Here is a 72089-nt window from a genome sequence, read left to right on the forward strand (position 1 = left end):
AGTGTCTTCATGGCTGCTGCGGAGGCCTTTGTTGGGCTGCCTCCGAAAGCCTTATGTTTGCCAAAAGTTGGATTAGATTAGCAACTATATTCTGCTGATGTTCAGTTTCTGCATTCTGTCTGCTCCATATAACTTCAGTCTCTTGAAACTGATCAGATTGACCAGTGATCCTAAGTCTAAGAATGAACTCAGTATTCTCAGACTCAATGTTATGCAGTGAAGTAATTATTGGATCAGCTTCTTCAGTGAAGTTATGATTTCTGTTGGATAAGTTCCCCTGCTCTTGATTCAATCTTCTCCTATTAACTTTGCTTGTTTCTCCATCATCTTCATCACGCTGTCTCTTAGGTGATGCAGGTCTGGATTCAACCAGTGCCGGCTCAAGGCCTAGGCAACTTAGGCCTAGGCCTAAGGCCCCACAACAAATAAAAAATTTCCCTACTAAAAAAAGGCCCCATCTCCTTTAGTAAAAGGCCCAAAATTTTATAAAAATATAACATTTTTTAAATAATTGGTACTTTTTTTTAAGAGTGATGCTAAAGATATCACAAATTTTACTATAGATTTAACTGACATATTACCAATCACATAAAAAAGTAATTCAAACACAAATAAATTAAGTCGTTGAAATTCATCAATTACAGTCATAATCACATTTATTGTGAACATTTTGTAGTATTTTTCTTTTTCATTTCTAACAAGGCTTTTAAAATAGGAGACTAATAAAAATTTAACCCAATTGAAACCCTAAGATGTTTCAAATAAAATGCAGCAAATGTGATAAATCATTAATGACGACTAATCTCCTACTAAGCCACACACCAAATAATATCTATCTATCTCTTTCTTTTAAAAAGAATATATAAAATTAAAATTTAGATTACAACTGTACTTAACTATGCATAATCATATATCCAAGTTAAAGTAAGTTCCTTTTGATTCAACTATAATATTCAATCTTCTATATGAAATTAATCTTAGTTTAACTAGTATTATTCATCAATTTCTGTATTTACATCAAATTAGTCTTAATTTAATTAGTATTATATAATTTTATTTAATTAATGTTTACATATAAAAAGGCCCCATATAAAATTTTTGCCTTAGGCCCCAAATTTTGTTGGGCCGGCCCTGGATTCAACAGCAGCTGGTGTAGCTAAAGGAACTAATCCGTCCATTAATATGGTCCTACTAGGAGTAATGTCTTCAATGGCAAAGCTTGCTGGATTTTCATGCAGTGGGTTTGTGATAGGATTTGATCTTTGGTTCTGTCAGATAGCATGGATGTCGTACAGCCATTGAAGGACCAGTTGTTGAAAGAAAAGGCCCATAGATTGTATAGTGTTCTGAGAAAATAGTTGAACCAAATTTAGAATATAGCCAGGGGATTGTGACTTAGATAGATATACCATCAGCTCTATTCCCATTAAAACTGGATTGTCAGTGCTCTTGCTAACTTCTGATTCAAAATGCTGTATTCTGGTTTGTGTAATCTGCCAGTGGGGAATCTCTTGATTCCAATTATTCTCCTGTGGACCAGCTTGTTCCAGCGTAGTAAGAGTGCCAGTTGTGATTTGGATTTCATTCGGATCATTTGCTGTTCCGCTGCTCTCTCCCACATGAAAATGGGAATGTCCATGCCACCTTGGCTCACTTGAATCCTCATATGCCATGGAATAGTAATTTTAATTAAGAGTTTTACCACTATGTTTTATGTATTGGATAGTTTATTAGAGTAGGAGAATTTCACAACTAGACGATAAAAGTAATATCCTAAGTATATTACAAAGACCATTACTCATTAAGTTATTTAAATGCCATGTGGGCTTAGTGAGAGAATGTAAGGAGGCTTATTGTTGCCCACACACAATTTCTAATTGATTAATTACAATATACTTAGATTTATTTTAGAGTGATAGATAAAGAACACTTTCTAGGAGTATGTTAACATCACTTGAAATGTCATTTAGTGAATAAACACTATAAAGTAACTCTTAATTAAACTTTTTGATGGCAGGAGTATTCTAACCTTTAAAAATATACATTCTCGGTTTAAGGTGTAGAGTAGTTTCTTTCACAACCCATTCTTTTGCGGTGAGATTTTATTTACAAATCATTTGAACAACATATTTGTAGGTATTATTACTATTATTATTATTTTCTTCCACTGCTTTTGATTTTTTTACATCCAATTGATGCTTACCGTCACTGCATTGGGAGGTTTTGGTCATTGGATTTGAAGGAGTTACTCTTTTTATGCATTTTCTTATTTACTTTAATTGTGGGTTATTTTGGCCTTGCCCACTTTGATTTTGATTTTGATTTTGATTTTTATTTCTGGTGAAATGTGAGATGGGTTTTGATTTTGTAAATTAATTTGAGTGGAATTTATTTTGTACCATCTTCCAAGAGAGAGTTAGTTTTATCTTCTTATTTCTTCATTTTCGATCCTAATCTTATGTAAAATATATCAATGGGAGGGTTTATGATCTTCATTTTACGTTCAATATCATATACTATATAATAAAAGTTGGACTTAGACGCCATGATTGCGCCAAGATGTTTCATCAAATTGCAGAAATTTTATTAAATTTCTGCTTTAAAAAATTAAGTTTAGTTATTTGGTGGCATATAACTATTGTACCTAAGAGACCTAATCAGTTTGAATAGCAAAAACTAAACTACAATCAAGAATCCTATCTTGATTATAAACCAAATTTTGCAATAATTTTTTAGATAAAAACAAATATTTATTTGTTCTTACTACAATTTCTAATTTAATAAAAAATTGCAATTGAAGTGAAGTTAATTATATGAATAAGTCCTTATTGGTTTCTTTACCAACAAATAAATTCATAAAGGGTGCTCAGTTATTGGTTTAATGTATATATTAGAAACCAACTAAACAATTTAAGGTTCTTATCAATTTTTATATTCAGCAATTAGTTTGGCCTTTTGCTTTTTCGTGTATAAATTATCATCAAATTTTTATTTTCATATTTATCTTCAAGTATATCTAATAATTTTATGAGATTTTATATCAGAGTTTAACTTGAAACTCTACTATCTCTTAATGGTAAAACCAATCGAGAAAAAAAATTAAATTATATATTTCTATTCGCCCAAGAGCAAGGAGTAGTAGAGTATGATAAGAGAAAACAATTAAGTAGCACATGAACTTGCATAACTTCAATTATCTATTTATATTTTTGTTACATTTGTTTTCCTTAGAATAAAACTATAATGAAGAGGATGTTTGTATTAAGTTTATGCTTGCAGTAGTAGGTGGACATATCAATGATATCATACCAACTAATCAAAAAGTCATGTATTTAAGATAGCATCGTTTATCCTTGGGAAATTTTTATTCAAGGTTTCACAACCCCGACTCCCACATCAATATGTGATCCCTCCTTATAATTTTCTAGAATTTTTTTAATTTTCAGGTTTTTTGATAGAATTTTAATCTATGGAGACCGTTTCTGATGATTGTGCTCTTTATCATCGGATCAAGATACCGATGGGTTTTTGGTGTAGGCAGAGATTGAATCCTAGATGTGGTACGTTTTTATTATTATGTTACATTTTTTGTGCTAATGGATTATGGATGTGGTACGTTTTTCTCTATTGTTAGTGCAGTCTTTATCAATTTCAATCTCAGGCTCTCAACTAAGATATCCTTCCAGTAATACCCTTTCTCTTAGCTTATATCATTTTTTTTTTGTGTGTTTTTTTCCTAGAATAAATTTCTTACTAAAAAAATACATTGTTTGCAGCTTTGTTTTTTTATTTTCCCCCATTATTATTAATTCTCAAATATGATAAGGAGAATGTACTTTTTGTAGCTAAACAATACTTTACGGAAGTCTGCAATGAATGCTACAAGTTCTCTTTTTGTACTATTTTAAAATGTTGTATTTCAATATAGTTTTGAAGAATCCAAATTCAACCTTGATGAGAAAGAGAAAAAGATTGAGTCATCGCATTTTGTTAATTTTGATATTTACAAAGATTGAAAAAGAATAGTTTAGAAAAAAAAAATTTATTTTTTGTTAATATTAAGATTTATGTTAGAATGATAACATTTACCATTGGTTAACTTTGAATATATATTTATTATTGGTTAACTTTGAATGTATATAAATACTAATTGATATAAATGGAAAAATTAATATTTCAGATACATGCTGGACATGCAAGTTGAAGACACAACAGAACTTGCAAATATGCAAGTCTAAATAAGCATACAAATATGCCAAAGAATCAAATGCAAGGCATAAAAATAGAGGGAGACATAGAGAGAGAAAAGTACTTGTTATGCAACTTTCCAATATGAAGAAGAGATAAGAATGATAGAAATATGTTGTTTATTTAATTAAAATAATTCTATCAAACTTTGATAGGTTTCTCACTATTGTTTTGAATATATAATTTTTATGTATATATTCATAGAAAACCTTGAAGTTTTCTTTATTGTTTTCCATTCTTTGAATATTTTATAGCTTTAAATTCTTGATTTTTACTATAAATCCAAAATTTAAGTACTTAGAAGAATAAAAAAGAATGTTGCATTAAAATTTTTTTTTTTTTTTTAAAAGAAATGAAGGTAGTGAGATTATGTGTATACAACTTTATAGGTATAGTGGGTTCCAGTTAGTTCAATTGGTAAAGTCTCTGATGGTTGTATAAGAAATCTGGAGTTTAATCCCTGCCTACACCAAAAACTGATTGGTGTCTTGGTTTGATGATTATGAGCTATCATTAGGAGCGGACGCCATAGGTTGAAACTTTCTCTCTAAAAAAAAAAAAAAAAAACTCTATTGGTATATTATTATACTTTTAACATTGTTTAATTTTCTTAATTTATTTTAAAGAATCATATTAGATGTTTAAACTTTGTTCATTTAAATTAAGATCTTATTTTTAAATTATTTTTTCTTTTATACTGTCTTATAATCTTAATATTTTACTCCTCTAAATAAAAATTCTGGTTCCACCACTTCCTGATCCAAACATATTAATTGTGAATTAGATGCAATGAATAATTTCAAGAAAAAATTGATAGGAAACAACTGTCAAAGCAGCATCATTTTCCCATGCTTTTTTTCCAACCAGTTGGCCCCATCTTAGTATCATACTACAAACGGTGGGAGGGTAAGAGAGAGGGCTACAGAGTAGCATTTCATTAATAAAAACAGACCATTTTAATGGCACTAACAGTTACGGAAATGGACAGGCAACAAGTGGCAAAACACCATCACTTTCATTGGAATTTCTTTTCCAATATGTTGGCAGTTGGCACCCATCATTAGAGAAAGATGGTTTATTTTCTAGTGAATTGGCAGTGAAACTAATTTTCAAAGTGGTCCATTAGCAAAAACTGATATTAAAAAAAAAAAAAATCAATAAAAGTCATTCATGAGAATTTTTTGATTTCAGTCTGCCCACATAGATAAACTCACGCCCAATTTTATAACATATTTACATGTCAATTTGTGATGATTACAGTAGCTGCTGAAAAAAAAAGTACACCAATTACAAAATAACACTTAAATATGTTGTGAATTTAAATATATAATAAGGTGTTCCTAATTATTATTATCATTATTTTAAGAAAACTAGCATTATTGTTTTAAAATGTTGATATTTTATTTGATGGTTGAATATGAGATCTGGGGTTCAATTCTTGCTTACACTAAAAATTGATTGGTGTCTTGATTTAATGATAAAGAGCTATCATTAGGAATAGACGCCATTGGTTGAAACTTTCTTAAAAAAAAAAAAAAACAAAGGAAAAAAACTAACCCATTAGTCCTCGGTCTCACCAATCAGGCAATTAGCCAAAACAATACGTGAAGGCAAAACAAAACAAAACAAAAAAAATCTCTCGTACAAGATTCTGTAAAACATATGATCAGAAAGAAAAAAATTTATGTGCAAACTAAATAACAAAAATATATTTTCAAGCTTATTTTAAGATTTGCCAACCAAATGCAAGAAAACAAGGGATTTTTTTTTTTTTTTTTGGTTTTTGAGATAGGTTTTTTTAATACATATATTTTCTATTGAAACATACAGTAATAACCAACAGTAGAGTTTAAAATTTAAATTCAATAAAGATCTGGTGTAATCACATACATTTACCCTCAAATAATGTATTGCCAAATTAAATTATTTCACAAAAATGAATAGAGAGTATTAAACATTATCATAATTTCCTTAAATATATCAAAGTAAAAAAAAAAAAAAAATCAGAGCAAAGAATCATTAGGAATTAGTGGGGGTCATCATTAACAACCAATGTTAATATATATATCGTCGGAGACGAATTAGCAAGACCAGTTGTTGTCATGTACATGTTGTCATCGATGAGGAAATCAGAGATGAAAAACTCCTAAGCCCAAGGCTGAATGACGATGAAATGACTTCATTGAAGGTGGTGGCTCTTAACTCTAGCATTGTCTCGGGTCGTTATGGTGGTTCTCCTTTTGTCCTTTTTTATTTATTTATTTTTATTTTAATATTTGAATATATTTATTAAAAAGGAGTGTGATAATATTTGTTATTTTTTTATTTTTATTTTTTTGTAAAAAAATTTGATGTAGCATGACATTATTGATGGGAGTAAACTTTTAGGTTCACACCACATTCTTATTAAATTTAAGCTTATATTTAAGACATATTCTTTGCCAAGCTTCTTATAATAAAATTGATAGAAACTAATAATTTTCCATTTCTCTTTGAGTTTACAATTTTCTATTTTATACTGTTTGTAAAATCCAAAAGACATCCAAAAATTTTTATTTAATATATATTACTTATAATATATCTTAAATGTCTCTAAATTTACTCATGTATCAATCAAACCAATTAGTCAATACGCGGGATTGCAAATTTATCTTGGTTTTTCTTTTTATTATTCCAATGAATGTTCCATTTCTTTTTTTTGTCACAATATTCTAATTTGATTGGCTAACAAAAATCGATTGCATTATCTTGAAGATTCCAATATATATTTAAAGAAACATGGAATAAATTTATATAATATTTGATTGCATGATAGATTAGGCCCCAAAATCTAATAGTGTTTTTTTTTTTTCACATGTTAAAATCAATATTTAGGGAAATATTTTTATATTTATAGATGTGAAAGGATTTTAATCTTTAGCACTTGATCCATTATGATTGTTTTTTATCATCATGCCACACTAATTGGTTTTCAATATAATTGGAAGTCAAATCTTTATCATCCTCTCTGTTATAATTCTTCTTTATTATCAAGTTAAGATCTTAATTGCTTTTTGGCAAGTAGCCAAGATTCGAATCTTAGATCTCTTTATTCAATACATAAAGCTTTACATGTTAAGCTAAATGAAGAATTTTTTTTTTTTTTTTAGACATTAAACATACAATCATTATCAAAATTGTTAATTTCTTACCATCATGATGCATGGATACGATAATTTTCATATAAGTCATCAGACTGATACGATTAATTCCCCTACAACACGTCAGATAAAATTCGAGCCATTCGACTAATTCTGCCAGTCAATTCCGCGTGTTTGGAGTAGCAGGACAAAAATCTTAAGTCTTCTATTTCTGTTCTTTTCCACTTTTTCTTTTTCTTCTTAATTTGTCCCACTATCCACGCACATGACCTTCATTTTTCTCCTCGGTGTTCTATCGTCTATGTCAAAAGGTTGGTTGGTATGTAAATGTATCATTGTATGATCTTTCAATTTCATTCTCTCCTTTCACGTCCACATGAATTTTCTTTTAAGTGTTAGATACGTTGATTGATTAGGGCCACATTAGTTGGCCAATATATATATATATATATATATATATATTATTGGCCAATGTATTTGGCTGTGATATGGATTTGAATTTATATTCTTAATAAATCATCAGATGAGATCTAATTAATTATATATATATATATATATATATTAGAGACAGAGAGTAACTGTTATCGAAATATTTCATTTTTCATTCCGTTAATCATATTAAAATGATGTTTGGTATGAAATTCACAATATGGTTAATAAAACACTGTAAATTTTCATAATATTAACACTTAACAATTAATATCACTTATATCTTCCTCTCAAAAAAAAAAAAAAAATCACTCATATCAATAAAAAAATATATATGGATCAAGTCGTGACAGAGCCCAAAAGAAATGCCATCACCCTGTTCAATATTGGTCAAATTACTTTCGTAATTATCAAGAATAATACCTGCATCATCACTCTTTTCCAAATTTCAATAATAGGTAGTTAAACAAAAGGTGTAACAGGAATTTGACTGAACCTATTAAAACAGAAAAGGATAAGGCTGTGTTTGTTTCGGAAAAAAATATTTTCCAACCACCATAAAATGTTTTCAGGTGATAATATTTTTTGGAAAAAAAAAATTATTTTCAAGTATTTAGTTGTGTTCGTGAAAATGTTAGGAAAAATAACTTTCTTTACACATACCTTCAATATTTATCTCTCTATGTTTATTTTTACAAATCTAAATAAAATAAAGGAACAAATATACGTAATTCTTTATAGTTTTCCCATAAAACATAAAAACTCTATGAAGTTTTGATTATAATTTATAATGTAACACTTAAAGCTATAACTATAATATATATATATATATATATATAAGTGGCAAAGTTTGGATTTCAACTCAGGGGACAAGATTAAATGACATCTCGATACTCATTATTATGATCATGTTTCTTCATAAGTTCAATTAACTACATGTATGTATATATTTCATATCATTCAAATAAAGGAAAAAAAAAATCAAATTATAGTAAATAATAATAAAAAATAATCAAATTATAGTAAATAAAAATAAAAAAATAATCTAAATATATAATGTTGAAATTAAAATAAATTGAGAAAATAAATTAATGTAGGAGTGTTAGGAATATAATAATATACCTATAAAGTTGTATTAATGTTTCAGTGCCTTGAATTCTTTAAAAAAAATTTGTAGAATTAAGCAGATGTTTCTTTATTTGTTTAAGTAGTTAAAATTAAGATTTACAGAAAGAGTATGAAACTGTGAAAAATTGGAAGAAAATATAAGTCATGTCAAGGACACGATAAAAATTCACAACAATTTCACAATACTCCTCAAATTAGCACATCATCTCATACATGTGGGTCATTAAAAAAATTTAAATCATATATTGTGGTTGACATCCTGAATGGAAAGAACACAAAGTAGATTTTTTAATGCTCTATACACAAAAAGAAGGCGATTTCAATTTTTTCATCATTGACCTTTTTTATGTCTAAAAGATACAAGTTTGTAGTTTGTACTATATATATACTATGACCCTGTAAGAAGCAAAGAAATTCTATAATAGTGAATATAACTATATAAGTAGCCTGCTACGAAAAGACGAAAACTAGTATGATGATTGGTTTTTTTTTTCTCTTAAAGTAACATGCTTTTGGGTATGTGAGGGGGTTAATTTAGGCTTCTAAACTCTAGTATTATACTATTATATACAAATTCTGGGCAAATAAAGAGTGAGATCAGGGGTACATTGGACAAAACCTATATTTGGGATGGGAAAAGTTCACACGGTAAGATGGCTTAAGCATAAAGGAGAATTTTGACCATCATAACTCATTTTTCACCCAAACCAAATATACCATCAGTTTACTAGAAGCTGCGAATTTTCAAACGGAGGAAGGGTGAGAGCTACTTTTTCACTTGAACTAATGGTTTTTCAAAAATTGATAGGAAAAAAAACGTCAAATCACTAATTTATCTGGTGCAACGAATTTTCAGAAATTGATAGGAAACAAATGTCATTTTTCGCTTTCCATTGAGTTGGCAAGGAAACTAATTTTCAAAGTAGTCATTAGCATTATTCTTTTGATTTAAAAAAAGAGAAGCAGACCTATTAGTCCTTGGTCTCCCACCGGTCCTTAGTCTCCCATGGTGGGAGACCAAGGCCTAATAGGTCTGCTTACAAAGTAGTCATTTGCGTATGTATTACGCTGATTGGTGGCATTTGCGTATGTATTACGCTGATTGGTGGGAGCGAAGTAATGAAAAAGAATCTTTTGTTTTGTTCTGCCTTTGCGTATGTATTAGCTGATTGGTGTCACCAATCACCAATCACACCAATCAGCGTAATACATACGCAAAGGCAGAACAAAACAAAAGATTCTTTTTCATTACTTCGGTTTAGCCCATATAACAAGAGACTTTTATCCCACCAATCACACCAATCAGCGTAATACATACGCAAAGGCAGAACAAAACAAAAGATTCTTTTTCATTACTTCGGTTTAGCCCATATAACAAGAGACTTTTATCCCACCAATCAGCATAATACATACGCAAAGGCAGAACAAAGCAAAAGATTCTTTTTCATTACTTCGGTTTAGCCCATATAATAAGAGACTTTTATCCCACCAATCGCGTAATACATACGCAAAGGCAGAACAAAACAAAAGATTCTTTTTCATTACTTCGGTTTAGCCCATATAATAAGAGACTTTTATCTCTAGTACAAGTTTCCGTAAAAAGAAAAAAACATTCCAACTTATCTCAAATAAAAGTTTCCTAAAACCACGCTACGATTTTTGTTTTTATTTTATTTTATTTTATTTTTATAACATATACTTTGTTTTTTTTTTTTTTTTAGAGAAGTACATATACTAATTTTTAAAACACACATAGCGGATTCCATTAGCAACTGGAAACAACTCAATTTTAAAAAAGAAAGATAAATATTGCGAGCTCCTACAACCCAATCTTTCAAACTAAACTAAAGCAAGACACATGATATTAACGATTTTTTCCTCTAATAATAAATTCTTTTCACCAACCCTTTGGAAAAATTAGATCTTTTTGTAGGAAGAAATAGACAGAAGCCAATTACAAGTCATCATGTCAACTATCATACAATTCGGTCTTGAAAATGATATTATTCACTAAATTGAGCGATTAATCCTAAATTCGCATATACTAATACCACTAAATTGATCTAGTGGGAGACTGACTAATAAGCAATCACATGGAAGTAGGAGAATGTGAAGTAGAGGAGAATAAACTTGAGATTGAAAGAGACTTGAACCATTTTTATTAATGCATATTTTGAATTTTTTTTAAAAAATTTTTGTTGACACCATTTAGGTGACAAATAATTTTGATCAAGACTACTATAAATTTTAGAAATAAGAGGATCAAAGTGTAAGTTTACCAATCCTCAAGGAAGTTTTCGTTATTTTCTCTAAACTTTTTCTATATAATACCCTTGACCTGTGAGATGTAATAATTTCTCCCTAATCTCAATCATTTCATAAGTCGTAAACTCACGGTACTTTCTGTTTGGCTTATCACTTTTTTTCTTTAATAACATCCCACGGCACTCAACTTCAAGGCCTCTATTTAAAATAAAATCAAGGTTTAAAGAATAATAGAAAAAAACTTAAAAGTCTTAAATTAATGGGGCCCATATTTTACCACGAAATAAATTTTTAAAATTTAGTTAAGTTATACGATAGAAAACCTTCAAGTTTTCTCTATTTTTTCCATTTTTTGAATATTTTATAGCTTAAATTCTTGATTTTTACTATAAATCCAAAATTTAAGTACTTAGAAGAATAAAGAAAGAATGTTGCATTTCATATATTTTTTTAAAAGAAATGAAGGTAATGAGATTAGGTATAATTCTATACTTTTAACTATGTTTTATTTTCTTAATTTATTTTAAAGGAATCATATTAGATGTTTAAACTTTATATATTTAGATTAAGCTTTTATTTTTAAGTTATTTATTCATATTTAGATTAAGCTTTTATTTTTAAGTTATTTATTCTTTTATACTTTGTCTTATAATCTTAATTTTTACTGCCCTAAATAAAAATTCTGGCTCCACCAGTTCCTGATCCAAACATATTAATTGTGAATCAGATGCAACAAATAATTTCAAGAAAAAATTGATAGGAAACAAATGTCAAAGCAGCATCATTTTTCTACTGTTTTTTTCCAACCAGTTGGCCCCATCATACTACAAACGGAGGGAGGGTGAGAGAGAGGGCTTGATAGCAGCATTTCATTAATAAAAACAGACCATTTTAATGGCACTAACGGTTACGGAGATGGTTTCTTTTCCAGTGAATTGGCAATGAAACTAATTTTCAAAGTGGTTCATTAGCAAAAATTGATATTAAAAAAAATCAATAAAAGTTGTTCATGAGAAAATTTTGATTTCAATCCGCCCAAATAGACAGACTCATGCCCAATTTTATAACATATTTACATGTCAATTTGTGATGATTACAGTAGCTGCTGGAATAAAAAGTACACCAATTAAAAAATAACACTTAAGTATATTGTGAATTTAAATATATAATTAGGTGTTCCTAACATTATTATTATCATCATTTTAAAAAAACTAGCATTATTCTTTTAAAATGGTGATATTTTATTTTATTTGTGATTAGGTTCATGGTCTGATGATAAAAAACTATCATTAAGAGTAGACGCCAGAGGTTGAAACTTTTTCCAAAAAAAAAACTAACCCATTAGTCCTTGATCTCACCAATCAAGTAATTAGCAAAAAAATATGTGCAGGCAAAAGCAAAAAAAAAAAAAAAAAAAAAAAAAATCCCTAGTACAAGATTCTGTAAAACATATGATCAGAAAGAAAAAAAAAATTCATACTTATCTCAAATTAATAAAAGTTTCCTAAAACCATGCCGCTATCTTTGTTTTTATTTTTATTTTTATAATGTATACTACGTTGTTAAACACTCATAACGGATTCCATTAACAACTCAAAACTAGTCAATTTTAAGGAAGAAAGATTAGATAGACATTGCGAGTTGTGACTGATCTACAAGCCAGTCTTTCAAACTAGACTAAATCAAGATGTGTGACATTAACGAAGTATTCCACTAATAATATATTTTTTTAACCAACCCTTTGGAAAAATTGGATATTTTTGTAGAATAAAAAGGATATAAGCCAATTACATGTCATGAGATTCTCATGCCCAAAGACTTAACCAAAAGTTTATCTTATAAATTATGGATTTAAATATGAAAACCTTCTAACTTTCTCTATATAAAGGCCCATGGACTTATAACTTTTTTGTCTTGGGTACTTACACACAAGCTAGTTTAGCTAGAAATGAAAGGAGTTTCACAAAATTTCTCAATGGGGTGGCCTTTAGTGAAGTTTTTGCTGTGGGCTTTATTACTCTTTGTTCAAATTCATGAGCACAGAGCTTGTGTTGAGGAAGAGAGGACGGGTCTCCTAGAATTGAAAACTTTTCTAAAATCCCACACTAATTATACCAAGCCCCTCCTTCCAACTTGGGCTGATGAGACAAAGGGTGAGTGTTGTAGTTGGGAGCGGGTCAATTGTAGCGCCACCACTGGTCATGTGATCAATCTCACGCTCTCTTATATAAACGAATTTCAATCTCCGACTGTTGAGACTTATGTGAGGGGGACTTGGTTCCTAAACGTGTCCTTGTTGCAACCTTTCAAGGAGCTAAGAATTCTTGATTTATCTGACAACGGAATTTCTGGTTGGTTAGGAAATGAAGGTATGTGAGCCTTTGCTTCTACTATCATATACCCCACTCCCAAATCACACACCCCACTCCCAAATCACACACACACAAATACAAAAGAACTTTACGCTTAATAGGAAAGGCTCGGGATCAAGGTAATTCAATTCGATTAAATATCCCAAATCAAATTTAAAATATTCTAGTTGGTCATTTGCTCTCAATTTGATTAATTAAATTTATTTTAGAGGATGAGTCATTTTAATCATTAGATTAGATATAATTTCTCTCTATTCTAAACTCTTTTTTTTTTTTTTTGGAATCTCATTTACTCTAAACTTTAAATGCAAATATTTAGACAATAAACCTTACATATGTCAAATATATATAACGGTAATTTATTTAGAAGTATTTAAGGAGCCTCATTATGATGTGTCAAATATTTATGAACAAATCATTGTTTTCCATAAAACATCATATATTTACATCACTCCAAAATATAACACGTTATTTCCAATTTGTCGTATGCATTGATTAAGAGACACATAAAATGGTTCCATCTTGCTTCTTAATTACCCTCTCTCAACGTTTGTTAAAACCAAATAAAATGGTGCAACAGTCCTTGCAAATTCTCTTATTATTTATATCTGATTTCATCAAAACCAGTTTGCGCCTAGCATTGTTAATAAATAATAATAATAATAATAATACACGAACAACTACGAAGTAAAGAAAAAAAAGTTGATGGCAGTTGGCTCTGTTACTAGGGATATAACAGAGCGCAGTTGCACATTATATTTAATATTGATGAAATAAAATTTTCTAATAAAAAACAATTTCAAAATTAGAGCTGGATATCATTTTTGTTGGACCGTAATTAGTGAATCATCATTGTGTCAGCTATTTTTGGCTCCATCCTATTTGCTTAATATTGTTTTTCAGGTTGTTATACCATGTTTCTGGTGTTAATGCTAAATCTTCATTTGTTTGACAATACAGTTCCAAGACGATTAAGCCTATACTTACACAAAATGTTCTGTGCCTTCATTAGTACTAAATTGAGCAATGATGGTTAAGCAGGACCCTTTTTGTCCTAAACCTATTGCATTCCTTTTTGTTTTTGATCATGTAAATTGAGTACATTTGTCATCTTTTTTTTATTTAGATCATGATTATATGTAACATTCATAAGAGGTGTTTTTTTGCGGTCCAAGAGATCATACTTGCACCAAAATCTTGATTTAATATTTAATATTTATTGCAATTGCTTTCTTCCATTTGTATTGCTTTTTTTGGATACTGGGTGTGCACAAGAGAATTACTAATTGCTAAGACCATTTCGTCAACAATTTAATAATCAACTAAATACCAAATCAAAATTCTTTGATTGAAGATTTTAACTAAATGCCAAAACAAAATCAATTAACAAAATCATATGTATTGCATATGCATTGCTTTGCTTAAATATTTAATTAAAGATTTTGACAAATTAGCGTTAAAATTCAAAAATAGATCCAAAGCTTTTAATTGAAGATTTGGGGGATATGAATTAGTGAGAATGATTCCAAATGCAGTGGTTTGGGGGTAAATATAACATAAAAAATCTACTTTTCTTTTACCTTCTTTAACTATCATGGTTGGAAAAATCTCACTATATTTTATCTATAGCATAAATTTGTTTATAATTCTAAAAGGTCATAAATTTTTGAACAAAAAGGAAATTAATTTCTTTTTTATTTGTTATAATATATAGAGCACAAATTTTTTTCATAATATCAAAATCTTGAACAAAAAGCAATGAATTTTTTTATGAGAAATGATATGTCTACAACAATTTTACAACAAATCTTAAGTGGAAGGTTGTTATTGTTGGGTTAAAAAAGTAATTTTAGTGCTAAATTCAAATTTGAACCAATAATAACTAACCACCCATGATTTGTTGTAAAAATGTTGTAGATGTAACACCTCTTTTTTTTTATTAGTTACTATATGTAGAGAACACAGCATTTTCATTAGATACAAAAAGAAAAAAAAACATGAAATCTTTTATTTTATTTTAAAAAAATAAAAATAAAAACACTTTTCTTTTGGTTGGTTTTGCAAAAGGATACGATAAATGAATTATTTTAAAAATTAATAGTTCAATATATCTAAAATGAAATATTCTTATGAAAAAGAAATACCCTATTATACTATTTTGTAATATTATAGCATTTCATTTAAATAAATAAATAAAAACCATGCCAAGCACTGTTCAAAAGCTAGTTTTATATATATGTGTGTGTAACATGTGAATATTAGTATCTACTTTCCACATTTGAAAAAAAAAAGAGTAATGCTACAGACACAAATTATTTTACAACATTTTTACAAACTATGAAAACAAACATAAATTTTATCTTGAAGCAAAGGAAAAAATAAATATTCATGAGAGAGAGAGACACACATAGAGAGAGAGAGAGAGAGAGAGAGAGAGCCTAGTAACAAGGAATAATAAAGCATTAATATTTTTGGGTATCTTGGAATTTTAATATTTTTAGCTATTAAAGAGGTTAAGGAATAGTTATTCTTCATTTTAAAAAATAGCTATTCATAAGGAATAACTATTTATTGTAATAGAAACTCAACCAAACAACTAAATAGTTATTCTTATGTATTAGCTATTACATTACAGGGTCTATTACAGTGTATTAAACGAGCCCTTAGAGTTTGATTCATATGCTTATATATAAAAGTAATTTTGAATAGTAAGTTGTCAACATATATTCTTTTAAAATACAATTGATAATCTAATTTGAATTTCACATTGTAGCTTTTGAAGTGATCCCCCCCCAAAAAAAAAGAAAAAAAAAAAAAGGAAGTGATATTGAGAATCTTATAAAAGGGAAGAGGGGAATGAGTTTTTTTTTTTTTTTACAAGATAGAATTTCTACTCTAGCCTAATTAAAGTGTATATGTGTGTGAAGCTCCCTCCTAGAGACTTGAATCCCAGCCCTTGCCTCCCACAAGTATTTATACTAGTAGAGTGACCACCTCATCAAAAGTGCGTGGTAGGGAACGAGATTTTTTAAAAACTTATAATACAGCACACACTCAAAAAGCCTCAACTCTTAAAAGGGTAGTACAAGGCTTTCAATGTGGGAACTTACCTAGTTAATATTTTTTTGATAGATAAACACACAGGGGTAGATGGAAAAGAGTTTTTGAAAAACTTACAATACGATACACACCACAAAATGATTTAACTCTTTTTTTTTGTTTTTTTTTTTTAAGTCAAAAGGGCCTAACTCTTTGAATGTGTAATGCAAATAATTATTTTAGTTTTCCTTTGGTTATTGAATAATTGCTTTACACATAGTATTTAATTTATTGCTTTTGCTTGTGTGTTATGATCAGCAAACCAGTTCTCAAGAACACGAAATGAAGACAATGACTTCCAATCGTTACAAAAAGTTAATAAATAAATTGTATTTTATATAGTTCATTAATTGTATTTTCTTACAAATAAATGTTTGTAAAATTATATTGTAAATTGTTACTTATTTTAATATATTCCCTTGCTCATGCTTTCTCACTAATTGATAATTGCTACTATTACCGGTGCTTTTTCTTTTCTTTAACAGCCACTACCAACACGGCGACACCTACAACGTTTGGCCTTTTGACATAGACTTCATAAATAAGAAAGGCAGATACAATTGCCAACATCTATATTTATATGATAAGAGCACAATCATAAAACTTCGCACCAATCCAAAAAACAAAAAGGATAGATAGGGGTGTGTGGTAATGATTGTTCCATAAAACATATTTGATTCTTTATAGCTCAATTAATCAATGCATTTTTTTTCTTGTTTTACAATTATTGTGCTAATGCATAACATGATGTGACACTTTTTCCTTTTTGTTTTTGTTTTTGTTTTTGTTTTTGTTTTTTTTTTTTTTTGAGAATGACTTTCCGCATTTTGTTGATAAATTTAACAATGGATTTTTTTTTTTTTTTTTTTTTTTTTTTTTTTTTTTTTTTTTTTTTTTCAGAATCTGATGGTTTGTCTAAACTGAGAAAGCTAACACGCTTAGATTTAAGCTTCAACGATTTTGACAATAAAATTTTAAGATCCTTAGGTGCCCTCCCAGTTCTTAAATCTCTGGATTTAAGCCAGAATACTATCTGGCCTCTTTCTAGCAAAGGTACGTGTATATCTGAATTTTCTTCGCAAGAATACCATGAAAAAGTTTACACAAAACTGAAATCTAATAACCAATATTTACCTTTATCAAAATTTACTCTCTTCGTGTTAAAAGGCACAAAATGCTTCAGTGCAATAACTAATCCTTTTGATATATACAAATGATAGTCGTAGTATGCCTTCAATATTCAATGAGCATTTTAACCGAAATTTTTGTCCATTCCAATATAAATATATTTAGTTCTACCATATATATCTTCTATACTTTTGGTTTTAATCTGATATATGAATATCTCTTCACTGGTGATGTAGAATTGGTTTATCTAAGCAGCTTGGGCATCCTAATCTTGCAACATAGTGACTTTGATAGAAAAAGGCACAATACCTTTTAGATCTCATAATAGCATGTCCAAAATTTTTTGAAAATGTGTCTTAGGATTTCCTTTAAATACTATGTGAAATAGATCTAAAACTCTAATCACTTAATGGGCTTGACAGGCTAATGGGCTTTAATCAAATTCTGTAGAACCTGTCTTTTGATCGAACATGTTCTTTCGATTGGTCGAACTTGGCATGTTTCGAATTTTCTGAACTTGCAGCTTCTTTTTTTTTGTATTCTGGCTTGCAACACCTTGAGCATTGTTTAATATACCTTATAAACTATATAAGTTATACCTAGACAAGTTTGTGCTCACGGTTTGCCAATTGTTTTAAACTTTTAAAACCTAACATACACTTCCTAACCTACACTTCTTTACGTATCTTGAAACTGAAATAAGAGAATAAGTGGTAGTTATAATGTGTGAAGAAAAAAAAATTAAAAATCAAGAAAAATTGATATTTTAATGTAATGAAGTGTAAAATAGATAATGTGATGTGAATTTTTATTTTATTTTTTAAATGAGTATATAAAATAGAAAAATTAAGTTCTTATAATAAAATAGACGAAATTGTTTGTATGAGCTGATGAATATTTTTACTGGTACTTTTATCTTTTCTTTAACAACTACTACCGAACACCTACAATAACGTTGGGCTTTGACGTATAAGTAATCGGTCTTTCTCTTGGCTTCATAAATAAGAAAGGCAGATACAATTGCCAACAATTCATATTTATATGATAAAAGTGCATACCTATGGCTTACAATTATAAAACTTCACACCTATCCAAAAACATATATATCTTTTTTAGAAACATATTTGATTCTTGATATATATATTTTTTGAGAATGACTTTACGCATTTTGTTGATAAATTTTAACAATTGATTTTTTTTTTTTTTTCAAAATCCAGTTGTTTATCAATTATGAGCAAGCTTTTTGTTTGTTTGTTTGTTGATAATACTAAGTATTTTTTAACACACACGGAAAGAGAGGAGAAGGTTTTTTAAAGAAACTTACAGTAATGTATATCCAAAATGACCTAACTCTTGGATACATATACACTTTAAACATTTTTAACTTACACTCATTTTCCAATGTGGGATTAACCCACTGTTTTTTTTTTAGAATACTAAGTATTTTTTAACACACACACGGGGAGAGAGGAGAAAGTTTTTTAAATAAACTTATAGTGGTGTATATTCAAGAGGACCTAACTCTTGGATACACAGCACAGGCTAACGCAATTAAATTAATAGCTAACAACTTTGACAAAGAAGTTTTAAGATCCTTAGGTGCCCTCCCAATTCTTAAATCTCTGGATCTAAGTTTCAATAATATGTGGCCTCTTTCTAGCAAAGGTACTTGTATATCTGAATTTTCTTCGCAAGAATACCATGAAAAAGTTTACACAAAAGTGAAATCTTATAACCAATATTTACCTTTATCAAAATTTACTCTCTGTGTTAAAAGGCACAAAATGCTTCAGTGCAATAACTAATCCTTTTGATATATACAAATGATAGTAGTAGTATGCCTTCAATATTCAATGAGCATTTTAACCGAAATTTTTATCCATTCCAATATAGAAGTGTTTAGTTCTACTAGATGTTTCTTCTGTACTATTGGTTTCAAGCTTATATATCAAATTTTGAATATCTCTTCACCGGTGATGTAGAACTGGCTTATCTAAGCAACTTGGAGGTCCTTATCTTGCAATTTTGTAGCCTTAATGGAAGCCTACCATTCAAGGGTAAACATTCCAACATCTATTTTTATTGATTTCCCTCAATTAATCTCCTTAATTGGAGCCATTTCAAATACTTTCTCTTGACATTACTGTCGTCAATTCTCCTGGTAGATATGGCAAATTTCAGCAGTTTGGAGATTTTAGATTTGAGCTCAAATGATTTCACTGGAAGCATTACTCCATATATCGGAGCGTTATCTTCTCTCAAGGCTATATCATTAGCTTTTAATAGACTCAATGGAACTTTAAACACTCCAGGTGAGAATCTACTATGAAATCAGTCATTTACAATTTTGGTTAGGAGTGTGAGAGCAATTGAAAGAGAATGGTTAGTGATTTGATATAGATCAATCCTTATTTGCTGCAACTTGGAAGCATAACATTTGACCATCCACACACAAAAAAATCATTTTAATCCCACAGGACCGACTCTACCATTTGTTAATTCATAATTGAGCCAATTTGCCTAAGGCAGCCGTATAGAATAAGGTCCCATAATTTTGGCCCTATAGTAGTACAATATTTAAATTTTGTAACAATTTTAAATAAATCATGTCACATAATTTTTTTTTTTTTTTTAAGTGACAAAGCTTAGCTACTCTTTTGCTATTTCACATCTAAACTTAGCTCCCACCTAAAATCAATTATAACAAAAAAAAAAAAAAAAAAAAAAAAAAAGGAGCATTAGACATAATATCAGTAATAAATAAGTTGTTGACAAAACTTGAATACAATTTTTTTTTTTTTTGGTTGAGAAAACTTGAATACAAAATTTAATTAGTAATTTTACATCTAAAAAAAAATGACGAATTTGAAGTAAAAACTTATAATATAGAAATTTATATAAACAATATTAAATTGATATCAAAATATAAGAGAATATATGACTTAAAATTGCCCTTCTTAAGCCTCAAATCTTTTTTCTCAAAAAAAAAAAAAAAAAAAATCGTCAAATCTTATTAAGCATGATTTCATATATTAATTAGGTTGTATTGTTGATTCTTTCAGTGGCACAAGTTTAGGATAGACACCGCTAATCTTATTATTGCTTTTGATAGAATTTTGTGCGCTAAAGAAACTTGAAGAGATAGAGCTTGCTGTTAATGACTTTGAAGGGATGCTTCCTCCATGCCTAAACAATTTGACATCTCTTTCGCACTTGGATATATCTAGCAACCGGTTCAATGGAAACTTGTCTTCATCTCCAATAGTCAACCTAACATCCCTTGAGTACATTGATTTGAGTTATAATCTTTTTGAAGGTTTATTCTCATTCAGTTTATTTGCTAATCACTCCAAGCTTAGGGTGATTCAATGTTTGAGTGACAGCAACAAACTTGATATAGAGACTGAGAATCACAGTTGGGACCCTTTGTTTCAATTAAAGGTCTTAGTACTGTCTAATTGTAATCTCAACAACCCCACCGGCAACTTTCCCAAGTTTCTCTTGGGCCAACATGAATTGGAAGTCATTGATATCTCTCATTGTAAATTGAATGGAAGCTTCCCCATATGGTTGCTCGAAAACAAAACTGGACTACAAATGTTAAATCTTCGAAGTAACTCTTTCACGGGCGAGTTTCATTTGCCATCAGAACACTACATGAATCTTTGTTGGTTGGATGTCTCGGACAATCACTTTGATGGGAAACTTCAAGAAAATATTGGAAAGAGGATTCCAAAATTAGAATATCTAAATTTATCTCAAAATCAATTTGAAGGAAATCTTCCATCCTCAATTGGTGACATGAGTAATTTAAGGAAATTGGATTTGTCCTTCAATAATTTTTCTGGAGAGGTACCAATGGAATTGGTTGCCAATTGCACTTCTTTTGCTATTTTGAGGTTATCTAATAATAACTTTCACGGTGAAATTTTCTCAAAGCACTTCAACCTATCCTCGTTTTCTTTAGAATTGCAAAATAATAATTTCACAGGCACTCTTCCAGTTGTACCCCTAAAGGTAGGGGGGTTCCTAAATATTAGCAACAACCACATGATAGGTACAATTCCTCTATGGATAGTAAATGGTAGTACGTCACCATTAATTGCTGTTGACTTGAGTATCAACTCATTCGAAGGCCAGATTCCATGTGGACTAGCTTCATCTGGAGTAATAAACCTTTCTCATAACTTGCTTTCAGGATTGTTACCTTCTTGCTTGAATCTACGGTATGTTAGGCACTTGCTATTGCAAGGGAACAAACTCACTGGGTCATTACCAAAAGCTATTCTCAATTCATCTCTTGTGACATTGGATATTAGAGATAATCGCTTTATCGGCGGCATCCCTGATGAAATTGATGGACTTTCCAACTTAAAAGTGCTTTCGTTAAGTGGCAATCATTTTAGTGGTGTGATTTCAAAGCAGTTGTGTCGGTTAAAGAGGATAGGCATAATGGATCTTTCCAATAACTCTTTTTCTGGGTCAATACCGTCCTGCTTTAACAACATATCCTTTGGGAAGCTAGTTGCTAGTGATTTTGTCTATACACCTAATGTTTATGCTTCGATAGAAGGTTTTTATATCCCATCTAAATCTGTTCTAAATACGCATTTTATAGTTGAAGGGTCATCTCTGCTCTTCTATGAACAAGTTGAGATTGAGATTGTGACGAAATATAGGGCTGACTTGTACAAGGGTCTCAACCTTGATTTGATGTCTTCATTGGATTTGTCATTAAACAAGCTAATAGGAGAAATCCCACCAAAGCTGGGACAGTTATCTTCACTACATGGACTAAACTTGTCTCACAATCAGTTGACAGGTCCTATTCCAAAATCGTTCTCAAATTTGACTCAATTAGAGAGTTTAGACCTTTCTCAGAACAATTTGAGTGGGGAAATTCCTTCGACATTGATTGATATAAACTCTCTTGAAATTTTCAATGTGTCTCACAACAACTTATCAGGTAAACTTCCAGACTTTAAAGCACAATTTGGAACATTTGGAAAGAGTAGCTACGAAGGAAATCCATTTCTTTGTGGTCCACCACTGGAGAAAAACTGCACTGAGATATATGAGTTACCTCCATCACCACAAAAATCCTCAAAGACAAGTGATGGAAAATGGTATCAAGTCGATCTTCTAGTTTTCACTACTAGTTTTTCGGTATCTTACATCATCTTCTTTTTGGGTGTTGCTAGTGTTCTTTATATTAATTCTCATTGGCGGCAACAATGCTTCAATTTGATTGAGGATCGTATATATTGGTATTATTATTTTGCTTTAAATACCCTAAAAAGGCTTCTGAACCGTATGTGTCGTTAGACTTCTATGGAAATCTTTGGTGGTTGTATTGATAATACCTATTTGTATCAATGTATGTGTATTTTGGTTATGAATAATAATTATCATGCTCTATTGTGAAATAAAAAGTTCACTTACACTTCTTTCATTTGTGTTGTAATCATGTGATTAATTAGTCAATCTCTTGGATGATAATGTTATAATTTTATTTTGAAATAACTTGTGGAAAGTTTTATATATATTTATATATGTCGCATGTGCAATACTTATTTTATTGAATATAATATTATAATATTTAGGAAAATTAGTTATAAATATAACATGTGATGAGGAAAAAATATCAGACAAGATAAATTGGTAAGAGTTATAAGATTGTTTCATTGGTATACATTAAGAATGTGACATATTACTGGAATGAATTCACAATTATTTAATTAATTACCACTATCCTTGTGGCATATTGATTGCTACCTCCATTGTGGGGTTAATTCCGGGATTTAAATCATTCCAATAGCACAAAATTATTATTATCAGTTAACTTAAGCACATGATTTTGCTTTTAGCTTCTTGATTATTTGTGCTCCTAAATTTATTTTTATTGGATTTGAATGAATAATTCTATACTTCTCCAATGAAGGAGATCCATCTGGAGTAAATTTAATGCATTACGTAGACCAACATATTTTTTTCATCCGATATTAGTTTGGAAGCACATATTTAAATTGGTGTGCTTCTGGAAATAAAATTTTATTTAAAAGTCACTTAAGCCATTATAAGGCTAAAAGAATAATTTATTACTGATAAAAGTTGAATAAATTACTAAATTAAATAGTGAGTGTTTGTGGGTAACAAAGCTGGTTGGGTCATACCTATGAAAAATGCCATGGATTCCATATTTCCATGGTCATCATGACTCATGACTCTGAAAAATGCTACATATATGTTGGATGTGAGAAAAATGCTACAAAATCCTTATGCTTTTACCCTTTGTCTGTTGGATTCCTTTGAAACGAAGTTGTGTGACTTAAACAAGGTGTTAATGAATTTAATCAATACGGCACCGTTTTGCAACATATACCACAACTACTTTATGGAAACGGTAGCGTAATGCGTATCATTTAGGTTCCTTAGGTCCAGAGTTGGTTGTTAACTGTAATTAGCATTTGCTCTTTTTCTAATAACAAACTTTCCCGCTTAATTGGGAATTAGTTTCAGATTAGTTTTTCCTTTTCTTTCTTCTTAGTTTTTATATAAATAGCATTAGCCTTCTATCTATATTCTTTTTATTGTACTCTTTCATCATCAATAACAGAATTGAGTTTTATTTAGAGAGAGAGGGGGTCCTTTGATTTTTACACTAAGCTATAGATAATATATACAGTTAAAATACGAGAAGTTTGCCATGAAGTCAAGGATTTTAATGAACTAATGGCATAATTATTAAATTCACAGGGCAATAAATTCCAAATCCGATAGCATAGTTATGGTGTTTGATAATAATGATATCCCAAAGACTGGGCCTGGGGTAGTAAATTATGGTAAGTGTGGAAGCACGAAGTTAAAGGAAGCTTAATTTAGCGCTTGTAATCACAATGAATTTTTATTATGAGTTTGCTATAATCCGCAATGGGAGATTTGAGTAAGAATCAAATAATTTTAATTTTCTGGATAAAGTAGGACTAAGGATTTTATTTATCAAACTTTTCTGTTACATTTCTGACTGTGTATCTCTCTTTTCTCTTTTTCCCCTCAAAATTCCCTCCGAAAGATCCCATCTTTCTTGTTCATCTCTTCCCTATTATACTCTTCGTTCTCCTTCTTTTTCATCCCTATCCATTCTTTTATTTAGCTCATTTACTTCTCCAGTATGATCTTCAACATGTGCTGTTACTTAGTTGGGTAGCCTTTTGTCCCATCAGGCTCTCATTTTCTTGAGGTTATGATAAACAAAGACTTTTGGGGTTTTTTGTCATATTTTAATCAATTATCTATAGCATTAAATGTAATTGTGTCAGGTAGGTTGTTGTAGATCTATTAGGAAGATTTAGAAAACATCCTTGAACTTCCTTGTAATTTCCAGAATTATTCCTTGGAAGCTCAGAACATAGGTTAATGTGGATAGTATGGCCGAAGTGTTTTACCTCGGATTGGTTCCGTGGTTACTTATGAATGGATCCATGATGTCGAGTCCCGTTGGATCAGGATTTGAGGTTTAAGCAATTTGGGAGGGGATTTTTTGTTGGGATTAAGGATCTCTTTAGCCTTGTTGGGATCAAGGACCTCCTCAGCTTTGTTGGGATCAAGGATCTCCCAGGCTTTGCTTTCTTAGAGTCAAGGATCTCTTAGACTTTGCTGGAATTAAGGATGTACTCAGCCTTGCTGGAATAAAGGATCTCCTCAGATTTGTTGGGCCCAAGGATTTCTTAGGCTTTGCTGGGATCAAGGATCTCCCAGGCTTTGCTTTCCTGGAGTCAAGGATCTCTTAGACTTTGCTGGAATTAAGAATGTACTCAGCCTTGCTGGAATAAAGGATCTCCTCAGATTTGTTGGGCCCAAGGATTTCTTAGGCTTTGCTGGGATCAAGGATCTCCCAGGCTTTGCTTTCCTAGAGTCAAGGATCTCTTAGACTTTGCTGGAATTAAGAATGTACTCAGTCTTGCTGGAATAAAGGATCTCTTTAGTTTTGTTGGGATTAAGGATCTCTTCAGCCTTGTTGGGATCAAGGACCTCCTCAGCTTTGTTGGGATCAAGGATCTCCCAGGCTTTGCTTTCTTGGAGTCAAGGATCTCTTAGACTTTGCTGGAATTAAGGATGTACTCAGCCTTGCTGGAATAAAGGATCTCCTCAGCTTTGTTGGGATCAAGGATCTTCTAGGCTTTGCTTTCCTAGAGTTAAGGATCTCCTAAACTTTGCTGGAATTAAAGATGTACTCAGCCTTGCTGGAATAAAGGATCTCCTCAGCTTTGTTGAGATCAAGGATCTCCCAGGCTTTGCTTTCCTGGAGTTAAGGATCTCCTAGACTTTGCTGGAATTAAGGATGTACTCAGCCTTGCTGGAATAAAGGATCTCCTCAGATTTGTTGGGACCAAGGATTTCTTAGGCTTTGCTGGGATCAAGGATCTCTAAGGCTTTGCTGGGATCAAGGATCTCCAAGGCTTTGCTGGGATCATGGAACTACTCCATTTTGCTAAACCCGTGGGTGGAGCCAAGGAACTTGTCCATTTTGTTAACCTTGTGTTGGGAATTTCCCCAAAATTCCATATAGAGTCTCTCGGTAGAACGTTCGTTGGAGGAACCCACACTTTTGGGATCTTGATGTTGAACGCACCAAGAAGAACTTTCCTTCCTCTAAGTGTTTCCTAGCTTTGGAGCCATGCTTGCGAAGGGACTACTTTTTTTCCCTCTCCTTTTTCCCAGTCCCCAGCGGAGTCGCCAAAATGTGAGAGTGCTTTTTTCTTTAGCACACAAGCCCAAGGATCCTGGGCCAAATAGTTGTATTTTGGTGGACTGGGCTTGGTTCACCACAACTAAATAGGGACTGATTACGAACCAAGTTGTGCGCAAGTCACATAAATCTCCTCAAGGCAAAAATGCGATTCCTCCTAAGCAATAAAATACTATTATAAGTGTTTTAGTATCATAAAATGACCCTTTACTCTTACAAAATAAGTAAAATAGATGTTCATAATATTCACAATGAGAAAGAGATTGAAATAGAATATTTAAGGCTTATCTTTTATCGTATAAACATTTTAAAGAATTCCTTCACTTGGTACCCCAGGCGTACTGTCGTGGGATCCCGGGACGTACTATCGTGGGATCCCGGGGCGTATTAGGCCTGTAAGAACCCAGAATCTCTGGTTCTCTGCACTATACAATCTTTCTCCATGCTTGTTATGCAATGGAGTTTTGTCCTTTCCTTTTACCTCTATAGGTCCTACACAAGAACAACTATACAATGCACATATCTTCAAATAATTGTTAGTTTCTTAGATTAGGATATATATATATATATATATATATATATATTAATACATATACATATATGTAAATGAATTTCATAAGAATGATTCAGCCACGAGGATCCTGGCCCTAATTCTCACAGACTTGGTGCTTTTGCACAAGACTTGTGGGATTTGGAACTCAAGTCTGAGTGGCTTTGCTTGGGCAAAAGACTTAGCTTTACAAGCAAGAATATATGTATTGAGCAGCAAGAAGCAGTAAAGGAAGATAATATGATAAATAAATATACAAAGTAATTGTTAGAAATCCTCAAATCAATATGAGATATTTCATTATTTTTCTTGATTGTGGATTACAAATGTGCTCACTAAGACGTGATACAAGGTTCAAATAAGCTCAAAAATTACAGACTTTGATGGCTATTCAAGCCTCTAAGACTTGCAAAGTTTGAATCCTTTTGAATCCAAGTATGTGCTATAGTGGCTATTTCTAGGATACCGGGAGACGTTCCTCTGTTTTTCTTAAATTTTACAGAGTTCTCATGGCTCTGTTATGATATTCTTCCTACTGAAAATCCTCCCCCCTCTTCAACATGGGTTTTCTCTTCCTTTTATAGCGTGTTTTCTAGGGCTCTGAGGTACTAGTGATTTCTCTCTTTTGTCCCTCAGAGCTCGTGCTGTGACATTTTTTTAGGGGCTGGTCTCTTCCCTTTTTTCTCATGGTTTTCATCTTTTAATACTGTTTCTCTAAAAGTCACTTGCTGACTTTCCATTCCGGGGCGTCCTTGGGCAACTAGCCTTCAATCTCTCTTCCTTCAAGATTTCTCACTTTTCAGACTCAGCTGCGGTTGTATTTCCTTGCTGTCGTATTTCCTTGCTGTCATTATTCCCAAATAGTTGGAATCTTTTACTGCTGGGTTGAAAGTTCTCTTCTAGTTGCTTCTACTTATGATTTTCTCATTCTTGGTTCCTTGTGGTACAGCACCTTTGTTCATGAATGTTTGCTTTATACTTTCTGATTCTTTGCTGCACCACTGGGTACTTGAGAAGGACATCTCTGTTCTTCATTTCTTGTATTTCGTGGTACCTCTCTTGAGCTGTCTCAATCCCACAGTAACTGTGCTGCATTACCTGAGGATCCCGGGCCTCTGGCAGGCTCTGGGTATCCCAGCCCAGTTTTTTCACTGGATTTTGTTGGACTTTTTGGTAACCTTTTTGCTGGAAATCTGAATATAAATTGGGCCTTAATGTTGATTCTTCTTGCTGCTTGAATTGGGCCTTCTTTACTTTTCATGGAATGGGTTTTTTTGTAAAATTTTAGCCTTCAACAGATTGTTATTAGAATTTTTTATTAGTTTACGTTAAAGTTAATATATATTAGCTATTTTTTTTGTTGGGGCGCAGATAGACATGGCAAAAAGGGTCAGAAAATTCTGACCCGACTCGATTGACCCGCAACCCGATTGATCCGTTTAAAAATGACCCGTTTTAACTCGTGAACATTTTTGACCCACGACTCGATTGACCCGACCCTCCCATTTTGCCACGTCTACCAACATTGAGTAAATTGAGATTGAGATGTAATTCTTATAAAATATTTACTTATTCTTCTTTACTTAATATGTTATGTACTCCATTATAATTTGTCATTCTTTACTTACTCTTCATTTTCTCTTCCTACTTTAAACAGATCGAAGATTATACCAAGATTAGCTTCTAAAAAGTTGGAACAAGAGTTGCACCAAATTTGGGTATTAAGTGTTTTGTGGTAATTGGTAACAGTATCACTAGTGAGAATCTAATCACAGTTAAGGAACTCATAAACAATTGACAGATTGCATCTATTTCAAAAAAAAAAAAAAAAACTTGTTTGAAAAATACGGGACAACTTGACCCGACTCGCGACACAACGCGACTCGATTGACCCATTTAAAAATTATTTTTGCCACGTCTAGGCACAGAGAAGAAGAGATTCCTCTATGAACGGTCACCCATTCCAATTGTTGCAAAGTGGGTGGGAGGCGTGGATCTTGTTGGCTTATCAGAGCTATTTTTTTGTTTTTCTTTTTTTGAGAATGATTTTTTTGTTATTTATTCCAAAAGAAAAAAATTTTGAGAAGAAAAATAATACTTTTAAATTTGTTACTTTATTAATATGAAATAGATGATGTAGGATAAATGTTTATCCAAAAAAAAAAAAAAAAAATCTAATGTAAGCTAGTAAAATTGTTATTTAATAAAATTTATAATTAAAAAAAAAAAAGAAAAAAGGAAGAAGTTCATTAGAACACTTATAGTTACTTTATCCGAAGAAATTGATAAAGATTAAAAAAAAAAAAAAACTTTTTGTTTTTATCTGAAAACTTAAGTGAATGAATTTATTGAAAAATCTAAAAATCTAAAAAAAATTCTGCAATTTGGTGAAGCCAATTGGTGCAACCACGTCTTCTAAACCCAACTTTTATTATATAGGGTCCGTTTGGATTGAGCTTATTTTTGCTGAAACTGAAAACTGAAACTGAAAACACTGTAGCAAAATATTTTTTAAATGTGTAAATAGTACCGTGGGACCCATTTTTAATAAAAAAATTGTGAAAAGTGGAATTTGTGGGTCCGTGAACAGTGCACAAATGCACTGTTCACAGTTGAAAAGTCAACATATACGGCTGAACAGTAGTGAAACGCGAGAAAACAAAAAAAAAAAAAAAAAAAAAGGGGACGCGTTTACTGTGTTACTGTAGCATGGGTCCCATGCCCAAAACGCAGACGCACTTCAGCAACAAAACGTCCAAAGCAAACGGGCACATAGTATATGATTTTTAAGTTACTAAAAATATTAATATTACAATCCAAATTCTTCAATGTTTAATTTCTTATAATTATGATTTCTAAGTTACTAAAAATCTTAATATTAAAATTCAAATTCTTCAACGTTAATTTCTTATGATAAAAAAATGTACGTTTAATTTCATATAAAAAAACATTTTAATTTATTTTTTATTTTTTAAAAATACCTCATAGATAGACACAAAATTATAATTATTCTTATCGACTTTTTTCTATACATCTCTGTCAATTTTTTAGATAAATACAAAAACTTAGTTGTTGTTATCTTTTGTTTTTCCATCACTCTTTTTGCTAACATTGCACATATATTAAACTTCATTCTCTCAATTTCTTCTCCGTAACTTTTATTTTCAATTTCTTCTACGTAACTTTTTTATTTTTTAATAGGAACTTCTTGTAACTTTGAGTTTATATGTTAATTTATATTTCTTTCTTTTCGATACTTCATTTAAGTTACTTTTTATTTTATCTTTATCTTATATATAAAAATATATATATATATATATATATATATTTATATATATATATATATATCATATACTATATAATAAAAGTTGAGCTTAGAAGCCGTGCTTGCGCTAGGTGGCTTCACCAAATTGCATAAATTTATTTAGATTTTTTATAAAAAAAATAGATATAATTTTTTTGTTCTTATCTTCTTCTCCTATAATTTTTCATCTTTATTATTATAATTTAGAAGTTGATAAAAAGTATTAATTGATAAAAAATTGCTACACGTAATTCTTCTTCTTCCTATCTTTTTTTGATAAAAATTATTCTTATCAATTACACTTCTTTTTCTAGCTTTAGGTTTCTCTTCACTTCCAAATTCTTTGTTTACATACATTCTCTTTATCTTATTATTTTTAAATTAATTAAAAATCTTAATCTCATTATAATTTAAAGTTCTACATTAGTTAAACATCTTTTAAGTTGATATATTATCTATTTTTTTGGAGAAGAGAAACTCACATGAATATATAAAAGTCCCCTAACCCTTGGCTTCTCAAGCTCACGCTTAACCCTATGATTTCTCAGAGTTTTTACTTTCAACATGGTAAGCAAAGCAAAGAGCAAAGCAAGAAGAGCAAGAGGTTTGGTTTCGTACCAGTTTTTAGGTATATGAAAGCTAGGGTTTTTACTTTAGTTAGAGAATGCTAACAAACCGTATAATAACTCCATTTAAAAATTAAAAAAAAAAAAAAAGAAAGAATTCTATCATATTTCCTTGGCAGATTACAGCCATCAATCATGTTTTTTTTTTATTTTTTTTTATTTTTTTTTTTTAAATGTTAACGTTGATTAGAAATTATAATTTCAATAAGATTTAAACTCTATAATTATATCATAGGATTTAAACAACAAAGGTTAGTGATTCTCAAAAAAAAAATTTCGAAGAGAAATTGAAATTAAGCTAATTCTTAGTAATTTGGAAATAATGTTGTTTTTCATTATGGAATCAGATCCCTCAAAAGATCTATGAAATACATGTTTCAGTTGCTTTCTTTTATATAGTTTTAGATCTCTTATTTATTTTAATTTGTTTAGAAGAAATTTTTGATATTAATATGGAAAGGTAAGGAACTTTTTGTCTATTAAGATGAATAGGTTCGATTTATCACCATATCACAACTCATTCCAACAATAAACAACAAAGGTTAGTGATTCTTTTTTTTCTTTTTTTGAATGAGAAATTGAAAGCCAATTCTTAGTAATTTGGAAATAATGTTTTTTTTTCATCATGGAATCAGATCTCTCAAAGGATCAATGAAATACATGTTTCATTTGCATTTTATTTTTGTTTTTTATTCTATATAGTTTTAGATTTATTATTTATTTTAGTTTTAGTTTTTTAAATGCAATTTGTGATATTAAGATGGGAAGGTAAGGAATTAAGATGAATAGGTTTGATTTATCACCATATCACAATCTCAGTCCAACAATAAACAACAAAGGTTAGTGATTCTCATTTTTTTTTTTTTTTCTAAGAGAAATTGAAAGCTAATTCTTAGTAATTTGGAAATAATGTTTTTTGTCATTATGGAATCAGATCTCTCAAAGGATCGATGAAATACATGTTTCATTTGCTTTCTTTTATATAGTTTTAGATTTATTATTTATTTTAATTTCAGTTTTTTCATAGGAAACTCTTAAATTGACATTAAATTTAAGGGTTGTATAATATACAATTCTATTTTTTATTTAATTTTAATTTTCTTTCTTGATTTATATTTGCAATTTTAGCTATCGGTATATGACTATATGTTCATTCCATTTGTTATATGTAATAATAGTTTTTTTAAAATTTATTTTTGATTTTTTCATAGGCGATTCCAAGCAAGCATCCTATAAAATTGTTTAAAACTCCTAAATTGACATACAATTCAAAGGTTGCAATCTATGTAATTCTATTTTTTAACTTAGATTTAAATTTCTTTCTGATTTGTATTTTCAATTTTAGTTATTGCTATATGTTATTTTATAATTATTTTTTCTTTTCTTTTTCAGTATTGTTGTAGGGGATTCCTATTGAACTGTTGACATTCAATTCCAAGGTTGTGTAGACTTTCAATGTGAAGGTCATTCAACTCTCTTATCTTTAATATATATATTGTAGGGACACGATTTGTTTAACGGCCCAAGAGTAACGTTGGGCTCGTGTGTAATGGGCCCCAACAATATAATTTGTAGAGAGTGGGCTTGAATGGCATGACCTTGGGCACAGGTGGACGGTTTGATCGTGGCGTCCATGGAACTTCTTGTACGGGCGAGCCTGGCTTGACCAGCTAGGCCCTCCATTAGAACGGGTTGTAGGACTTTTGTCCTCGGACGCTGTCCCAGGATTCTTGTGTTCTTCCCTTTCTCCCCTTTTTCTCGGGAGAGAGAGAGAGTCCCCCTTTTCCTTCTGGAGAGTCCTTCCTTTTATATCCGTGTCTCTTCTCTTCCTTCAAGTTCACGTGTAAGCCTCACCCTTTTTTCGGGATGCAGACCTGTCCTGTTAACCCATACTCCAGTATGGTTTGGGGTCGCTGGGAAAGTTAAAGGGTATGGTCTAGAGCATGGACTTGTCAGATACAAGGCTTGATATTATGATGTTGGTAGTTTTTCCCTTACCCTGTCCCTGAACTTAGTTTCCTCCCTTCCTCAGGCATTTCGTGAGGTGCTGAGCAGGAGGTTGTCCTCGGCAATGGCTCTCCTCGGCGTGGGCCCTAGCCCCTAGGCCCCCATGCAGAATGGGCCTGGGCCGCGAAGTCACTAGCCCCACATATATATATATATATATATATTAAAATAAAAAAAGAAAAAAATTATTTTTTAATGCTTATACATTTGGATAGCTTATAATTTGTGAATTTTATGTTGATACTAATTTAATGCTTAGATATTAATTTGCATGGACATATTATTTTGCTAAATGCTGATATTAATTTGTGATGTTTAGTTTTATTAGACGTAAATGCATATATTAATTATTTATAATTGTGCATTAATTATTTATATCCAATAAATTTATATGATTATTTTTATAAATTCTATATAAGAGATAATTTTTAGTTGGAATAATAATAATAATAAATTTAGAAAATGACATTCTTACTCATGTTTAGTTTCTTTGACGACAATTGACACACAAGACATAAAAAATTAAATATTCATGAATTCACTAAAATAAATCTTAGTCTTTTAAATTTCTCAACGCTTTTCAATCATATGTAATATGTGTGTGTGTGTGTGTGTGTGTGTGTGTAATAGAATAAATATATTATTTTTGTTATAGCATAATGAAATTTTAATATAATTTTTCTAAGATTTGTATGAAAACAAATTTTTTTTTATGTGAGAAACAAATGAAACACCATATCATGCAATAATTGAAGCAATGTCCAATAGAGTGGGGAAAAAAATTAGTAAAACACAATCAAGAAGGTAAAAAAAAAAATAATAAATTGAAGGTGTAGGGACACGATTTTTAACGACCCAAGAATGACATTGGGCTCGTATGTAAAGGGCCCGAACAATATAATTTATAGAGAGTGGGCTTGAAAGGCTAGACCTTGGTCGCCGGACAGCGGTCTGGTCATGATTTTTATGGAAGCTCATACGAAAGTAGGTTTGGCCTGAATAACTAAGCCTTACATCGATGTAGCTTGGAGGGTTTGAGTCCTCGGACTTCGTCCGAGGAGCATCATATCCTTCCCATTCTCCTTTTTGTAGGATTTTTTATCCTCCTCCCTCGGGGGTCCCCTCCCCCTTCGCTTTCTTTCTCTTTTATACTAGTGTTTACTTCCCATTTAGTGTCCACGTGTAAGTTTTGCTTTTTGAGGTATAGACTCGTCCTATCAATCCATACATCCGAGTGGTTGGGGGTGGTTGGGAAAGGTTAAATAGCATGGTCTGGAGTATGGGCCTGTCAAATGCAGGGCTCCATACTGCGGTGTTGGCAACTTTCTCCCTTGTCCTGCCCCTGTACTGAGTTTGTCCTTTTCTTCAGGCGTTTTGTGAGGTGTTGAGCGTGAGATCGTCCTCGGCCACATCCTTGGGCCTTTTTGGGGCTTTCATCATACGTTCTCGGCAATAAGGCTCCTCGGCCTGGGCTTTGGGCCCTGAATGTAAAGTGGGTTGGGACCTCAAATTTCCCGGCCCCACAATAGCCCCTCAAAATCCTACTGCCCGACCTTGTGGTTGGGGAGGAGGGTTTTGGTGATGTTAGGCCCAAACCATGACTTGCCCAGCTCTACATTTCATTAATGTCGGGGTTTCTTCATTTACATGGGGGGCGCGCCAAATTGTGAGACATCCCTCTAGGTTTTCTCACGTGGCGTCCTCGACGTTTCAGTGTTCGAGGCACGCCATTAATATGTTTCCTTCACGAGGTTATTCAAACCTTACGGTTGCAGATGGTGTTGGAAATTGTACCAAGACCGTCTTGTCTTTAGCACTTCTTGGAAACCTGCATGGATTAAATGCCACCAGTTTGCCCTCTATATAAGTAGGATAGGGGGTTACTCCCCTTACATATAAACCCTTTGGCCCTATCCAAATTCATAATCCTTTAGCCATACTCACAGTCTCCATCTCCAGTGCCATCCACCCTTAGAGCAATATATTTGAGGCACGGGTGGGGGTGAAGGATCTACACCCGCTTCAGAGGCACCGAATCCTTCCAAGACTCAAGGTGGTGCGGTCCGGACAGGGAAGACACAGACTCAAGATAATCCTCCGTTTTGTCAAGGTGGGGATGATATCTCTACCTCTTTCAGTCAAAATCCGAAGCAGGAACTGGTTGCATCAGATTCTTGGTGCAACAGCAGTAAGGTTTTCCGTCATCAGCGTCATCTGCTCTATCGCGAACGTGGCTAACATGGAGGCTCATCAACTTCCTACTCCCTGCACCTTTTCTTCAAAGGTGCTAGCCCCATGTTAGGTTCTTTTACTGCCTGAGTTATGGGCATGTAAAAGTATTGAGGAATGGTTTCCTTAGACAACATTTTGGAACTGCTGCATCCCTCTTCTCTGCACTTCTTCTTCTGCTTTTTCTTCACTCCCTTGTATCTTTTCTTTTTGCTTATGTAGTTAGTTTTTAGTATAAGCTTATTCAAGCTCTTTCATTGTACGTTGTACTATTTTTTTGTCTTAATAAAAGATGAATTTGTTTCCTTCTAAATACTTTTCTTTTCTGCAGCAATTACTTTGTGAATGGGTGTGCTACATGTGTATTTTCCTTTAATGATACTTAGGACAGGAAACCTTGTAACAAAAAGCTATTAATTTGAACCAACTGAAACTATCAAATATAATAATACCAATCAATAATAGATTAAACTTATGAGACTAACCGAGATAACAGCTGAGTGTATCGTAATGCGCATGAGGTAGTTACCCGAGACTGAGAAACCCAAAATAAACCATCCGAGAGGGTTGCCGAGTAGTGTGGAATTTTGGCCGTGTTTTCGATAACACCTAGCCTCTGATCCGAGGACCGAGGTATGATTGTACCAGGTTGGTTCTGTCCAAAACTTGTATTTTTTCTTTTATTGGCCCCTCGACCAAGGTAGGGAGAGTTAGCTTGAGGTTGGAAGCCCCTAGGGCTGCCCGTGCCATTGGCACTGCGAGGTGTAGCCCCTAGTGGGAATTTATGTCGGAACAACAACAGCGTGTTGCTGGAAATGAAGGAACCTTCGTAGACCCTTACTTGACAGAGGCTTGACCCCATCGCCACCTGTGCCAATGCGCAAGCCTTTCCACAGACGGCGCCAATTGTAGGGACACGATTTTTAATGACCCAAGAATGACATTGGGCTCGTATGTAAAGGGCCCGAACAATATAATTTATAGAGAGTGGGCTTGAAAGGCTGGACCTTGGTCGCCGGACAACGGCCTGGTCATGATTTTTATGGAAGCTCATACGAAGGTAGGTTTGACCTGAATAACTAAGCCTTACATTGATGTAGCTTGGAGGGTTTGAGTCCTCGGACTTCGTTTGAGGAGCATCATATCCTTCCCATTCTCCTATTTGTAGGATTTTTTATTCTCCTCCCTCGGGGGTCCCCTCCCCCTTCGCTTTCTTTCCCTTTTATACTAGTGTTTACTTCCCATTTAGTGCCCACGTGTAAGTTTTGCTTTTTGAGGTATAGACTCATCCTATCAATCCATACATCCGAGTGGTTGGGAAAAGTTAAATAGCATGGTCTGGAGTATGGGCCTGTCAGATGCAGGGCTCCATATTGCGGTGTTGGCAGATTTCTCCCTTGTCCTGCCCCTGTATTGAGTTTGTCCTTTTCTTCAAGCGTTTTGTGAGGTGTTGAGCGTGAGATCGTCCTCGGCCACATCCTTGGGCCTTTTTGGGGTTTTCATTATACGTTCTCGGCAATAGGGCTCCTCGGCCTGAGCTTTGGGCCCTGAATGTAAAGTGGGCTGGGACCTCAAATTTCCCGGCCCCACAGAAGGATATATGCATTTTTTATTAGGCATGAAACATGCTTATCTATATGAAACACTATATCATGCAATTTGCAATTTGTGAACACACACACACACACACATATATATAGTGTGTTTTCTATTTTGTCTATAAAATAACTAAATATTACAATTTTTTACAAGGAAATTTATTCAAAATTTTTTCTTATACATCAATAGTTGGGGGGATCTGAATCATGAATGTTTTTATTGGAAATTGAAGTACCAACCAATTAAGTTACAAGATTCGTAGTAAACTTATTGAAATATTGGAGAAAATTAATAATAATTTTTTTTTAGCTAGTTTACTTTAATTGTGGGTCATTTTGGCCTTGCCCACTTTGATTTTTATTTATTTTTATTTCCACTGAAATGTGAGATGGTTTTTGATTTTGTAAATTAATTTGAGTGGAATTTATTTTGTACCATCTTTCAAGAGAGGGTTAGTTTTATCTTCTTATTTCTTCATTTTCGATCTTAATCTTATGTAAAATGTATCAATGGGAGAGTTATGATCTCAATCTTACGTAAAATGTATCGGTAGGAGGTTTTTGGCTTGCCTTTCTTATATTGATTTGCACTTGTCAAAAAAAATTGATTTGTCAATCCTTTCAAGTGAAAATTTGTACCTCGACTTAGTTGTTGAGTTTTTTTTTATTGGACTCGCCATCATAATGGTATTATTCCGCATAGTGGTGGGTGGGATTATTAGAGCTATGGATTAAAAAATTGACTAATTATGTTTTGTTACTTTTATTTATTTAAAAAGAGGAGACAATTCACAAGAAAAATCTTTATTTTTTGAAAATTTTCAGTTTCAATTGTTAATTATTATTAATTCATAGTTTAAATAATTATAAATTAAAATTTCTTATTACATCACGAAATTGACCGCTGATTAAATCCAATAGACTAAAAAAGTGAGAAACCATCTTCTTGTTTCTTATATTCTTTGTTTGATTTGATTTTTAAAACCTTGCTAAGGGAATAAAATGAAATTGGAGAAAAATCTATAAGCTTATCAAAAACAATATAAATAAATAAATAAATATATTTATATATATATATATATATATCTTCTTCTTTTCTTTTCTTTTTTTTTTTTCTGTATATTAAGAAGATTAAAAAAGTTAGTTATTTTTTTTCACTGTAAAAAATACCCCTAATTTAATTAACTTATCATTATTCTATGAGATTAAAATAGTAAATTAAAAATTAAAAAAATATATAAAAAGCACACAAAAAAAAACTTCCTAATTAACAATAAAATAAGAAACTACACACGTCAAGTTTTTTTTTTTTAAAAATCCGCACAGAAGTACAGAAACAATTACAACTTCATGTGCTTCTAAAAGAAAATTACAACTTCATGTAAAAAAATTTCTTTCATTTATTCCTCCATTCTTCCCCTTTCAAACTTTGTGGAATGTATAACAAAAAATTCTAATAACAGAGCATCCGTAGCAGATGTTGCAAAAGAAATGTCATTTTGACACACCAAAAGCCTTCTTTATTATTTTACCACATCATTTTACAATATCTCATTTATCAGATATTCTATCATTCAATTTTATACATTAAAATAATATTTACTACACATTAAAATAATCTATTATCTTCTCCCTCTCATCACCATCAACAACCACAACGGCACATCCACCACTGTCACAACAACAGTCACCAACAACCACTGTCACAACAACACCGACCAGCCACCACCGGCATAAACCCACATCCACCAACGCCACCTTAAAAAATTAAAAAAAAAAAAAAAACACACACACACACACACACACACACACAACTAGAGAGATCGGCACAGCAAATCAAACAAACCCAAAAGCAAAACCCACATCAAACACAACTAGAGAGATCAAACAGAGAGGGGAAAAAAAAACGGTGAAGGAAACCACCCCAAACCCCATCTGAACCCACCCATCAAAACCCACTCACTTTTGCCGTGAGTCTGTGACCCACCTCGCCACAACCCACCTCACCGCAACCCAGCTCACCGCGACCCACCATGCCACCATACCTACGACCCACACCGTCACCTAACCCACGCTGGAGCCCACGCCAAAATATACCCACGTTGAAACCCATCCTTCACTAGAGAGAGGGCAATTAGACAGAGAGGGAGGAGAGAGAGCAAGATCCGAAGAAGTGGAGATGGAGTGTCTCAGAGTGGGATGAGAGAGAAAGATGAATAAAAATAATAATAAAGTACAAATGCCATTTGAGTCCGTACCGTGTCAAAAATGCAATGGTACTGTAACATGTTGCAAAAATTTGACACATTTAACACATCTAATAAAGCTTTGTTTTTGTGTTTGGTGTGCCAAATGTGCCAAATATTTGCATTTGGCACATCTGTTGTGGTTGCTCTAGATCTAAAAAAATCCAAACCCACACTATTCCTTCATATTAATAATGGTAAAATGATATGTATCATTATTTTTTTAAAAAGAATAAGAAAGATTTAAAAAATGTAGTAGAGAAAATGAAGTAGAAGTAAATAACTTGTAAGACTGGTTCATTTATTTCAATTGTCCTTTCTTAAATATTATTTTCATTGATTTTTATATGTTTTGAAAGATTTTCTCTTTATTGGTACTACCTTCTTTTTATTGTATTATCTCTCTCCACTCTTTCATATGGAGAAGAAAACATCCACCACAGAAAAACTCTTGCAAATAAAAATTTATTCTCATCAAATAAGTTGTTTCATTCAAAGTTTATGACAAAAACATATTTGATAAATAACATCTCGAGTGAATAAGAGTTGATTTCAATGAAGAAAAGCGAAGAAAGAGAGAACACCTACAGAGAAGCACCAAAGGATCAGATCTACAGATTTGGAGAGGATCTACTTCGGTCTCTAAGCCTCGATTTGGACTTGATCTAAAGAGAAGAAGAAAGATCGGTTACCTGAGTTTCTCTTAGTCTTTTTTCTTTTTTTTTGGAAGGAACTTGAGTCTCAGAGACTCAAGTTCCATCATTACTCTCAATCGCCAAAGGCCCCCACTTGTAAAAAATATTATATATATAATATATTTATCTATATATTTTAATTAAAAAAATAATTTAAGCACCTTTATTGGTCAATAAAATGCATTAAAAATGTCTCATTGTATCCTAAAATGCAGAAGATCAAAAAGAGAAAAACAAAACAAAAATAGGCAAATTTCAACTAACAAAATTAAATTTTAAGAGACAAATTTATTAACTCATTCTTGAAATATGCTAAAATCAAAATTAATACCAGACAAATTCATTAATAATACAACACAATTGTCTTAAAATATGCTAAAATAGAGATTATAAATTTTAAAAACAAAAGAAAAATCTCTCATCTCTCTACCTCTCCATCTATCTTCTTACCTTTGAGGTAATCTTTTTCCCCTTTCTACCTTTCCAAAAATGAAGATGATGACTCTTCTATTTAGTTAAGGCGAAAACCAAATTTTTGTTCCTATATTTTCACGCAATTCCCATTTTGGTCCCTGATTTTTATTTTCACCACTTTTACTCTCTATCCCGAAAAACAAGTCTCGTTTTTATTATTGCCATTACATCAAAAATAGAAAATGCACATGTGGCAAACGGAGTGCACTGTTGACACGCTAAAAGCTTATGCGGCCATTAAAATAATAATAAAAATATTATTTGGCATTCAAAAATGCCACGTCAGCATCTAAATTAAAAAAAATTAATTTTAACTAAATAAAAAAATAAAAACAGAATTAAAAATCAAAATTCAATTGAATTTAGATCTAAAAGTATCTTGAACAAGAACATCAACTCAGATCTAAGAACTTAAAACTAAAAACCAAAAATCCCAAATAACTTAGAAAATAAGCAGACAAAATTAAACATCAGATCCATAAAATTAAACAGCAGCCTTAGTAGTCTCAAGATCCTCATCGAAGAACATATCCCATTTCCCATCCCACCTGATGAAAAACTCAGTATCCTCATAATACTTCACTCTATGCACATCCCCAGCAAGAGTAAACAAAAAATCCCCAACACCCAAATCATACCTCTCCTTTTTGCTCAAATTCCACACACAGACTTCCCCTCCATCGCCACCAAATCATGCCCAAAAGTATGATGAGGGAATGTGCAGACTAGCACAATGAGGAGGAAGTATATCGTAAGTTAAGATGTGTTTGAAAGAAAGTTACAAAGTAGCATCTTGAGTTTCATAGACTCGATTTCAATCTAAAACTCAAGTGTTAAAAACTCGATTCCCACTTGGTGTGTTGGCAGTATGATGCCACATAGATCTCAAATCTTAAAGACTCGATTTCGTACTTGAAGAACATCAAATCTGAAGAAGAACAGAGGAAGAACGATTTGAAGAGGCTGAAGAGGCACGATCTGATCTGAAGAAGAAGAACGAAGAGACAATTTGAAAAGGCATGATCTATCTGAAGAGGAAGAACGAAGAGACAATTTGAAGAGGCACAATCTGGTCTTCAGATTTGCCGTCGAAGAACGAAGGAGAAGAAGGAAAAACGATCTGACGAAGATGAAGAACCCCAATAGATGAAGAAACCCAGGAAGATGAAGAAACCCAGAACGATCTGACGATGAAGACGAAAAAGGTGAAACTCGAGTCTTTAAAACTCGAGTTCCACGTAGATTTTTATCCACCACCCCTTACAAATCAAGACTTAAAAACTCGAGTTTTAGATACTCGAGATGCTAGTTTCCAACATTGTTTTGTAACGTGACAACTAACTAAATTTTTTGATATTTAATGTTATTTGGAAAAAAAATTCGATGAGCCGGCTCCACACTCCCAGCTTTAAACCTCACAACAGCCAATGTGGGAGACTTTCTCAAAATCTTCATAGACCTACTTGGGATTATATCAATCGGATTCAATTTCTTATTCTTCACCAAACAACAAATAGCACATTCTGCAGATTCATCAGACTGAAAAGAACCAACCCACCAGCGTCGATGAGGTCCGCACTCTCTAGATTGGAGACCTCCAATACTGGATGGACTAGAATTATCTCTGGATCGGAGACCTCACATCACTTTTCTACGTGCTTTTTGTTCGTTTTTGGTTTCTGGGTTTTGATATAGGAGATTGTGTTGGGTGTTTTGTGTGTGTGTGTGTGTGTTTTTTTTTTTTTTTTTTTTTGTTATGCGGTTTAGGTAATTGATTTATTGTCTTTATTAATTATTATACCAATTATTTTTTTAGTTTATTTTACTGCACAGTTGTTTGATGGGAGTCCCATCATGGGACACGTATTTTTGCTATGATCGTACCCTTTTCTGCCCCTCTGTTTAATTGGACCCTTTCTGCTATGATAAGACACGTTTTTTGCTTTAAAATTTAGCCATAGGATGATCGAGTTAAGGCCGGACTCTGGACATCTCTCATCTGCCGACTGCTGATCTGCACAGGCGCACAGCAGTACAGTGCGCAACTGTGCAGGGCTGCCCATAGTTATACATCACGGTTTCTCACCCTTTTTTTTTTTTTTTTTTTTAATCTGAATACAGTTTCACACTTAACAATTATTATACTAATTAATAATGGATTTTACTAATGTGTGCCTTTAGGGCACACATTAATTTTCATTATTGGAAGAAAATTTCTCGAGAATTGAAAAAGTAATGATAGCTTTTTCAATTCCCAAGAAAATGTTTTTAAAAATAGAAAGCTTAATGTGTGCCTTTAATAATTAATAATTTGATGTATATTATATTTATTTATTTGTATTTTAATAATATTAATTTATTGAATTATATATTAAATTAATTTTTATTTGTAAAGGTTTAGAGGCTTTAAAAAAATTGTAGTAATCTAATTCTATTGCTCTGTACTTTAAATTTTATTTTTAGTTAAATTATTATTTTTAATTATAAATTATGTCTTATTTATCTATAAATATTTTTTCATTAAATAAAAATACCCCACTTAAAAGTTTGGATAAACTACGTATTTAGTCTCTAATTTTTATACCTTATTTTAATTTAGTTTCTAACTTTTCAATTGTGTCAATTTGATCCCTAACCTTTCAATGTCATGTCAATTTAGTTCCTGATATTATATCTTAAATAAAAATTGCTAACATGACAAACGGTCAAAATAAAATTTAAGTTTATTGTCTCATCAATGTAAGCTAATTTTTTGTTTTGACTATTAGACATCATAAATTTTCATCCAAAAGATAACGGTAGGGGCTAAATTGACACGTTACTAAAAAATTAGTGAGAAAATTAACACAATTAAAAAGTTAAGAATGAAATTAAAATATAATGTATAAGGTAAAAACCAATTATATAGTTTATCCATAAATTTTCTTTTAAAACTCTCAAAGTTGTTGTGTCGGCCTGTTATCAAAATTGTTAATTTCTTACCATCATGATTCATGGATACGCAAAATTTCATATAAGTCATCAGACTGATACAATTAATTCCCCTACAACACGTCAGATAAAATTCGAGCAATTCAACTAATTCTGCCAGTCAATTCCGCGTGTTTGGAGTAGCAGGACAAAAATCAAGTCTTCTATTTCTGTTCTTTTCCTCTTTTTCTTTTTCTTCTTTGACCCACTGTCCATGCACATGATCTTCAATTTTTCTCCTGTGTGTTCTATCTATCATCTATGTCAGATGGTTGGTTGCTACGTAAATGTATCATCGTACGATCTTTCAATTTCCTTCTCTCCCCCTTCACGTTCACGTGAGTTTTCTTTGAAGGTAATGTTTGGATACAGTGTTGCGTTTGCTGCGTTCCGTTGTTTTTTTTTTTTTTTTTTTTCATGCGTTTTTCCCCCTCACAAGCGGTTACTGTTTATGTACAGTATATAAACAGTAAACGCAACATTTGACCAGTTTTTTGTAAACAGTATACGGATGTACTGTTTATGGACCTATAAATTTCATTTTTTATCAATTTTTTCATTAAAAAAGGGTTCCACAGTACTAATTATACATTTAAAAATTATTTTCCTATAGTGTTTTTAGTTTTCAATTTCAGCAAAATAAGTTCTATCCAAACAAACCTTAAGTCTTAGACACGTATTAGGGCCACAATAGTTGGCCAATATTTTATTGGCCAAGATTCTCAATATCTGTATATATTAAGAGGATTCAGAAAGTTAGTTATTGTTTTTTTTCCTGTCAAAAATACCCCTAAATTAATTAACCAACAACTTAAAAATGAGGTTAAAATAGTAAATTGGCAAAAAATGTTAGTTATTGCTTTTTTTACTGTCAAAAATACCCTTACCTAAAACTTAAAAATGTGGTTAAAATAGTAAATTGACGAAAATATAATAAATTCCTACTTCTACCTTTAAATGTCTCCCTGATTCTAATAAACTCTTACTTTTACATTAATTTAAATTCCTATTTCTACTCTCTAACTCTCTACCCAAAATAGGATCACACGCATGCTCAGAGGTTTATTTATTATTTATCTATAATACTAACTAGCCTCTGAGCACGCGCGTGAGCGCATGCTCAGAAGTTCTTCTATTTTTTAGGTAAAATTTAATAATTTGCATTCATTATAATTTGAGATTATTATATTTTCCAATCACAAAAAGATCTAGGGGTGTGATGAAAAAATTATTTCACTCACAAATGCATAATACTCATCACACCCCTATTTTTTTTTTTTTTTTTTTTTTTTTTTTTTGTGATTAGAAAATATAATAATCCCAAATTATAATGAATGCAAATTATTAAATTTTACCCAAAAAATAGAAGAGTCTCTGAGCACGTGCTCATGCGCGTGCTCAGAGACTAGTATATATTATTGGTCAACATATTTGGCTGTGACATGTATTTGAATTTATATCCTTAATAAATCAGATGAGATCTAATTTTAATATATATAAATAAATAAATAAATAAATATATATATATATATATATATATGTGGGGCCCAATAATTTATGGGTCCGGCCCACACGCTTATAGGAAGCCCACCGGTCTTAAACTGAAGGAAGCCAGGGCCCAAGCTCGAAACTAGGAAACATAAAAACAGCCCGAAGACATAGCCGAGGACGGTTTCGTCCTCGGCAGGCCCAAAATCTCAGGGATAGGAATGAAACACGAGTACGCTAGAAAGATCAGAAAATATCCTGGGGAAGTTGTCTTTAATACCCTTCCCTGACATGACACTGCCCCTAACAGAGCCGGGATCTTAGGTTTTATGGATCATCTCCAGCAATTTTTGGACTAGACTGATGGGACAGATATCTGTCCAGGAGAGATCGACCCTACACGTGGACGAAGGACAACGAACGTAGGCTAGTATAAAAGAGAATGTTATGTGACCAAAGAAGGGGACTCCCATGGAGCTTCTGGAAAAAGACTTGATGAAAGAGAATGTCTAGAGAATATACGCCGGACACCACCTAAAAACCCTCCGACGGGCAACCGGGGACAACACCATCGCTCCTCGGACACGATTCGAGGAGCCAGATCCTCCTAAATACAAGATTGAAGGGCCTGAATATCCAGCCCAAAGCTTTATCTCATGTCGGTTCATCTAAAGTCCGGCCCGAAATGCCATCCTGTGATCCAACGCTGGCCTTTTAACCCCACTCTCTACAAATATTATTGTGAGGGACTTTCCGTGTGCGAGCACAACATCGTTGTTGGGCCGTTACAGATTTTGTGTCCTTACAATTGGCGCCGTCTGTGGGAAAGGCTTGCGCGTTGGCGAAGGATGTGTTTGAGTCAACTCTCTAGCCAGCTGAGGTTTGTGGGATTCCCTCCATCTCCGGCGACATGCCGTCGTTGCTCCGACCCGAATTTTTGCTAGGGGCTACGCCCTGCAGTGTCAACAGCGCGGATAGCTCTAGGGGCTTCCGGCTTCAGGCCAAATCCCCCCCCGCTATGGTCTAGGGGCTGATCTCTTACAAGTAATGGACAGAACCAAGGCCTTGCATGGTCCTCGGACCCAAGCCTATGGGGAAACCAAGTACAAAAGAGAGATCTTACAAGTAATGGACAGAACCAAGGCCTTGCATGGTCCTCGGACCCAAGCCTATAGGGAAACCAAGTACAAAAAAAGATATCTTACAAGTAATGGACAGAACCAAGGCCTTGCATGGTCCTCGGACCCAAGCCTATGGGGAAACCAAGTACAAAAAAGAGATCTTACAAGTAATGGACAGAACCAAGGCCTTGCATGGTCCTCGGACCCAAGCTTATGGGGAAACCAAGTACAAAAAAGAGATCTTACAAGTAATGGACAGAACCAAGGCCTTGCATGGTCCTCGGACCCAAGCCTATGGGGAAACCAAGTACAAAAAAAGAGATCTTACAAGTAATGGACAGAACCAAGGCCTTGCATGGTCCTCGGACCCAAGCCTATGGGGAAACCAAGTACAAAAAAGAGATCTTACAAGTAATGGACAGAACCAAGGCCTTGCATGGTCCTCGGACCCAAGCCTATGGGGAAACCAAGTACAAAAAAGAGATCTTACAAGTAATGGACAGAACCAAGGTCTTGCATGGTCCTCGGACCCAAGCCTATGGGGAAACCAAGTACAAAAAAGAGATCTTACAAGTAATGGACAGAACCAAGGCCTTGCATGGTCCTCGGACCCAAGCCTATGGGGAAACCAAGTACAAAAGAGAGATCTTACAAGTAATGGACAGAACCAAGGCCTTGCATGGTCCTCGGACCCAAGCCTATGGGGAAACCAAGTACAAAAAAGAGATCTTACAAGTTTTGGACAGAACCAAGGCCTTGCATGGTCCTCGGACCCAAGCCTCTGGGGAAACCAACTACTTAAAAAGAATCATACAAGTTTTGGACAGAACCAAGGCCTTGCATAGTCCTCGGACCCAAGCCTCTGGGGAAACCAACTACTTAAAAAGAATCATACAAGTTTTGGACAGAACCAAGGCCTTGCATGGTCCTCGGACCCAAGCCTCTGGGGAAACCAACTACTTAAAAAGAATCATAGGGGGAAACCAACTACACAAAAGCGCCATTGGAGCTCCCCAACTCCCAGTCGACTGCTCGGATGGATTATTATTAAATCATCAGCCTTGGACGACATTCACGCGCTTATCACAGAATGTCCAACTGATATCCCGGTTAGTTTCTTAAGTTTGATTTATTACAAATTATCGGTATGATGCTTGATAGTGCTGACAGATGAGATTCGATTAGATTATGCTTCAAAGTAGCTTTATCACAAATATTCTCAAAGCAACACATACATAGAGCACATTCGTTCACAAAGTTGTGTTGCCCATTAGATCAACGCTTAAAACATGTAAATCAATTTCCATTTTTATTACGATGAAGAAATAGTACAGTGTACAAATGAAAAGCTGGAATCAGCCCACGTCAAAGCTTACTACATAAGCAAGAAAAGAAAATACAAGAAAGCTGGAGAAAGCCGAGGAGGTATGTCGGAGGAAAGGTTGGCCACAGCTCCGAGACCTTATTCTTCCCCCGCACCCTTACATGCCCATAACTCAGGCAGCCAAAAAGACCCAACTTGAACCTGACACCGTTGAAGAAAAGGTGCAGGGAGTTGGAGGTGATGGGGCTTTCTCTAAATATACACCTGCCGCAAAGCAGAGGCGCTGATGGAGGAAAACCCTTCTTCTGCCATACCAAAGTGCTGGCATGAACAGAGCCTGCTTCGGATTTTGGCTAAAAGAGGGAGAGACGCCGTTCTCCCTCGGTGGAGATGGAATACTCTCCTGAACTTGTGCTTCCTGCGCCCATACCTTACTGTTATAAGCTTCATGAAGACACGGCGCTTCTGCGGCGGAGACACTTCTTTCTTCCCAACCCTCACTTTCGACATGTTATGCCAAAAAGGGAGAACTCCGGATATGGAAGCGTGATGTGGGAGAAAACTAAAAGACTGGGTGTATATATAAAGCAACCCTTTCTCCCTCCTATTTATTTGAAAAGACAAGATAGTGGCAGTCAACTCACGCGGCGTCCCAAGGAGCGCTACAGACAAAGTGGTCTTGGCTCAACTTCCAACGTCAACTGCAGCCAAAAGACTGAGGGAGCCTCGTAAAGGCGCGCCTCGATCTTTGGGGCGTCAGAAAAGTACTGCATGGCCAGAGGTTGCAGAAATATCTCTTAATCCGCGGGCTCATTGGATTTGCGACCCAGGCCCGCTTTGCGTGAAGGCCCATGGACACCCTGTTTGGCACCTCGGGAAATGCTCAATGAAAGGGAAAATCCGAACTCAAAGTCTTGGACAGAACCTAAGGCTTGCATGGTCCTCGGACTCAAGCTAAAAGGGAAAACCGAGTACTAATGCAGACATTGGTCTTGGACAGAACCTAAGGCTTGCATGGTCCTCGGACTCAAGCTAAAAGGGAAAACCAAGGACTAATGCAGACATTGGTCTTGGACAGAACCTAAGGCTTGCATGGTCCTCGGACTCAAGCTAAAAGGGAAAACCAAGTACTAATGCAGACATTGGTCTTGGACAGAACCTAAGGCTTGCATGGTCCTCGGACTCAAGCTAAAAGGGAAAACCAAGTACTAAGGCAGACATTGGTCTTGGACAGAACCTAAGGCTTGCATGGTCCTCGGACTCAAGCTAAAAGGGAAAACCAAGTACTAATGCAGACATCGGTCTCGGACAGAACCTAAGGCTTGCATGGTCCTCGGACTCAAGCTAAAAAGGGAAAACCTAGTACCGATAAAGACCCAAGTCTCGGACTCAAGCCTAAAGGGAAAAAGTCAAGTACATAGGATAAAACGCATAAGTCTTGAACAAAACCCAGGTTTTGCAAAGTTCTCGGACTCAGGCTGATTGGGAGATCAACTGCCCGAATGAAGAAATTTCTCGGCTTCAATACTGGAAAGGGTTAAGTCTCGCGTATCATGAAAATAGCAGAACAACCTAATGATCGTCAACCTAAAGAGGCCATTCATCCGGTGGGTAACACGTCCTCGGATAGCTACTTCTTACATCTTATCGAAGCATTTAATACACATCACGGCCAATTTTAAGATAAGTCTCATTTCTTACTGGTCGGATTGCCATGTTGAATAATATTTTTGTTAGAGTTATCGTGGCATCTTTTTAGGAACGATTACCTTGGCCTTAGTTATTATTGATTCAAATGCTATACTACTATGCCGAGCAGCGCTTTCACATTTGTTAAAGTATATAGACAAGACATACGAAATAGAGTAACAATCACTTTTATTAATATGAAAAATTGTTACAACATACAAGGAAGGGTTTAAACAAGCCTATACAAAAAAAATTGAGCTGCTAAAACAGTAACAACATCCGTAACACAAATAAGTAAACCATCAAGTGTCTTCTGAACTCGCCTTCAAAGTCTCTCTGAAATCTATGCCTCAGAACTGTTCATATCAAGAGAAGATCCTTATACAAAAATAATGAAGGAGAAGGAAGAAGAATTAGAAGACATGGAAGCACTTCAGCAAGCTCTTGTCACTGAAGAATGCAAGGGAAAAAGAAGATGGAAGACATGAGCGGGAAGGAGGAGAAGAAGAGGGAAGCAATGAAAAGAAAGTAAAAGGAGCAAAAGAGGGAGAAGGGGAGCCATATTAGGTATGCTCATGAGAGAGCGGATGGAGATGACAAGGGAGGTTTTCGACTCAGTCACACCAGAAATGGGGTGTGACGAGTCCCTGCTTCGGATTTTGGCTAAAAGAATGGGGAGGCAAATCTTAAGCCTCCGCCATCCTTGCCCCGACCTAGCCATCTCAAGTTTTATCAGGACATGGTGTTTCTGGGAAAAGAAGGATTTGTTCATGGTGGATTACTAATGAGAGAAGTATTATGGAATAGGGAGTAACCGGATGGAGGAAGTGGATTCTGAGAAGAACGTGAGGGATTCAGATATGAGAGGGTCACCTTCATTCTTCTCTCTTTATATAGGGAACGAAGAAGGGGGTATGCAACGCACTCAGATCCCCAGGGGAATCCAGAGTATAACGCGCCGCTTCGTTCTCCCACACTATCAGTAACCGTCGCATCTGGGAAGCCTCGTAAATGGGAAGGCATTAAAGACACGCTGCAGATAACCACGCAGTATAACGGCAACACGCGTAAATCCAGGAAAAAACGGCTCATAGACCGGTGCGTTCCTTGTGGAGGGGAAGAGTCGCCAGAGTTGATCAAGATTCGAAAAAAGTGAACGGCAATAAGGGCTTGACATCATCAAAATCCACCTGTCCTACCATGATGTTGGACAGCAGGATTTTGAGGGGCTAATGTGGGGCCCAATAATTTATGGGTCCGGCCCACACGCTTATAGGAAGCCCACCGGTCTTAAACTGAAGGAAGCCAGGGCCCAAGCTCGAAACTAGGAAACATAAAAACAGCCCGAAGACATAGCCGAGGACGGTTTCGTCCTCGGCAGGCCCAAAATCTCAGGGATAGGAATGAAACACGAGTACGCTAGAAAGATCAGAAAATATCCTGGGGAAGTTGTCTTTAATACCCTTCCCTGACATGACACTGCCCCTAACAGAGCCGGGATCTTAGGCTTTATGGATCATCTCTAGCAATTTTTGGACTAGACTGATGGGACAGATATCTGTCCAGGAGAGATCGACCCTACACGTGGACGAAGGACAACGAACGTAGGCTAGTATAAAAGAGAATGTTATGTGACCAAAGAAGGGGACTCCCATGGAGCTTCTGGAAAAAGACTTGATGAAAGAGAATGTTTGGAGAATATACGCCGGACACCACCTAAAAACCCTCCGACGGGCAACCGGGGACAACACCATCGCTCCTCGGACACGATCCGAGGAGCCAGATCCTCCTAAATACAAGATTGAAGGGCCTGAATATCCAGCCCAAAGCTTTATCTCATGTCGGTTCATCTAAAGTCCGGCCCGAAATGCCATCCTGTGATCCAACGCTGGCCTTTTAACCTCACTCTCTACAAATATTATTGTGAGGGACTTTCCGTGTGCGAGCACAACATCGTTGTTGGGCCGTTACAGATTTTGTGTCCTTACAATATATATATATATATATATATATATATATATATATCAAAGACTAACTGTTATTGGAATATTTCATTTTCTATTCCGTTAATCAAATTGAAATGAGGTTGGGTATGGAATTCACTATATGGTTAGTAAAACCCTGTAAATTTTCTTAATATTAACACTTAACAATTAATTAATATCACTTATATCTTCCTCTCAAAAAATATATATCACTTATGTCAATAAAAAAAATATGTGGATCAAGTCGTGACAGAACCCAAAAGAAATGCCATCACCCTGTTCAATATTTTTTTTTTTATGGGAACCCTGTTCAATATTGGTCAAATTACTTTCGTCATTATCATCAAGAATAATACCTGCATCATCACTCTTTTCCAAATTTCAATAATAGCTAGTTAAACAAAAGGTGTAACAGGAATTTGACTGAACCTATTCAAACAGAAAAGGATAAGGCTGTGTTTGTTTCAGAAGAAAATGTTTACAGGTGATAATAATTTTTGGAAAAAAAATTTTATTTTCAAGTATTTCATTGTGTCCTTGAAAACGTTAGGAAAAAATAACTTTTTTTACACATACTTTCAATATTTTTCTCTCTACGTTTATTTTTACAAAACAAAATAAAATAAAGGAAAAAAATATACATAATTCTTTATAGTTTTCCCATAAAACACAAAAACTCCATGAAGTTTTGATTATAATTTATAACGTAACACTTAAACCAATAACTATTTTATATATATATATATATATATATATATATAAAAATAAAAGTTGTGGAGTTCGGATTTCAACTCAGGGGGCAAGATTAAATGACACCTCGATACTTATTATTATGGTCATGTTTTTTCATAAGCTCAATTAAATACATGTATATATATATTTCATATCATTCAAATAAAGAAAAAAAATCAAATTATAGTAAATAATAATAAAAAATAATCTAAATACATAATGTTGAAATTAAAATAAATTGAGAAACGAAATTAATGTAGGAGTATTAGGAATATAATAATATACCTATAAAGTTGTATTAATGTTTCAGTGCCTTGAATTCTTTTAAAAAAATTTGTAGAATTAAGCATATGTTTCTTTATTTGTTTAAGTAGCTAAAATTAAGATTTATAGAAAGAGTATGAAATTGTGAAAAATTAGAAGAAAATATGAGTCATATCAAGGACACAATAAAAATTCACAACATTAGGTGAAAATAGCTAAATACCACGTTTTGACAAGCATTGTTTGGGAAATATTTAGCAATCTATCACTTTTTTAGTATTTGAGTTTCACAAAATTGAGTGTTAAATAGTACTCGAGTTCAGTGAACTTGAGTTCCTAGTGAGTCGTCGGCATGGCACTACTGACCTAAAATTTGTGTAATTAAAAAAAATAATGTGGTACTCAATATTGCTGAAATTGAGTATCTCTTTATAGTACTCGAGTTTAGTGCAATCGAGTACCTTTTTTTTTCTATTTTTTGTTTATGTTGGAATGACTTAAATAGTCAAACTTAGTGGCTTGACATTAGCCAACGAACCGTTAAATGGTTTGCATGCCCATGTCAGAAAGATGCATTATATTCAAGAAGTTTCATGGGTGAAGAAATGCAGGAGCTTACATTTAATATCCTTCATGAATTGTCAAAGAAGATGGCTAGGAACAACATCTGACATGCAAACCAAATTATTGCTTTTTTTCTTTGGCCATAAATGCTTGCCATTCTCTTTTACTTGACAAGTTTCTTTGACTTGTAAGGGTGTGTTCCTACTGGAGATAAAAAAGAAAAAGAAAAAAGAACAAAGAGTACCTCTAAGTGAGACAGATAGATAGAAAAGAACTCGAGAGAAGTAGAAAAAGGAAATAAAAGTTGTTCGACTTTATGAAGCTCAAGTATTATAAAGAAGTATTCAATTTTAGTAATATCGAGTATCATATTATTTTTTTAATTACACAAATTTTAAGTCAGCAGTGCCACGTTGATGACTTACTAGAAACTCGAGTTTAGTAAACCGAATACTATTTAAAACTTAATTTTGTAAAACTTAAGTACTACAAAAATAATAAATTACAAAATATTTTTGAAACCTTACTGGTTTGTCACAAATTTTATAAAAAAAAAAAGTAACATTCGGCTATTTTTGCGGCTTTATCTTTTCCTAAACAGTTGCTACGAACACCTACATCGATTGGGCTTTGACGTAGACTTGGTCTCTAGCTTCATAAATAAGAAAGGCAGATACAATTGACAACAATTCATATTTTTATGATAAGAGTGCAATCTTATGGCTTACAATCATAAAACATCGCACCTATCCAAAAAAAAAAAAAAAAAAGGATGGATAGGAGTGTGTGGTAATGATTGTTCCTGAAAACATATTTCATTCTTGATAGTTCAATTAATCAATGAATTTTTTCTGTATTACAATGGCGGGCGAACGAATAACATGATATGACATTTTTTTCTCATTTTGTTAATAAATTTAACAATAGATTTTTTTTGAATAAATTTTAGTAAACATAGCAAAAACACAATCACACAAGAATACAAAAATTTACATGAAAACCCTTTCTCCTTAAAGGAAAAATTACAAGACAAATTCCGAATAATTTCATTATATTAAATAGAGATTACAACATTTAGAGATATAACTTGAACAATAAAAAAACTCACTTTTTATTTTCACTCATTGCCCTCTTTCTTACTGTGTATCTCTCACAATTTTCTCTTACTCTTTCTATTTCTCTCTTCTCTTTTGCTTGCTCTCACTCACGCAGTGTCCTCAGTCTCACTTGCTGGGACTTCTCTTTTTTCTCTGCGCAAATGGCTGAATCGCCTCTCCATTTATTTTTTCATCTTTTCCTTCTTTTCTCCCTTTCGAAAAATTATTATATACTTTCGAAATATCATAAATGAGTACTTCTTTCTCTCACATAAATAATAGATTTCACTAATTAAATTCATGGTAGGACCTATCATTTATGTGAGAGAAAAAAATACACATTTATAGTATTCCAGAAATACAAAATAATTTTTTCTTCCTTTCACACTCTTCACATCAAGTCACAATAAATGCAGCTCAACTTATCTTGACTTTGCTTCAACCAATTTCCTTTTTTCAGCTCTCCCGTAGCCGAATGACCCTTGCTTTTTGCTTCTTTCTTTTCTTTCTTCCTTCCTTCCAACGTGTCTCACAAGTTTAACATCACATATTCATTTATGTGGCTTGACTTTTGTACATGCCTTCATAAATATTGTTGGACTTTTGTACATAACTATAGAGGAAAAGATGAACCCAATTCATCTCTTTCGGACAAGCTACTCAGCAAACCCATTTTACTTTGCTGACTTCTCAACACTTGTCCAACAAGCTCATTTTAACTGAAATTTTTTTCATTTCAAATTAGATTTTTTTTTTTTTTTTTTTTTTTCAATAAATAATAATACTTATTAAAATACACACAATAATAATAATTAAAAAAAAAGTTACTTTCTCTTAGTGTGAAAAACCCTCCATAAAAAATTTATTAAGGTATAAAAGCACTCAAATCAAATAAGGTACCAAAAAATAAATGGACGCCTATTTTGGTTGGTTGGTGAGTGCAGTGGTACTATGCTAGCGGAAACTTAAATGGGTTTTGTTTCGTTGGCTAGTAGTGAACAAACATTAAATTTTGTCGATCACAATAAACTGAAGGGACTAAATCACAATATTGCATAAGAACAAGGGACTAAGGGAGGGGTAAATAGCAAAAATGTGATTGAAGGAAAAGCCAGAAACTTCGTAGAAACCTCCCAGGCGTAGGACTCCCAAAGAGCAAAAACAAAAAGATTAGTACTCATCCAAAACAAAAAAAAAAAACAAAAAGATTAGTACTTATCTCATAGAGTGACAGTACACGTGTCACATATTATTCGATGAGAGTCAGTGGGCCCAGCGTAGAAAAAAGACACTTACTTTCGCTTGAACAAAGTTTCCTCCAAAAATTATTCTTATCGATTTTTTTCTATACATTTCTATCAATTTTTTTAGATAAAAACAAAAATTTAGCTGTTAACTTTTTGGTTTTACCATCACTTTTTTTGTAAACATTGCACATGTATTAAACCTCATTCTCTCAATTTCTTTTCCTTAACTGTTATTTTTAATTTTTCTCCATAATTTTTTTTATTTTTTAATAGGAACTTCTCTGTAACTTTGAGTTTATGTTTTAGTTTATATTTTTTTCTTTTCGATACTTCATTTGAGTTACTTATTATTTGGTCTTTATTACATCTGGTTGGTTATTTGATCTTCTTGGGTAATTAAGCAAGTTTAATCTTTCAATCTCTTTTTTCTTTATGTGAAAAATTGCATAGGTTTAATATATATATATATATATATATATATGGTAATAGGATCTGAACCTTCTTGAGGCAGCAAATGAACCAACTAGATTTGCTAAAGATGAAAACAATATACACATATGGCCAGAGGATGTCTTCCCAATAATTTGAAATTAGGTTCTTGAATTAACATTTTTTTGTATTTAATTTTCTTATTCTTTGTAAGGCATTGATTTTATTGCATGTGTTTTTTGATAAAGTTTATGATAGTTTTTTTTTTTTTTTTTTAAGGGTTTAATATGGTATTTCATTGTGATTATTAATATGTATTTTAAGAGTTTTAATCGGTAACATATATCCTTTCATGAATATAAATTAAAGAGAAATTTTTGAGAAAAAAAGAAATACATACAAAAATAGTAATATTAGTGTTTTAAACCGGGTTTATAATACACATGGTTTTAAAAACCGAACCGGTCAAAGAACCGTTTTTTTTTTTAATTTCCGGTTCAACCCCGGTTTTTGACCGGTTTTTGGCCGGTTTTCCGGTTATTGACCGGTTTTTGACCGGTTATTGACCTTTTAACCGGACCGGATTGGCCTCCGGTTCCCGATTGAACCGGTCGGACCGGCCGGTCCGGTCCGGTTTTTAAAACAGTGATAATACATTATATAACTAGAGTACAACTACAAAAGCCATTTTGTAGTTGTAGATTAGGATTATAAACAGCAGACACCAGACATACACAATCAATATAGGATAAACATCTTTATTTTTTTTGAATAAATAATAATACTTATTAGAACATATACAAAAATATGTTACTTTCATTATTATGCTCAATAATAATTACATTGGCATCATTTTCCAAAATAAATAAAGCTAATAAAATAAAAAGTATAACAGAGATTTGTTTGAATGCAAGCCCATTAAAACAGAAAATAATAAAATAGTAAGTACCGATTAGTGATTTATGAATAAACAAAGAGTAGAGCCCGCCTTCACCCAAAAAAGATGTAGAGCCCACATGAAAGTTCAAAGATGCCAATTACGCCTACGTAGCGTAGCCCACGAGATTCTTATGCCCAAAGACTTAACGCAAAGTTTATCATATAAATTATGGATTTAAATATGAAAAACTTCCAACTTCTCGATTCTCAAAAAAAAAAAAAAAGAAAAAAAGAAAAAAGACTTCCAACTTCCCTATATAAAGGCAATGGACTTATAACTCTCTTGTATTGGGTACTTACACAGAAGTTGGTTTAGTTATAAACGAAAGTAGGTGTTTCACAAAATTTCTCAATGGGGTGGCCTTTAGTGAAGTCTTTGCTGTGGGCTTTACTACTCTTTGTTCAAATTTATGAGCATAGAGCTTGTATTGAGGAAGAGAGGGTGAGTCTCCTAGAATTGAAAGCATTTCTAAAATCCCACACTAATCATACCGAGCCCCTTCTTCCAACATGGGTTTATGAGGCAAAGAGTGAGTGTTGTAGTTGGGAGCAGGTCAACTGTAGCACCACCACTGGTCACGTGATCAATCTCACTCTCTCCAATATACACCACTATTCTTTTGTGTGGGAGGAGACTTGGTTCCTAAACATGTCCCTGTTGCAGCCTTTTAAAGAGCTAAGAAGTCTTGATATATCTCACAACAGAATTGCTGGTTGGTTGGGAAATGAAGGTACGTGAGCCTTTGCTTCTACTATCATACGGTCCACTCCAAAAACACACACACTCATTTATGCTTAATATAGGAAAGGCATGGGATCATGGTAATTAGATTTGATTACATATCCCAAATCAAATTAAAAATATTATAGTTGGACGACTTCTCTCAGTTTGACTAATGAAATTTATTTTAGAGGAGTCGTCATTTTAATCATTAGATTAGATATAATTTCTCATTCATAGATACAATGATTATGAACCAAAATTTTAAACTAATAAGGAAATCATTTTTCCTATCAAAAAATTATTTTGGCTGATTTTGTTAGAGCATGGGAATGGCCACTGTAATATTCGTTAGCTAGCAGTTGAAGTTATAAATTTAAGAAGGTAATGACAGATTATTCTTAATTGATAAATTGGTCCTCTTAATAAAAAAGCATTACAAGCCTACAAAGCTCTAGCAGTTGCACATTATATTTAACTACTGTGTATGTAGCTCCGTGTATATGCAAAGTATAATTAAAAATAATAACAATTATACTGTTTAAATTATATCTTTTTCTAGAAGATGTTCAAATTTTACCTGACATTAGCTTGCACTTTTTTTTTTACCATACATTTCTAAAATATATAATAATTTCTCATATTCTATATAAAATATCTATATATATATATATATATATTTTAAATGAGAAACTCAATCAGTTTTAAACTCCTCAATTTTTGAACCTAATAATCTACTTGTCATAAATATTTAAAACTTAGGTGGATACTTGACAGAAAATTGGATTCTAATAAAAATCTACTCTATAATATAATTAAATTTTGACTCTACCATTTTTATGCTTAATAATTCACTTATACAAAATTAAAAATTGAATAAGATACGTTGCTCAAAATTAGAATTCAATTAAAATTTTATTGAATTTTCTCTGGCTTTGGCTATTAGTATATATAGACATTGATGAAAGAAAATTCTCTAATAAAAAACAAATTGAAAATTAGAGTCGGACATCATTTTTGTTGGACCTTAGTCCAAGTAATGAATCATCATTGTGTCAGCTATTTTTGCAGCATTGACAGTTCAACTGGGACAGCGCTCTATCCTATTCGCTTATTATTGTTTTCTTGGATGTTTATACCATGTTTGACACATGCAAAGCCAAGTATTGTATCTGGTGTTAATGCTAAATTTTCATTTTTCATCTTTTTTTATAGATAATTTAGAACATGATTGTATGTAACTTTCATAAGAGGTGTTTTTATTGAGTTTTAGTGATCATACTTGCACCAAAATCTTGATTTAATATTTAATATTAATTGTAATTGCTTTTTTTCATTTGTATTTCTTTGTTTCGATCATGGTTTTAAAAATCGGACCGGGGGTTTTTGCCTCTGGTTCTCGGTTTTTGACTGGTTTTCCTAATTATTCTTTGTTATTTCCGGTTTTTACTAGACTGGTTTAACATTCGATTCTTGGTTAAACCGGTCGGTCTGGTCAAGTCTTTAAAACAATGGTTTACATACTAGGTGTGCACAAGAGAATAACTAATTGCTAAGACTATTTAATTTAATAATCAGCTCAATACCAAATCAAAATTCGTTGATTGAAGATTTTAATTAAATGCTAAAACAAAATCCATTAACTAACCACTAAGACCATTTTCAAATGTATTTGCTTTGTTTGAATATGTTAATTAAATATTTTGACAAATTAGCCTCAAAATTCAAAAATAGATCCGAATTCAGATTTTAATTGAAGATTTGGGGGATATGAATTAGTGAGAATGATTCCAAATGCAGTGGTTTTGGGGTTAGATATAACATCAAAACTCTACTTTTCTTTTACCTTGTTTTAACTATCATGGTTGGAAAAATCCCACTATATTTTATCTATAGCATATTTGTTTATAATACTAAAAGATAAAGAATTTAAAAAAAATTAACGAAAAGGAATTTCTTCTTTATTTGTTATAATATATAGAGAACAAAAAATTTCATATTATCAAAATTTTGAACAAAAACGAATGAACACAACATTTTCACTAGTTACAAAAAGAAACAATATGAATATAAAAAAATAATTAAAAAAAAAAACTCTTTTCTTTTGGTTGGTTTTTCAAAGGGTAAGATAAACGAATTTTTAAAAATTAATAGTTCAATATGAAAATTACAATCTATGAAAGTTTAAAAATTAATAGTTTCATAAGAGGTGTTAATTTTTCGTTTAAATATTCTTATGAAAAAATACCATGTTATAATACTTTGTTATATTATAGCATTTTATTTTAAAAAATCATGCCAAGTACGGGTCAAAAGCTAGTTATATGTAACATGTGAATATTACTGCTTTCTATATTTAAAAAAAAAAAAAAAGAATATCCACATTTTGACATGGGGTATATAGGGGGGAGATTGGTGTACCAAATTCATCCCTTCTGAAATTCAAATCTTTTAGTTATATTGTTGAAGTCCCTATGTGGTAATAACAGATAACAGCTTTGAGTTTGATTCATATGCTTATATATAAAAGTAATTTTGAACAGTAAGTTGTCAACATATATTCTTTTAAAATACAATTGATAATCTAATTTGAATTTCACATTGTAGCTTTTGAAGTGATCTCTACCCCCCAACCCAAAAAAAAAAAAAGAAAAAAAAGAAAGAAAAGGAAGTGATATTGAGAATCTTATTAAGGGGAAGAGGAGAATGAGATTTTTGAAAAACTTATAATACAGTACACACTCAAAAAGCCTCAACGCTTAAAAGGGTAGTATAAGGCTTTCAATGTGGGAACTTACCTAGTTAATATTTTTTTGATAGATAAATACACGGGTAGAGAGAAAAGATTTTTTGAAAAACTTACAATACGGTACACACCACAAAATGACTTAAACTCTTTTTTGGTTTTTTTAAAAGTCAAAAGGACCTAACTCTTTGAACGTGTAATACAAATATTTATGTATTGAATAATTGCTTTACACATAGTATTTAATTTATTGCTTTTACTTGTGTGTTATGATCAACAAACCAGTTCTCAGGAACACGAAATGAAGACAATGACTTCCAATCGTTACAAAAAGTTAATAAATAAATTGCATTTTATATCATTCATCACTTGTATTTTCTTAACAAATAAATGTTTGTAAAATTATATTGTAAATTGTTACATATTTTAATATTTTCCCTTGCTCATGCTTTCTCACTAATTGATAATTGCTACTTTTACCGGTGCTTTATCTTTTCTTTAACAGCTACTACCAACATGGCAACACCTATAACGTTTGGGCTTTTGACATAGACTTGGCCTCTGGCTTCATAAATAAGAAAGGCATATACAATTGCCAAAAATTCATATTTATATGATAAAAGCACAATCATAAAACTTCGCACTAATCCAAAAAACAAAAAGGATGGATAGGGGTGTGTGGTAATGACTGTTCCAGAAAACATATTTGATTCTTTATAGCTCAATTAATCAATGCATTTTTTTTTCTTGTTTTTCAATTATTGTGCTAATGCATAACATGATGTGACACTTTTTCCTTTTTTTTTTTTTTTTTGAGAATGACTTTCTGCATTTCGTTGATAAATTTAACAATGGATTTTTTTTTTTTTCAGAATCTGATTGCTTGTCTAAACTGAGAAAGCTAACACACTTAAATTTAGCGTGGAACGACTTCGACAATAAAATTTTAAGATTCTTGGGTGCCCTCCCAGTTCTTAAATCTTTGGATTTAAGTTTCAATAGTCTCCGGCCTCTTTCTAGCAAAGGTACGTGTATATCTGAATTTTTTCTTCGCAAGAATACTCTGAAGAACTTTACACAAAACTGAAATCTAATAACCAATATTTACCTTTATCAGAATTTACTCTAATAAATGTTTGTAAAATTATATTGTAAATTGTTACATATTTTATTATTTTCCCTTGCTCATGCTTTCTCACTAATTGATAATTGCTACTTTTACCGGTGCTTTATCTTTTCTTTAACAGCTACTACCAACATGGCAACAGCTATAACGTTTGGGCTTTTGACATAGACTTGGTCTCTGGCTTCATAAATAAGAAAGGCATATACAATTGCCAAAAATTCATATTTATATGATAAGAGCACAATCATAAAACTTCGCACTAATCCAAAAAACAAAAAGGATGGATAGGGGTGTGTGGTAATGACTGTTCCAGAAAACATATTTGATTCTTTATAGCTCAATTAATCAATGCATTTTTTTCTTGTTTTTCAATTATTGTGCTAATGCATAACATGATGTGACACTTTTTCCCTTTTTTTTTTTTTTTTTTTTTTTTTTTTTTTCAGAATCTGATTTCTTGTCTAAACTGAGAAAGCTAACACACTTAAATTTAGCGGAGAACGACTTTGACAATAAAATTTTAAGATCCTTAGGTGCCCTCCCAGTTCTTAAATCTTTGGATTTAAGTTGGAATAATCTCTGGCCTCTTTCTAGCAAAGGTACGTGTATATCTGAATTTTCTTCGCAAGAATACCATGAAAAAGTTTACACAAAACTGAAATCTAATAACCAATATTTACCTTTATCAAAATTTACTCTCTGTGTTAAAAGGCACAAAATTCTTCAGTGCAATAACTAATCATTTCGATATATACAAATGATAGTAGTAGTATGCCTTCAATATTCAAAGAGCATTTTAACCGAAATTTGTGTCCATTCCAATATAGAAGTGTTTAGTTCTACTAGATCTTTCTTCTATACTATTAGTTTCAAGCTTATATATGAAATTTTGAATATCTCTTCACCGGTGATGTAGAACTGGTTTATCTAAGCAACTTGGAGGTCCTTATCTTGCATTATTGTAGCCTTAATGGAAGCCTACCATTCAAGGGTAAACATTCCAACATCTATTTTTATTGATTTTCCCTCAATTAATCTCCTTAATGGAAGCTATTTTAAATATTTTATCCTAACATACTGTCATCAATTTTCCTGGTAGATATGGCAAATTTCAGCAATTTGGAAATTTTAGATTTGAGTAGAAATGATTTCACTGGAAGCATTACTCCATATATCGGAGCGTTTTCTTCTCTCAAGGCTATATCATTATCTTATAATAGACTCAATGGAACTTTAGACACTCCAGGTGAGAATCTACTATGAAATCAGTCATTTACAATTTTGATTAGGAGTGTGAGAACAATTGAAAGAGAATGGTTAATAATTTGATATAGATCAATCCTTATTTCCTGCAACTTGGAAGCATGACATTTGACCATCCACTTTTTCTGAATGTAGAAATTATTATACCCCCTCTTCCCCACCACACCCCCCCCCCCCCCCCCCAAAAAAAAAAAAAAAAAAAAAATCTTTTTAATCCCACAGGACCGACTCTAGTCACTCTACCCTTTGTTAATTCATAATTGAGCCAATTTGCCCAAGGCAGCCGTATAGAATAAGGTCCCATAATTTTGGCCCTATAGTAGTACAATATTATATTAGGTAACAATTTTAAATAAATTGTCACATAATTATTATTATTATTATTTTTTTTTGAAAAGTGACAAAGCTTAGCCACTCTTTTTCTATTTCACATCTAAACTTATCTCCTACCTAAAATCAATTATAACAAAAAAATTAGGAGCATTACACATAATATCAATAATAAATAAGTTTTTAACAAAACTTGAATACAATTCTTCTCAAAGGAAAAAAAAATTGAATACAAAAATTTAATTAGTAATTTTACATCTAAAAAAAAATAGTAACAAATTTGCAGTAAAAACTTATAATATAGAAATTTATATAAATAATATTAAATTGATATCGAAATATAAGAAAATATTTGACTTAAAATTGTCGTCTTAAGCTTCAAATCTTATTGAGGCAATAGCATGATTTCGTATATTAATTAGGTTGTGTTGTTGATTCTTTCGATGGCACAAGTTTAGGATAGACGCCACTAATCTTTTATTGCTTTTGATAGAGTTTTGTGCGCTGAAGAAACTTGAAGAGATAGAGCTTGCTGGTAATGGCTTCGAAGGGATGCTTCCTCCATGCCTAAACAATTTGACATCTCTTCGGGACTTAGATATATCTAACAACCAGTTTAGTGGAAATTTGTCTTCATCTCCAATAGCCAGCCTGACATCCCTTGAGCGCATTGATCTGAGTTATAATCATTTTGAAGAATCATTCTCATTCAGCTTGTTTGCTAATCACTCCAAGCTTAAGGTGATTCAATTTTTGAGTGATAACAACAAACTCGACATAGAGACTGAGAATCACAGTTGGGACCCTCTGTTTCAATTAAAGGGCCTAGTACTGTCTAATTGTAATCTCAACAAGCTTACTGGCAACTTTCCTAAGTTTCTCTTAGGCCAACATGAATTGGAAGTCATTGATATCTCTTACAGTAAATTGAATGGAAGCTTCCCCATATGGTTGCTTGAAAACAATACTAGACTACAAAGGTTAACCCTTCAAGGTAACTCTTTCACGGGCGAGTTTCATTTGCCATCAAATCACTACATGAATCTTCGTTGGTTGGATCTCTCAAACAATCACTTTGATGGGAAACTTCAAGAAAATATCGGAAAGTGGATTCCAAAATTAGAACATCTAAATTTATCCCGAAATGGATTTGAAGGTAATTTTCCATCCTCAATAGTTGACATGAGTAATTTGCTGATTTTGGACTTGTCCTTTAATAATTTTTTTGGAGAGGTACCAATGGATTTGGTTGCCAATTGCACTTTCTTGCGTATTTTGAGGTTATCTAATAATAACTTTCACGGTGAAATTTTCTCAAAGCACCTCAACCTATCCTTAGCTACTTTAGAATTGCAAAATAATAATTTCACCGGCACTCTTCCAGTGGTACCCCTAAAGATCTCGTGGGTCCTAAATATTAGCAACAACCACATGACAGGTGCAATTCCAATATGGATAGTGACCTATAGTACAACACCAGGATCGGTTGTTGATCTGAGTAACAACTTTTTTGAAGGTCAGATTCCATGTGGACTACCTTCATCTAGTATAATAAACCTTTCTCATAACTTGCTTTCAGGATTGTTACCTTCTTGCTTGAATCTACGGTATGTTAGGCACTTGTTATTGCAAGGGAACAAACTCACAGGGTCATTACCAAAAGCTATTCTCAATTCATCATCTCTTGTGACATTGGACATTAGAGATAATCGCTTTATCGGCAGCATCCCTGATGAAATTGATGGACTTTCCAACTTAAAAGTGCTTTCGTTAAGTGGCAATCATTTTAGTGGTGTGATTTCAAAGCAGTTGTGTCGGTTAAAAAGGATAGGCATAATGGATCTTTCTAATAACTCTTTTTCAGGGACAATACCATATTGCTTTAACAACATATCCTTTGGGAAGCTAGCTGATGATACCGAAAAATCGTCAGTGAGCTACACGGCACTCACGTGCTCGAAACAACGCCTGCACAACACAAAAAGAGAAGACCTCGCAGAGAGCACCGGTGTGGTGCCGGCCAAATACCCTCCGAAGGTCAAGTTAGAACTTCTCACAACTCTAAAGTGTTAGAGAGGGTAAATTATGCGTACCTTGGTTAGTGAGGGTATTGGGGTTTTTATAGTGGTAGAGGGTTGACCTCTCCTTATTGGATTAGAAGTCTTTTCCTTATAGGAGTCTCTTTAGACGTATTTTGCGAGATCATTTCCTTGTAGGAGTCTTTTTATTTAACACCAAGCGTGGGGCGCAAGATATTTCTTTATATATGCAAACGTGGAGACCAAGCAAGGCCACGTTAGGGACGTCAACTTCGCCTACTCCCTCGTCGGGGTCGTCAGCCTCGTTAGGGTCGTCAGTTTCGCCTACTCCCTTGTTAGGGTCGTCAGCCTCGTCAGGGTCGTCAGCTTCGCCTACTCCCTCGTCGGGGTCGTCAGCCTCGTCAGGGTCGTCAGCTTCGCCTACCCCTCGTCAGGGTCGTCAGCTTCGCCTACCCCTCGTCGGGGTCGTCAGCTTCGCCTACTCCCTCGTCGAGGTCGTCAGCCTCGTTAGGGTCGTCAGCTTCGCATACTCCCTCGTTAGGGTCGTCAGCCTCGTCAGGGTCGTCCGTTTCGCCTACTCCCTTGTCGAGGTCGTCAGCCTCGTCAGGGTCGTCAGCTTCGCCTACCCCCTCGTTGGGGTCGTCAGCTTCGCCTACTCCCTCGTCAAGGTCGTCAGCTTCGCCTACCCTTCGTCGGGGTCGTCAGCTTCGCCTACTCCCTCGTCGAGGTCGTCAGCCTCGTTAGGGTCGTCAGCTTCGCCTACTCCTTCGTTAGGGTCGTCAGCCTCGTCAGGGTCGTCAGCTTCACCTACACCCTCGTCGGGGTCGTCAGCTTCGCCTACTCCCTTGTCGAGGTCGTCAGCCTCGTCAGGGTCGTCAGCTTCGCCTACTCCCTCGTTAGGGTCGTTAGCCTCGTCAGGGTCGTCAGCTTCACCTACACCCTCGTCGGGGTCGTCAGCTTCGCCTACTCCCCTTCAGCTTAGTAGTGTCAGCTTTGCATTTATGCCAAGTTAACCCCGTCTTCCTAAAGCTGTAGACGTCCTAAAGCTGTTCGACTGCCATTTATGACAAGTGAGGCCGACGGGTCTATTTTGAACGTCGCTTCATGATATTATATTCATGAATATTCACATTCACAATTTTACCCTTATCACTAGCCGCTAGGGATTTTGTCACAGAGGGCTATTTTCTTTGGATTGACTCTTTTATCCTATCATATAACTCTCTTCTAAATGGGGATCTTCCAATTCAAGCGCCATCTGGGTTATTCTATGTACAAGTTAAGATTGAGATTGTGACGAAATATAGGCTTGATTTGTACCGGGGTCGCATCCTTGATATGATGTCTGTATTGGATTTGTCATTAAACAAGCTAATAGGTGAAATCCCGCCAAAACTAGGACAGTTATCTTCCATTCGTGGACTAAACTTGTCTCATAATCACTTGACAGGTCCTATTCCAAAAACTTTCTCAAATTTGACTTTGTTAGAGAGCTTAGATCTTTCTCATAACAATTTGAGTGGGGAAATTCCTTCAACATTGATTGATTTGAACTCCCTGGAAATTTTCGATGTGTCTCACAATAACCTATCAGGTAAACTTCCAGATTTTAAAGCACAATTTGGAACATTTGAAAATAGTAGCTATGAAGGAAATCCATTTCTTTGCGGTCCACCACTACAGAAAAGTTGCACTGAGCAAGATGAGTCACCTCAATCACCACAAAAATCTTCAAAGGCAAGTGGGGGAAAACGTTATGAAGCTGATCTTCTGTTCTTCTATGCAAGTTTTTGGGTATCATACATTATTTTCTTTTTGGGTGTGATCAGTATTCTTTATATTAATCCTCATTGGCGGCAACGATGCTTTAACTTGGTTGAGGATCGAATGTACTGGTGTTACCATTTTGCTCTAAATTCTCTAAAGCTGCTAAACCGTACGTGTCATTAGATGTACTCTATTTACATAGAAATCGTTGGTGATAGTATTGATAAATACCTTTGTGTATGTGTATGTTTGGTTATGAATAATAGTTATCATGCTCTATTATGGAGGAGTTCACTTGCACTTTTTCATTTGTCTTGAAATTCTTGTCACTAGCCAATATTATAATTTCATTTTAAAATAATATGTGGAATGTTTTTTATATGGCACATGTATGGAATTTATTTTGTTGTATAAAATATCATTTACATTTTGAAAAATAGTTACAATTATATTATATTTCAGGAGGAAAGAAAAAAAACGCATACAATATAAATTGGAAGAATTATTATATGATTATTTTGTTGATATATTAAGATACGACATACCACTTCAATGAGTTAACAATTATTTAAGTAATAGCCCTATGGCCTAATGATTGCGGCATGGTTCTTTGAAAACGATTATACAATTTTTCATGGAGTGATTAACCAACATTTTCAGTTAAACTAAACAATAAAAATTGGGCCAAGAGTTTTGTAACTCAATTAGTTGCCACTTCTTGGTGTTTCTACATTATATATATATATATATATATATGCTCAAAATAAAATAAAATACATTTTGATCCCTAGAGTTTATCTATAGAGCACTTTTATTCCCTAAAGTTTCAAATGAGTATGATTCATTCCCCAAAGTTTCATAAATCAGTACTATTAACTCCTGTTATTTTTTGTGCCTACAAGTACTTTAACAAAATAATGGCAAAACTTTTTTTAAATGATATGACACATTTTTAACCAAAACATTTTACTTAGAATGAGTCTAAGAGGGCAACCCATTTTTATTTGGATTTTGCCACAAATTAATTCTAGTCCTTCCAAAATCTTTGTTTTGAAGGAGAGAACATAAAATAAATCTCTGTTTTCCAAGAGCAAAGATGTGATACCTGACTTAATTCCAACTTGTGATACTCGAAAACAAGCATACTTAATTTCAACTTGTGATTGCCAAAAACAAGCGTACTTAATTCCAACTTATAATAGTATTTGCATGAGGTATGCTAAAATAGCATAAAACTCAAAATATAACTAATGAAGCCCAAAATCAATCACATCAGATCATGAACTAGTTATGCAAAATAGGATTTTGCTACTGTGCTTGTCCAAATTTAGGAGGAACTGTAACATATGCAAATCTATTTTTATTATTTCTTTGCATATCTTGATTCTTGAGGGGAATAAAAATAGTGGATGGTCATTGTTGTTGTTGTGTGAGGAAAAAGAAAAATGAATAAAAAAAATTAAGAAAATTTGATATTTTAATGAAATAAAGTATATAATAAATAGTCAAATGTGAGTGTTTTAAAAAATGATTGGCTAAAATAAAGTAGGTTTTTATTTTAAAATAAGATGTAACTTTTGTATATGCTGGTATGAATGCTCTAAGAACCACTAATATGGAGATTTTTCTCACAATTTGTTGGTGTAGTAAATCAACAATTTTAGGACCACAATTTTTACCATACCTTTACTTATAACTATCTTATATGGTTGATTGTGAGCAATGGAGAAAAAATTATTGGCATATATGAAAGTGAAAAACAGCTAATTATAGTCTATCACATAGAATAATTGCGAGAAAGATTGTGGTCCTAAAATAAATTTACTTAATTATTAACGGTAAACATAGTGACCTTTTGGCAAAGATTATTTTTGCAAACATATTTTATTATTTAGCTTATTTTTGCTACTATTCATGGGTCTTATTGCACATTTTGGTACTATTCATGGATCTCATTGCACTTTTTGGTACTATTCATGGATTTCACTGTACTATTTAAGTTTACTTTTACCTTCATCTATAATAATTTTAGTAAAAAATTTTCAGTTTAAATAAAATAAGCGAATTTCAAACAAACCCATAGAATGCCTGTTAGAATAGCCTTTTTACATTAGAACACCCAGTTTTATTTTTTTCATTGGGGGTGGGGGGAGGGGTAGACATGGCAAAACGGGTCAGAATTTTCTGACCTGACTCGTTTGACCCGCAACCTGATTTACCCGTTTAAAAATGACACGTTTCGACCCGCGATCCAATTGACCCCACACGACCCGCCCATTTTGCCACGTCTACCAACGTTGAGTAGGTTGAGATTGAGGTATGATTCTTATAAAATATTTACTTATTCTTCTTTACTTAATATGTTATGTATTTCATTATAGTTTGTCATTCTTTACTTGCCACCTTCATTTTCTCTTCCTACTTTAAACAAATCGAAGATTATATCAAGATTAGCTTCTAGACAGCTGGAACAAGAGTTGCACCAAATTTGGGTATCAAGTCAAGTGTTTAGTGGTAATTGGTAACAATATCACCAGTGAGAATATTAATCACAGTTAAGGAACTCATAAACAATTGATAGATTGCATCTATTTCAAAAAAAAAAAAAAAAAAAAAAACTTGTTTCAAAAATATGGGTCAACTCGACCCGACTCGCGACCCGACTCGACCCGCGACCCGATTGACCCGCAACCCAATTGACCCGTTTAAAAATGACCCGTTTTGACCAGCAAACTCGATTGACCTGACCCACCCCGCCCGTTTTGCCACGTTTAGGGAAGGGGGATTGGCATTTGGAAAAGATTTTATTCCACCTTAATTGGTACTTTGATTTTTTTTTTTTTTTTTTGAGAAAATTGGTACTTTGATTGGGTAAGAGGGTTCATGATTTTCAAGTGATTAATAACAAGTATTACATTTTTTTTAGGTGATTTTGTGTTATGATATTTGATCCAGTCCATTAAAACCCATCATGCTAAAATTGAAAGCACTTGTTTATAGCGAATATTCTGATATTGACTATGCAATTGAAATCGAGGTAGGGACTTAGAGCATCTGTAGCAGATGTTGCAAAAATTATGTCATTTTATCACACCAAAGGCTTACTTTATTATTTTATCACATCATTTTACAATATCTCATTTATAAATGTTTTATCATTCAATCCTATATATAAAATAATATTTATTATACATTAAAATAATATATTATCCCCTCCCCCATTATCATCAACAACAGCAACAACAATCCACACCGCAGATCAATTGCCATAGCCCACAACCACCGACCACCCCCACAGATCAACCACCGACCACCAATATCAGCCACTACTACCAAAAAAAAAAAAAAAAAACTAAAACAAACACTACAACCAATATCTGCCCCTACACCAAAAATTAAAACTACTAACCACCAAAAAAGAGAGAGAGATCGGCAAGATTGGAGCGGCGATGACGATTGGCGATGACGATGGTGACGATTGGAGTGGCCTCGCCCATGCCGCTTGCGCCAAAATACCCATGAACACCAACCAATCTTAACACCAATTCAGCCCAAGCCAAAATACCCATCACTCGCAACCAATTCAACCTAAGCCCCAACCGATTCAAGCCACGACTCCACCACTGAAACACCAACTACCACCGGAACTGAAACCCAAATGACTAAAGAGGGAGAGACGACTAAAACCCAAAACCGATCTCAAACACAATCTCCACCGTGACCTATACCCTAACCTGATCTCCACTGTGACTCAAAACCGATCTCAAACGCAATCTCCACCGTGACCCAAAACCGATCTCAAACACAATCTCCACCGTGACCGATACCCTAACCTAATCTCCACCGTGACCCAAACCCAATCTCCATCGTGAAACCCAGCCAACACCCAAACGACCACCACCAATCCGAACCAAGCAACCACTGAAACAACCCACCACTTTAAACCCAGTAACCACCAATTTCAACTTGTGATAATGTCCATCTTGCCATGGAGCTTATTGTTTGAAGATGTGGAGTGTGTCATTTTGTTCTTTCTCTGTTGGGGGAGGAGTTGCGTTTGATGTGAGAAGAGAGAAAAAATCAAGACCAGAAGTGAAAGGAGAGAGAAAGTCGAATAAAAAACAATATTTTGGTTTACCATTTATGTTCGTATCGTTGCAAATTTGCAACGATACGGACAAAAATGGTATAATTTTGTCATATATACAACATTTGATAGGAGGTGTTTTTTGTGTTTGGTGTGACAAATGTGCCAAATATTTAGCATTTGACACATTTACCACATCTCCTGTGGGTGCTTTAAGATAATGGGAAATAGAGAGAGGCAGACAGCTACTGTGTCAGACGGTATTGCATGGGGCAAAGCTCTTTCTCAGAAGCTTATTTTGGATAATTTATTTATATAAAGTTTATCAAAAAAATTATAATTTTTAATAATTTTTATATTAAATTTATTAGAAAATATTAAAAGTTATTTTAGTTCAAACTAAATAAATAAAAGTTAGATTATTTTAATATATATAGGTAAAAATCCAAAACTAACTATTTAAATTTCAATTTTTATCATTTCAGTGTTTTAAGTTTTAATTTTTGTCAGTTATGTATTCTTTTAAGCTTCTGTTGGTTTTTTCCACTTACTCATCAAAACGACGCAATTTTGAACTTTTATTTTTTATATTTCGTAATTAAAAAAAGTGAAACTGTTATTAAAAAAGAAAAAGAAAACGGCAGCTTAGGGGGAACGACGTCGTGCCCATGCTGCTGCTGAAAACAAAAATATTCACAAGCAGCTTCGTTCACAAACCTTGTTGGCTTTGCAGAGAGCTTAGAGAGACAACAAACTTGCTCTACTTGTACACCACACCCAAACAAAAATGGTTTGTACTTCTTCTCTTTCGATGTTGTCGTTTTTTGTTGGTTTTTTTTTTTTTTTTTTTTTAAATAAAATTTATTTTAAGGGTATGAAATTGGCTAATGAATATTGTGGGTTTTGTTCACTGTCCAAATGGGTTTTAAGGGGTTCTATTCGTTTGGGATTTGGTTATTTCAAATAGGTTCTTTTGGGTGTTGAAGATATGTTAGAATCCGGATTTGGGTGTTCAAATATGTAGATTATGTGTATGGTTTTTTTTGATCTCTTTGCAAAGCCACTAAAGTTTTCTGATCGAAGCTGCTGGTGAATATATTTTGTTTTCAGGGGCAGCAGGGGAACGATTCCCCTTAGCTCCCTTTTAAAAAAAAAAAAAAAAAAACATTTTCACTTTTTTAATTACAAAATTGAAACTTAGTGGACTGAAATAACAAAACTAAAACTGAGAGAGGACTGAAATGACAAAACTAAAACTTAGAGGACTGGAGTCATTTGCTCGGCGTTACAAGTTTCTCTGGCCTATGCTTTTTGCTGTCAACCTTGCTGTTGGAGGTCCCGTTCCTTTTCTTATTCATCAGCTTTGTAATTCACTATTTATCTTAATTTCCTATACATTTATGTATGTGGGTGTTTATTAGTATACAAAGTGATTAAATTTATAAAATGATGTAATAGGTTTTGAGAAATTTCAGCTTAAAAGAATGGTTTTTTAAGATTATTGATTGCTTTTCTTGATATTGTTTGTTGATGGGTATTCTGTTGTTAGGATAGGGATTATGGTTTTAGCATCATTTTATAAGGATTCCTTGATACAATCAATCATAGGGGGTGTTTTCTGATTAATGGTTTTGGAGAGAAGTGAATGTGATTAATGGAATTTGGTGTTCCAAGGTTGAGCTTGTGTGGGATTTATGATTCTTTCTAGTTGAGAAATTTTGTGAGAATATGTTGACTCTAGCCTCTATGGATTTAGATCTTAATTGTTTATGTGACATCTAATTACTAAAGTTCTTGCTCTTTGCTTCTCCTGTGCACTAAAGAATCTAGAAATGCCATATAAGGCTAATACACTGTTCTATTTTTCTGACAAG

The 72089-nt window shown here is 33.2% G+C and overlaps 2 protein-coding genes and 1 long non-coding RNA gene across 4 annotated transcripts in view; all 3 read left to right on the forward strand.

Annotated features, from left to right (window-relative positions):
- The first annotated feature begins 13129 nt into the window (after positions 1-13129).
- On the forward strand, positions 13130-23261 carry LOC126725144 (receptor-like protein 15). The gene is made up of 3 exons (XM_050429680.1): positions 13130-13579; positions 19975-20121; positions 20922-23261. Exons 1-3 carry the CDS (start codon positions 13159-13161, stop codon positions 23132-23134), a joined length of 2781 nt encoding a protein of 926 aa, XP_050285637.1. The 5' UTR covers positions 13130-13158; the 3' UTR covers positions 23135-23261.
- Positions 23262-56403: 33142 nt separating this feature from the next.
- On the forward strand, positions 56404-66422 carry LOC126725145 (receptor-like protein 15). The gene is made up of 7 exons (XM_050429682.1): positions 56404-56867; positions 60476-60628; positions 61176-61328; positions 61646-61720; positions 61829-61975; positions 62816-64266; positions 65541-66422. The coding sequence occupies exons 1-7, from the start codon at positions 56489-56491 to the stop codon at positions 66309-66311; spliced, it is 3129 nt and encodes a 1042-aa protein (XP_050285639.1). The 5' UTR covers positions 56404-56488; the 3' UTR covers positions 66312-66422.
- Positions 66423-70839: 4417 nt separating this feature from the next.
- LOC126725146 (uncharacterized) overlaps positions 70840-72089 on the forward strand; it is a 3811-nt gene continuing 2561 nt past the window's right edge. Inside the window, exon 1 of one of the 2 annotated variants that reach the window (XR_007655330.1) lies at positions 70840-71005. This is a non-coding gene — a long non-coding RNA (uncharacterized LOC126725146). Of the gene's footprint in view, positions 71006-71556 lie in introns of those variants that run through there. The other variant, XR_007655331.1, reaches the window with a different exon arrangement.

The sequence above is a fragment of the Quercus robur genome, chromosome 5, assembly GCF_932294415.1.
Source record: "Quercus robur chromosome 5, dhQueRobu3.1, whole genome shotgun sequence".
Classification (NCBI taxonomy): domain Eukaryota; kingdom Viridiplantae; phylum Streptophyta; class Magnoliopsida; order Fagales; family Fagaceae; genus Quercus; species Quercus robur.

Excerpts from the sequence above, each read along its gene's own strand:
- LOC126725144 (XM_050429680.1), top strand. The coding sequence starts at position 13,159 with ATGAAAGGAGTTTCACAAAATTTCTCAATGGGGTGGCCTTTAGTGAAG. Across the intron at positions 13,580-19,974 it reads TGGTTGGTTAGGAAATGAAG|ATATGGCAAATTTCAGCAGT; the intron begins GTATGTGAGCCT and ends TTCTCCTGGTAG. Across the intron at positions 20,122-20,921 it reads TGGAACTTTAAACACTCCAG|AATTTTGTGCGCTAAAGAAA; the intron begins GTGAGAATCTAC and ends TGCTTTTGATAG.
- LOC126725145 (XM_050429682.1), top strand. The coding sequence starts at position 56,489 with ATGGGGTGGCCTTTAGTGAAGTCTTTGCTGTGGGCTTTACTACTCTTT. Across the intron at positions 56,868-60,475 it reads TGGTTGGTTGGGAAATGAAG|AATCTGATTGCTTGTCTAAA; the intron begins GTACGTGAGCCT and ends TTTTTTTTTCAG. Across the intron at positions 61,721-61,828 it reads TGGAAGCCTACCATTCAAGG|ATATGGCAAATTTCAGCAAT; the intron begins GTAAACATTCCA and ends TTTTCCTGGTAG.